Below are 72,089 nucleotides of genomic sequence, written 5' to 3'. Positions count from 1 at the left end.
AACAAAATCAACAACAACTGCATAGCAACTTCAGATTTTTCTCCTTAGAAAATTATTGTCACGGGGCACCTGGGTGGCTCAGTGGTTAAGCCTCTGCCTTCAGCTCAGGTCATGATCTCAGGGTCCTGGGATCGAGTCCCACATCGGGCTCTCTGCTCTGCAGGGAGCCTGCTTCCTCCTCTCTCTCTCTCTGCTTGCCTGTCTGCCCACTTGTGATCTCTCTCTGTCAGATAAATAAAATCTTTAAAAAAAAAAAAAGAAAATTATTGTCACTGATAGGACTTACCTTCTCCTATCTGTAAGTCTAATAATTAAATAAATAAATAAATAAATATATATATATATCACACACACATTTAAAATATATATACATATATAATATATATGTGTGTGTGATATATATACACACATTTAGAATATATATATATACATATATAATATATATGTGTGTGTGTGTATATATATATATATATATATATAAAAAATATTGGGCACAAAGTAAAAAAAATTAAGTTACTGAAAAGTTACAGCAATATTCTACCTACTTCTATCCCTGACGCAACCGGCAATCTAAGTTATCTGCTTCTTGTTGTTATCCATGCTGTTTACCTTCAGAGACATTCTATGTAAATAAAGGCATATATGTATTTTCCTCCCTCTTTCCCTTTTTCTCTTATCAATGTAACTGTAAGATCATTCTAGAATTGCTTTTAGAGGCTGCATATCATTTCTTTTTAAAAGATATATAGAAAGATATAAAGATATATTTAAAAGATATAAAGAAATTTATTATTTCTTTACACAAAGTTATTAAGATTTAATTTGCATCCATTGTGCCTATTTTTACAAATTTTAATTCCAGTGTAGTTAACATATGGTTGTCATATTGGTTTCAGGTGTGCCAAATAGCAATTCAGTGTTGTATGTATCCCTCAGTGCTCGTCCCAATACGGGCTTAACCCCCTGCAGCTGTTTCACACATCCTCTCCTCTGGTAACCTCTGTTTCTTCCCTGTAATCACGAGTCTATGTTTTTGGTTTCTCTCTCTCTCTTTTTTTTATTTCTTCATTTGCTTTGTTTCTTAAATTCCACATGTGAGTGAAGTCATATGGCATTTGTTTTTCTCTGGCTGACATATCTCATTTAGCATTATACCCTCTAGATCCATCCATGTTGCAAATGGCAAGATCTCATTCTTTCTGCAGCTGAATATTATTCCATTGTATATATACACCATGTATCTTCTTTATCCATTCATCTATAGATGGACACTTGGGGTGCTTCCATAATTTGGCTGTTGTAAATAATGTTGCAGTAAACCCATGGGTCCATATATCCTTTCAAATTAGTGTTTTCATATTTTTTGGGTAAATGCCCAGTAGCGAGATTACAGGATCATAGGGTAGCTCTATTTTTCACTTGTTGAGGAAACTCCATACTGTTTTCCAGAGTGACTGCACCAGCTTGCATTCCCACCAATCGTTTTGTGGAAAACCCACAATTTTTCCAGTCACTCCCTAACTGAACTACACTTAAATAGTTTCCAGTCTTTCCATATTACAAGCAATGCTGCCATGAAGTCTTTTGCTTTCGTCATTCTACGTGGTGTGAAACTGTTAAACTAGAGATGGCATTGGTTTATGCTTCCACTAACAAGTACAGGCCTGCCTGTCTCTGTATACCTGTGCCACATATTTCCCCCAGTTTTAGTGAGGCACCATTGACAAAAATAGTATATATTTGTTATGCATGGTGATGTTTGATATACATGTACATTGTGAAATGACTGCCACAGTCAACCTAGTTAATACATCCATCACCCCACACTCTGCATAGTTACCCTTTGAAATCAGGGGATGTGCTGCCTCCAGCTTTATCCTTCTTGCTTTGGCCATTTGAAAGCTTTTGTGTTTCCATATGAATTTTGGGATTGTTTTTTCTATTTCTGTGAAAAATGCCTTTGGAATTTTATAGGGATTGCATTGAATCTGTAGAAAGCTTTGGTTAGTATAGATATTTTAACAGTATTGATTTTCCAGTTCACAAACATGGAATGTCTTTCCATTTCTTTGTGTCTTCTTCAATTTCTCCCATGAGTGTTTTATAATTTTCAGTGCACAGAGCTTTTACCTCTTTGGTTAAATTCATTTTTAAATATTTTATTCATTTAGTGACATTATAAGTGAGATTATTTTTTTGATTTCTTTTCCAGATAGTTTGTTGTTAGTAGAAGAACAGCTGATTTGTGCATGTTGATTGTATGTCCTGAAACTTTACTGAATTCATTTATTTAACTTTTTTTTTGTGGAATCTTTAGGGTTTTCTATATGTATAATTGTGTCATCTGCAAACAGAGACAGTCTTACTTCTTCCTTTCTGATCTGAATGCTTTTTATTCCTTTTTCATGCCTATTTTCTTTTTTTTTTTTTTAAAGATTTTATTTATTTATTTGACAGAGATCACAAGTAGGCAGAGAGGGAGGCAGAGAGAGAGAGAGAGAGAGAGAGAGAGAGAGAGAGAAGCAGGCTCCCTGCTGAGCAGAAAGCCCGACGCGGGGCTCGATCCCAGGACTCTGGGATCATGACCTGAGCTGAAGGCAGAGGCTTAACCCACTGAGCCACCCAGGCGCCCCATTCATGCCTATTTTCTTGGGCTAAGGCTTCCAATACTATATTTAATGAAAGTGGTGAAAGTGACTTGTTTCCTGTGTTGTTCCTGATTTTAGAGAAGCTTTTAGCTTTTCACTATTGAGTTGATATTGGTTGTGGACTTGTCATAATGACCTTTATTATATTGAGGTATGTTTCTTCTGTAAATAATTTTTCAGAAGTTTCTATTATGAAAGGAGGTTGGATTTTGCTGAATACATTTTCTGCATCTACTGGGAAGAACATAATTTTCCCCTTCATTCTGTTAATGTAGTATATTACATTTATTGATTGAGGTATGTTGAAAATGTCTTTAGAGCTCAGGCATAAATCAATTATTTCTAATTCTCTGTTAGGCAATTCATCGATCTCCATTCTTTGGGATCAGTTATTGGGAAATTATTGCCTTCCTTTGGTGATGTTTCCTTGATTTTTTTGTTCCTTGCGGTCTTGTGTTGCTGTCTTCATGTCTGAAGAAGCTGTCATGTCCTCCTGCGCCTACTGACTTGGCTTCAGGAGAGAAATACCTTCACTAGTCATCCCAACTCGCTGGCGGATCTGTGCTCACTCACCCCTTCTCTGTGGGTACTCCTGCTCCACCACTTTTGTCACTTTTGTTTTATCTCTCTCTGCCCCTCCCCCTACTCACACATGCTCTCTGTCTCTCTCTAAACTAAATAAATAAATCTTAAAAAAAAAAAGATGGTGTGCTTTCTCTCAATCCCGAGAAGCCACGCTGACTGCTGAGAGCCTCTCATTTGTTTTCCCTGTCGTCCTAAAATGCCCGTTTCTGTGCCATCTCTTAATACCTCCGAGCCACGTGCAAAGGCTCCTACTCACTGACCACGGGGGTTCGCATGGAGAGCCTACTGTGGGAGGGGAAGTAAGATGCTCTGAGCATTGGGGGTGCCGGAGGGCCAGCTGGGTGGGTCCTTAGGCACCAGGAACAGAGGTCTTTGAGGCTCACGACTGGCAGTTTGGATTTTGTTCTAAAGAGAAAGGAAAGCTGCTGCAAGGTTTTCAGACAAGAATGGCTTGATCTGACTCACGGGTGCGATATGTGTGATGGTTGGATGACGAGGAGATGGGGGGGCACGAGTGACCGTATCAGCGAGGTGTACCCAGGGAGCTAAGAAATACAGAGTTTTGTGATATCCAGCGAAGAGAGGTGTCAGCCTGACCTAGGATGAAGGCAGTGGAAATAAAGAGAATTAGACAATTAAAAATACGCTCTGGGAATAAAAAGGATCAGGACTTACTAGGGAATTCAAACAGGAAGAATCAAGGGAAAAGTCTAGATTTGCATTTCAGTAGTCAGACAGGTGACGCCCGGAGAGGGACAAACACTGGCGGGCAGGAGTTTGTGAGGACAAACAAACATGTTGTTCATTCTCTCCGAAACGTTAGGGCTTGGACTGGACTATAGCCCTTTCTGGCTCTAATAGAAAACAGGGTTTTATGCACCGGGGTGTGCCTGCCCTCAGCCCTCGATGCGAGAGTGATCCATCCCCCCACCAAAGAACACCAGACCCTTGGAAATCGATGCAGCCTCGCTTTCCACCTGCGGCCGGGCGAGCAGGGAGATCTCGACTGGGGCTTCCGCTGGGGCCGTCATTCCCATATTCACACATTCTCTAGCTATTTCCAGGAATGCAATCTCTCCTGCCTTTTTCTCTCCTTATGAAATCAAATTCTTCTCCTGAGAATTGTTTCGGGCAAGTTCTTTGACTCAGCTGAAGAAGACCAGCTGGAAAAGCAGGGCATCCAAAGCCACCGTGGCGGTCTGCGCCACGTGGTGGAGTGTGGGAGAGCTGGGCTGCACCAAGCGGGAAAGCGGGAGACTTAATGAGCTTGCTGGCTGGCCAGCCCTGCTCTAAGTCTTCATCGCTGGACCTGCGAGTAAGAAGCCAGTCTGTTTTCCTGCAAACCCACAGCACAGTTACTCTTGCCCCAGACTGTATCTTTGTCTCTTTGCTGCTGGACTCTTCATTGGCTGTGCTGTTTCTGTGACAGCTGCTGGAAGTTCTGCCCTTTCTCAAGTGGCGCTGCTGTTTCCACGTCGGCATCCGATGTATTTAGGACTTTGTCACTGGCCCAGAATGGATGCATGTGTAATTCACTGATGGTGAAACCTGCCTCCGGGGGTCACTCAGGAGACCAGGGGAGAATGAGTGTCCGAGGAGGGCGGTTCTCAATAAAAGTTGAACAAAACCACACTGAGCCTGGGAGAGTCTTTCTAGAGGTTGTTGAAGACTGGGGTCTAACAGGATACAGGATTTATTTAACAGGATACAGGGTTTATAGGAGTTGGTTGTGAGGAGACCGTGAGAAGAGTCAGGGAAGGTGAGTTGGGGTTTCTGTGAAATCAGGTGAAGCACCTGTGCTCTTGCCTGGGAAGGGGAGGCTAGTGCAAAACCCAGCTGACATTAATTGCCTCCTCAGCTGACTTCTCCTGGTCTGGGCATGGAGCTTGTTTCCTGGGATCGAATCTACTTAAAGCCCTAGCTGGCTTGTCCAGGTGGTGACGGTTGCTGCTCTAGAATGCTGACTAAAACTTCTGATGTCTGTCCCTCTGTGTTTTTGTGAAGTGGCTAGAAATTCCTTGAATCCAGAGTTAGAAGATGAATGTTTGTGTTCTGGGTTTGTGCCTGCACTGGTGGATCATTTCCCCCAACTGGGGCCCCAGAGGTCTCCACGGTGAGATTTTCTTCAAGATCCTTCCAGTCCTTGTGTTCTCAGCTTCCTTGACTTCTTGGAATTTTCCCCCACCAACCTTGAGAGTCAGCCACTGTTAAGAGTTCGCTGCGGAAAAGACCTCTCTGCTTCTGGCTTTGAAGGTAAGATCCGTGTGTTTAATTCTACTTTAGGAACAGTGCAAAGATGGCCAGTCAGAGGGTCCTGCAAGCGGACCTACTCATCGTGGGGACTGGGAAAGCTTGGGAATTGTGGTTCATGAGGGTGATCACGTTTCGAAATGAGCATGTTTTCAGCAAACCTTGTACATTCAATCAGTACTTTTCAAATTTGTTTTTAAAAAATCAACCCTTTTACTCAGTTATCCCTTAAAGGTCAATCAAATGCTTACTAACACGTGAACATGTCCTAGAAGTTTAAATTATTTTCATGTCCATACTAGTTTATTTATCTTTATCAAAATGTACTTTTCTTTTTTATTCTCTGTGATTTGGGTTTTCCCTACTCCATTTTAAGACAGACTTTCTCCATTTTTCAGAAGATCATCCATAAGCTTTAATCTATAATTGAATCACAAAAAAAAAGCAGGGGCTTATTAAAAAGTGCAAACTAACTTTGGTATTTTTAGGAAGCATTTTATCATTTGCAAGGAGGAATCCAGCCATTTTTGCATCAGAGTATGTGTAGTAGACAGCGGGGTCTAAGACATGAAATGTGGAGAAGAGAGGACTCTGCTGTGAGCCTCGTGGAGAATTTTATGGCAGATTCCAGTAGTGCTTAGGATACACTGGTGAACAGATGACAAGTATTAGTGCTTATGTGGTCTTTTCAAACATGGCTTTATTTGAAAAGTGAACTCAAAACTATCGGAGTTCCAGCATGCAAAAGGGAAGTGTTGGTTGAAATATTGGATGAAAGTCATAATAAAAAGTCCTGAGCTACGGGAAGGAAAAGGAGAGCACCCCCACTCCCACCCCACCCCCTTGCTGCAGTGCAGCTGTGAGGAGCCTGTGCTCCTCCATGTGAGTCCCACTCACCTATCTAGGGCTGTGGTGTTGGGGGAGGGTAGGGGGTTGTTCTGCCCTTTCTGTGCCTTGGTGTTCTTGTCTGTAATATGGGGAAATAATCATGGTACTTTGCTCATGGGCTTGTTGTAGAGATTAAAAACCTCTTGGAAAAAGTACCAGAAACAGAACCTGGTATATATTAAAGATTCAGTAGGCTACTGCTAAGTTGAGGGATGAATTGATATTAAATATTATCTAGGTTAATGAAACTTTAGATACTAAGATGGAATTTAAGGCCAGGCAGTTCATTTCCTACTTTTATGAGGAACCATCCATAAGAATTCTTGGTCGCATTTCAATCACCTCCATTCATTTTGTATTTGTAAAATAGGATAATCTGGATGCACAGGACAAGGTCTCTGAGGTCCTAGACCATGATGACTCCACAGTCCACACACTTTTCTGCTGGGGAAGTCCAGGAATGCACTGAGCCACTCCCCACCTCCACCCCAACCACCATGTGTCTGCCACTGGCTGGCATATGCTCCGAGTGGGGAGGGGAGGGTTTGAATGTGAAGACATGGTCTCCATTCCTAGGAAGCTTACACTCTAACATAGAATGGAAGCAGGACAGGAGGGGAAAAATTACATAGGATGTGGTCCTTTCCTAGAGTGGCAGCACAGATGATGCTCTGAGAAAATGCACATAGGAGGAGTGCCTAGCCCCACACTCACCCCCTTGGGAGATCGTTCCCTGTTGGAGGTGGCCAGGCTACGATCTCCCGAGGGGGTGGGCATGGGGGCATGAGTGAGCTGGGAGGGCACCACAGGCTGGTGGGGGGAGCAGGAGGAATCCTGGCTGGATCAGGTGGCCAGAGGGGGCTCATCTTCCCCTGAATAAGGCAGTGGGTGTGAGCCTGAGACTGAGTAGAGATGAAGGGTGCAGAGTGGCCTGTTCTTGATGTCTTCACGAATCATTTTAAGGAAGCTTGAACCTCAGTACTGCTGTAATGAGTCCTGGACAGATGTTAACCTGGAAAATGGGGAGATTCTCCTGCCAGCTGGGTGGAAAATGATGAGAAGAGAATGTGGGTAGAGGGGTAGGGGTCCACCAAGAGTCTGCTGGCAGGGTAGTCTTAGTGAGAAGTGACCTGGCCTTCATCTCAGGCACTGGCGGGGGTTGGAGGGAAGGGGCTGGATTCACCGGAGCTCAGGTGGTACAATGGACAGAATTTAGTGATGAATTAGATGTGGTGCCCTTAAAGGATGTGGGGTACTTCTGTTTCCAACCTGACCAACTGTCATTCCCATGAAAACGGGAGCAAGTTTGGTGGGGGTCTGGGGGGGAGATGTGTTTAATCTTGAATATGTTGAGTTTAAGATGCATCCCCAAATGAAAGTGGTAAAGCTTCTCAGGCAGGAGCCATGTGAATGTGGAGTGGGGGAGGGGGAGATGGTGAGTCAGCACAGGTGGTGTTGGGTGGCAGGGGAGGGAAATGATAAAAGACTTATTTATTGATATAGCAAATGAATCACATCTAACAAATGCAGTGAGTTTCTTAGCCCTTCCGTGTCAAGAACTCCATGTGATGGTTCCAACCTACCTTGTAGTTTCCACCATGTCCCTAAATAAAACCTAAGCATCAGCCTAATGCAGCTACTCATTGTTTTCTGGGTTTCTCACTATTTTCCAAGGCTGGGTGGTGACCTCTCTTCCAGGAAGCCTTTTGAGATTGCATTTAACTGGGTGTTCTTTCTTTCTTCTCCAAACGTTGGAGCAGTCTCTAAGATACTCCCACAATCTTCTTTGTGTTGGAGGTTTGTGAACCTGCCAACACATTCACTAGATGACCATCCCTTAATGGTTGGCCATTTTTGGTTTTCTGAGGTGTGAATGACACCACGCCTGGTTGCAGAACGTCTCTCGGGTTGACAGAAGCCATTCCTTGAGTATGTGTTGCACTATACTGATGTGTGTGTCAAGCAGGAAATCAAGGACGGGATTAAGATTAGAAATGTGGGAAGAAAGATCCCGTAGTGATTTGAATTATAAAGCTGATGCACATGAGGAATAAACAGAAGGTAGAAAAATAGTCAATTTCTGCACAATCAGGCAACGTCAGGTAATCAGTTAATTGGGAATTTGACTGCCCGACGTGGCAATCTTTTGAAACGCCAGGGGACATCTGCAGGGTGGAGCAGGCAGGTGAAGCCTTTAGACTCTGTCCCCTGAGCCACTTTCATTCTGAGCCACAAAGATGCCTCAAGAGGGCTTTGGCAAGGGCCAAAAAGGAACTCTCTACTAAAACCTGAAGGTCTCAAACCAGCAAGTCTGGTGAGTGACAACAAGTATAGATACAAAAGATGGAAAAATAAAAGCTTAGTTTGGCTACAGGGGAACTTGTAAACAAGTAAATTTAGGGCAAACATTTTAATAGAGGCTGGTTGGAGTGAATGGAGTATCTGGAGTTGTTTCAGCTGAAGGAGGGCTGGGTGTTCTAACACAGGGGGTGATTCAGGAAAGTCTGCTCTACAAAAACGGGCTTTAGAACTCATCCTGTTTTTGCGAAGATTCTAAATTCCATTACTTTGGCTTCTTGTGTTTTCCTCTTGGGCTCTAAGTCCTCGATCAACCTGAGAATCTGCTGAAAGAAATGGAATTCTTTCTGGGGAAAACGTGCCCATTCGTGTATATGGACAGTCCGAAAATGCGTGTGTGTGTTTATTGTCAGAAGTGTGTGTGCATATACTTCTATATGTGTGTTTATACACTTCTGACTTGTGCAATTCAGGGTCTCCAGACACCTTTCCACGGACCTTCAGGGCCCCACTGTACCCCAAACAGCAGCTTCCGGTTGTCCAGTGGCTGCTAAGCTGTCCCTCTGCAGAGGCTGGCCCCTTGGATACCACTCTGGGTACCATTCCAAGTGTCTGTGCTATCTCCTGGCCTCTAGCCAGATGCATTCACACTCTTCTGCACATTTCCTTATCTGAAAAGGCAGCAAACAAATGCTGAAAGGCTTAGGCAGAACTAAGTTCCTTTTTATTTTCTTTTCACACAATTTTTCAGTGTCATCAATAAGCAAAGCAACATCTCTGAGAATTGAGAGCCTTGGCAATGGATTATATGGGAGCCAATCAGGACTTTGGCATTTTGTGCCTCTGACTAGCCATCTTGAGTCCATTTGGATGGAAAGCTCACAGAGTCCTCTTGCTTGCCAAGCTGTGGATTAGTTTATTTATTAATGAGGTGGTGCTGACAATTTATTTCCAAGAGCCAGTGTGCTGGGCAAAGCAATGTAATATTAAGGCATTCCATAAAGTTGTGAGGAAAATGGTGCCTGGGTGGCTCAGTGGGTTAAGCCTCTGCCTTCAGCTCAGGTCATGATCTCAGCGTCCTGGGATAGAGCCTGCTCAGCGGGAAGCCTGCTTCCCCCCCACCCAACCCCACCCCTCTGCCTGCTGCTCAGCCTACTTGTGATCTTGCTCTTTCTGTCAAATAAATAAATAAAATCTTTAAATAGTGAGGAAGAAGACAACATCCGAAGCCCACAGTTTAACAAGACGGAGTGCTAGAAAACCAGACACCAGTGAGGTGTGGGAACCGACACTAATTGGGCACCAACTGCATATTGTCACTGTATACGGATTGACTGCAAGTCCCTCAGCAACTCCATGAGGTAGAAATTGTCATCCCCATTTTGCGGATGAGAATGTAGTTTAATAGAAGGTAAGCAGCCTTACTAGGCACTGGGCTGCCATTTATGGTGCTGGGTATGGTTGGGATTCAAACGGAGATGTGATTTGGGAATGGGAACGGGGTGGTTGGGAATTCCACTCCTTGTTTCTCTGGCCAGACTCCTGTTCTTATATAGACATCCTACAGTAGCTTTGCTACATACAGCTGTAACCCAGACCATATTTTAGGGTTCCTCGTAAGTCACCGTGCGTTGATGAGGACCTGTCTTGTAGCTAGTACTATATCACTCCCTCATCCACTAGTTGTGTAAGAACTGACCTGTTAGAGCAAACGGAGTCGTGGTAACCATAATTACATTTCACTCCTGCATGGTTTGTGTTCCTTTGGGGCGTCTGCCCCTGTGGGGTGTTGTCCTCGAGGATTTCCAAGAGCGCCTGGGGCTATTCACATGATTTTAGCTTCATCGTGCTCTCCTTTCTCTCAGGCTCTGTAAGGGGAGCCATTCCAACAACCTGTCTCTGTTGTGAGGGAGAATGGGGGCCCCCAGCCAACCCAGGATGAACGTGGAATCTGAGTGTTTAAGTCACTGAGGTGTGGGGCTGCTTGTTACTGCATCACAACCAAGTTGGTACTGACCGAAACTGCCTCTGAGGCTGGTTTTCCTGAATAACCTATTTGAAAATTACTTCTCTTTTGCACTGATGTGCTTACATTTGTCTGTCATCCCATTTTGATGAGTACGTGCCTTGCTCAGGACCCTGACGTTAAATCCTGCCACTTGAATTGATTTTTCCTCCACTACTCTGTCTCGCAGTATGAGTGGCTGACTTCTTTAAAGATAGAAGCCTGTGTCTCCCTAGCTCTTAATTTCTAGAGGATCCAGGGGCCAGTGAGGAATGTGAAACAGTGTTTCTCTCACTTTTCCAGAGTCTTTCCTCCCCAGAGCACATGGGCTCCACTGGCGCTGATGTGTGGGCTGACAAAAGGCTGCCGTGGTACTTCAGGCTTGGCTTTTCCTCTGGCCAGTTGCTCAGCCCTCTTTGCCGTTCCTTACTTAGGAGGAATTTGCTTTTAGCAGGCTAGGCTGTGCTCCTGGCTGTTTGTCCTCCGATCCCTAACATAACTACCAGAGGATATTTGCTTCAGAGACACATGGAGGCTTTGAATTATTTTCTCAGGGGACTCCTCTCCTCCTCTGTAAATCAGATGAAGAAAAGAGAGCAGAGTGCAGAAGTGTCCCTCACTGTCATGTGTCAGATAATTTCCAGCTCCTCAAAAAATTCCACTTGACGGCTTGAAAATTCATTAGTATGAGGATGAAGCAGTTGGCTCCAAACAAGGGGTTAAGGTGTGTTGGCGTCCAAGGTTAATGGCCATCGATAATCAGGAAATGAACATATTGTGCCCTCTCTAGGGAAAGACATGCTTCCTGTGTATGAATATTGTGTCTCCATAAGCCCAGAGGACTGACTGAATAGTCCTCCTCACACCCTGAGAACACCTGCCTTTGGACTTATTTTGGTTATTTTATTTAGGGCAGATTACACATCTGAATGAGCAGCTTGAGGTTCTGTGAGTGAGAGGAAAAAGGTGTATTCTAGGGACCCTGGTCATTCCCATGGGCTCCCCTGAACTCTGGTGGCCTTCTTCCTGTCTCCTTGGGGATCACCAGCCCTACAACCAAAGACTTCCTCTTAAGCCTTTCAGCAAGGTGAGGAGGGAAAGCAAGCTCTGAATTGCTCTAAATATTAAAAACTTTAAAAATACTGGAGATAATAATAATGCCGTAACTACTCCTTAGTAAGCCTGTAATTTATACCAGACATTTCTTACATATGTAATCTTTAATAGTTAAAATCCTGGAATATAAGGTATAATAAACCTCATTTTACAAATAAGGTAACAGAAGGTCAAAGTTTAACTTGTCAAAGGCCACACACAATGAGTGTCTGAATTTGCCCAGATAAATTCACTCATGTCCATTTTTTCCCTCAAATGAAATACTGGTGCATACTTTTCTTAAAATAACAATTTCATTATTTTTGGTTAAGTCATAAAACCTTTTTTTGGTTTGCTACAGTTATGTTGGTTACTCTTATTATTACTGAATCATCTGGAACTTCTTTTTTTTTTTAAGATTTTTATTTATTTATTTGACAGAGAGAAATCACAAGTAAGCAGAGAGGCAGGCAGAGAGAGAGGAGGAAGCAGGCTCCCTGCCGAGCAGAAAGCCCGATGTGGGGCTTGAACCCAGGACCTGGGATCATGACCTGAGCCAAAGGCAGCGGCTTAACCCACTGAGCCACCCAGGCGCCCCTCATCTGGAACTTTTTGCACTAGTTTTCAGGATTCTTATATGATATTTTACCTTTAATAAAAATAATTTTATTACATTAAGTTCCTTAACAAGCTGTGTTTTACCTGGGTTTATCTCCACCAGGAACCAGAAGCAGGGACCTGGTCCTCACCAAAGCTTTTCCTTCCTTCCCCACTTCTACCACCCAGAACCTTCTCTGAACCCAGCATTTCCATGGAGGTCACTGTTTCCATGAGGTAGTCACCGCCTCTCAACTTTCAACTGAGTTTCATTCTTTTGCAAAGAGACAGAGAAGGGATTTCTTTGAATAACCAAGGACTGTAATTTCGACTTTAAGCTTGGAGGTGAATTTAGTCTTTGCAATGACAATGCAGTTGCCTCTCATTCTTGTCTTTTGCCTCTGGGCTCCTTGCACATTCTTACTGTCTATTCTTCTAATTCCTGCTGGCTGCTCTGCTGATGCTGTCCACACCATGATCTAGGCCTGTCAACCTGTTCCATCTCATGTGCCCTGTGAATTCTCCTCCTCCCTCTCCCCTGCTCTTGACTGGCTTTCCTCCCCAGACCAGCAGCCGCAGTCACACCTGGTACCTGGTTAGTCTGTGGCTTGACAAGTTTTCCAGGTGATTAGGATGCATGTTAAAGCTTAAGAACCACAGTTCCAGGGCATTCATGATTATCTAACAGGCATTCCCCTTTGAAAAATCTCTTCTGTTGGTACTTTAAAACATACATGTCTTTATAGTTGTAGAGGACCTGTCTGTATTTCTCTAATTTTCTGTTTTTATGTTAGGGTTTCCTCCTGCCTCTCTGACAAAAAAAAAAAATAATTATATGGACCTCAATCCTCTTTTCCTCTGTGAATTTCTCTTTCTGAGTCTCTGCCCTTGTCTTGTTCTTTGGTATTATCTCTCACTCTCATATATCTTCGATTACCTCCTCCATGCTGTGATTCACACTTCAGCATCACAGATCTGAACCTCTTGGAGTTTCATATTTCCCAAAGCCTAAAGGTTGTTTCTCTTGTGTTTTCTTAACCTAGTATTTTAAAAAAGAATAAATCTTTATTCTGTAGTAAGAAGGGCTGCCAGCCTCAGAAGAAAATTAAGAAGTGTTCCTGGAAAATAGAGAACAAATGTTTTGTATTAGAAAGAATGGGATTTATAAGTGCAGCAACACCACAGCTCAAAACACAAGCTGAAAAGCTGCGGTAACCCAGGAGTAAAGCCAGAGAAATTTTCAGAACAAGAACAGGAGGTTGCCCCAAGATGATCTTTACAATGATTGATAACTGACTATGGGACAGTGGGCCCAGAGTTCAGCTTTTTCTCCCTCCCTGTCAACATGTGTGCACAACACACACAGGGCTGGCACTTGTGCACAAACCTAGCAAAGCCAACCATCTGCTTCATGCCAAGTATACTGGCTTCAGGGAACTGAGAGACTAGACATGGAGATAACTCGAGAGCTTCACAGAATACTATGCAACAGTGAAAAAGGAGACTCTGTATGTAATTTCTACCCAACAGAGCAATTCATTCCATTCCCCAAAGCCCAGGGTAAAGATGTCATTCTTTTGGCCATTCAAAATCCCAAATGGGACTGACTTCCATCTGTATCCACTGAGGGAAGTCTGTCCACTGGCAGTCAGCATTCCAATTCTAGGAAGTTAGCCCCTAAAGAACCAGACCCTGGCAAGAATCTCTCCAAGTACCTAAGTGATCCTAAACCTTTATGCTCAAAATGGGGTGAAGGGGGAAGCAAGGATCACCAAATTATTAAGGAAAGTCAAGTCTTTCTTAATTGGATAATTAACATCATTCAAGTATATAACATAATGATTTAATGTTTCTATATCCTGTGCAATGATTACCACAATAATTTCAGTTAGGGATCATCCCTGCATATAGTTACACAGTTTTTATTTCTTGTGATTAGGCCTTTTAAGAACTTTCTAGCACCTACCAAATATGCAGTAGTGTTATAAACCACAGTCCACCATGATGTACCTTACACATGCACCATGCTATGTAGAGTCTTATTTAACAGGATCAAAGTGAAGCAAACAAATGATAAACTGATTCTAGATGCAACAGAATTCAGGGAACAGAAGAGAAGTAAAAAATATTCCAGGGGCGCCTGGGTGGCTCAGTGGGTTAAGCCGCTGCCTTCGGCTCAGGTCATGATCTCAGGGTCCTGGGATCGAGTCCCACATCGGGCTCTCTGCTCAGCAAGAAGCCTGCTTCCCTCTCTCTCTCTCTCTGCCTGCCTCTCCGTCTACTTGTGATCTCTCTCTGTCAAATAAATAAATAAAATCTTTAAAAAAAAAAAAAGTATTCCAAAGGGGGAGGAGTCAAGATGGCGGAGAAGTAGCAGCTGAGACTGCTTCAGGTAGCGGGAGATCAGCTAGATAGCTTATCTAAAGATTGATAACACCTACAAATCCAACGGGAGATCGAAGAGAAGAACAGCAATTCTAGAAACAGAAAATCAACCACTTTCTGAAAGGTAGGACTGGTGGAGAAGTGAATCCAAAGCGACGGGAAGATAGATACGTGAAACTTTTGTGCTTCCATAAAATAATATCATTAGGGGCGCCTGGGTCACTCAGTGGGTTAAAGCCTCTGCCTTCTGCTTGGGTCATGATCCCATGGTCTTGGGATCGAGCCCCGCGTCGGGCTCTCTGCTCATCAGGGAACCTGCTTCCTCCTCTTTCTCTGCCTGCCTCTCTGCCTACTTGTGGTCTCTGTCAAATAAATAAATAAAATATTAAAATAATAATAATAATAATACCATTAAAAGTAATGCGAGAACAAGAATTAGTCTTGCAAATTAATCATGTTATTTAAAAAAAAAATAGTTGTGACTGAAGACAAAAATAGTGATTGGGAAAATACCAGGAAATTGCCTCAGACTATGGGGAAAAGGAAAAAAAATAGGTTTAAAAAGAGATTAAAGTTATGCAGATGAATCTATAAAACTATAGGGTTTTATAAAACCCAGGGTCCTGGGATCAAGTCCCAAGTCAGGCAAGGGTCTGCTTCTCCCTCTGCCCCTACCCCTGCTTGTGCTCTCTCTCCCTTTGAGATAAATAGATAAAATATTTTAAAAACAAAAGAAGTTATAGATCAGCTGTTTACAACATCAGCATAAATGGAAGTGAAAGAAACATGCTACCAAGGGAGTTGGGTGGTACTACTTAAAGGATAATCAGGAGTTTCTGCTCCTGTAATGTTCCCTGTGGAGAGAAGATGAGCAGGACTGGGGCCTTCAGCAGGGAGCCAGCCAAGAAACCCACTAACCTCTGCCTGGCTTTGTTCCCACCCTTCGGTTGGTTATATGGTGTTATTTTTAGAATTGCACTTTCCTTTACCTGTCATGACTGCTTCCAAAAGTGTGTTTTTATGAACACAAAGTTCTGTGGTGGCCGCATGAGGGTAGGGGGAGAAAGACGTTTGCTTGATTTTGTACCAAATAAGTACATTAGTATGTTTAATAATAAAAGCTCTGTTGTAGAAAAAAAAATCTATAAAACTGTGTGTTTTCTAAAACCCTACATTGGTTTTAGAGTGAATGGAGGTCGAAGAAAAAACCCAGTTCACATTCACAACCAAATACATGTAAATGAGTTAAATTCTAAGTAAAAGAGACTGGTTTACAAGCTCAGCTATAGTGTAAGAAATATACAATAAATGTTAGAGCACCCCTGCAAATAAAGAAATGAGACATTTTAAAAAAGGCAAATTTAAACAAAGGGGAAAATAAATATGATAGTATATTTTAAAAAAAAAAAGGCAAATCTCAAAACCCTTAACTGGGGAAATGAGATTTCATATCGATAAACTATTTAATCTACTCCAAAAATGAGGCCACAGCCTTTATTAAGCTTCTTATATTGCTTTAAAATACATACAGCAGAAATAATTAGAACATAAAAAAAAGGATATAGTCACAGGATGAAAGCAAATCTTCACTCACAATCAACAGGGCAAGCATACAAACAACACAGGCATATGATTATTTCAATAAAACCATGTGGTACCTATTTGTACTCAACACATAATATGTAGTCATTTTAAACACAAGCCAATGTTTACCAAAAATATTGTATTAAGAAAGGGATGCTCAGGTTTTTTTTTTTTTTTTTTTTGGTCAGAGAGAGTGAGTACAGGCAGACAGAGTGGCAGGCAGAGGCAGAGGGAGAAGCAGGCTTCCTCCTGAGCAAGGAGCCCGATGTGGGACTCTCGATCCCAGGACACTGGGATCATGTCTTGAGCTGAAGGCAGTCACTTAACCAACTGAGCCACTCAGGCGTCCCGGGAAGCTCAGGTTTTTAAAAGGGAAAAATCATATATACAATATTTACTTGAAACAATGCAATGCACCTAGCAATTACAACAAAGACAGGCAAAAATAAATACCAAGTTTCATTACCATGCCCAAACTGTCTTTTTGGAGTTACCAGACAACAGTAAAACAAAATCCTTAAAAATAACTTACATTAAAGAGGAAGAAAAAAGGTGCTTTTCCAAATGAGTAACAGTGGTGGAATTTCACATAGAAACTTGTGGAGGTGGAACTCTCAGGTTGTACTCAGAGGCAGAGTGTTGAGTTGGCAAAGCACACAAACCCTGAAACTAAATGCCTACTTTTCACTCCTGCCCTTTCCTTGCCTTTATTTTCTTGCCTGACCTTGGAGAATTTAAGTAACTTCTCAGGGTTCTCCTTTCCAAAATTTGGGTGGTAGGACATACCATACCTTAAAAAGTGTATCTGTGTACACTATCTACCTTGACCCTTGAACAAGATGGGGGTTAGGGCTGACAACGCCTGCACAGGTGAAAATATACCTATAACTTTTAACTCCCACAAAACTTTACTAATACTCCCCTATTGACTAGAAGCCTTGCTAATAATATAATGTCGATTAACACATTTGTGTGTTCTCTGTAAAACATACTGTTTTCTTACAATAAAGTAAGCTAGTGAAAAGAAAATGGTAAACTCATAAGGAAGAGAAAATATGTTTACAGCAATGTATTATATTTATTGGAGGAGAAAACTGCACATAAACAGACCCATGCAATTCAAACCTGGGTTCTTCAAGTTCAACTCTGGAAACAATCAGAAATCCTTCCTAGGAAAGAGACATCTTTGTGTTGGAACTGAGTATTTACCTCAACAAGATAAAGACGACTAAAACAAATCTAAGGAAAGTCAAGGTAAGAAATTACCAAAGTTAAAAGCAAAAAATAAAAACAAAACCATAAAAGGATATTCTTGAATATTCGATGAAACAAAAAACCTGATAGTTTGAAAGAAGCAGTAATACAGATAAGCCTTTGTTAAATTTATTAAGAGGAAAATCTATTTACACAAATACACTAGAAATGAGTGGGAGTGTAGGTATTGTTTTTAAAAACTGACACTTTGGGGTCACATGGGTGACTCAGTGGTTTAAGCGTCTGCCTTCGGCTTAGGTCATGATCTTGGGGTCCTGGGATTGAGTCCCACATTGGGATCCTGCTTCTCCTTCTCCCTCTGCCTGTTGCTCTGCCTACCTGTGCTCTCTCTCTGTCCAATAAATTTTTTTTAAAGTAAAGAAATGAAAAAGAAAAAGAAAAGTTGATACTTTTACACAAGCACTTGTTTTGATAGCTAGTATTCTTTTCATTTACTAGATGAAAAAAATGAGGCACGGATAGGATAAGTTATCTAAGGTTGCACAGCATTACATGATAGAGCTGTGATCTTCCCAAACAACGCTACACTGAAATAAACATAATAAATTATGTGAGGAGGCATGAAAAATTAGAAAGGCAGATCATGTTGCCGAATAAATAAGGATTTTAACTTTGTAATATTTTTTTTTTTAAATTGTCCTATAAGATTGACTGGATGCCAATAAAAACTCCAAGAGGGGCGCCTGGGTGCCTCAGTGGGTTAAGCCTCTCACTTCGGCTCAGGTCATGATCCCAGGGTCCTGAGATCAAGCCCCGCATCGGGCTCTCTGCTCAGCAGGGAGCCTGCTTCCTCCTCTCTCTCTGCCTGCCTCTCTGCCTGCTTGTGATCTTTGTCTGTCAAGTAAATGAATGAAATCTTTAAAAAAATAAAATAAAATAAAAATAGATAAAATAAAAACTCCAAGAATTTTTTTTTTCCTGGATCCTCACAATCCACTTTTAAAATTTATTGAGAAAAGTGAATAACTAAAAAACTAGGAAGGGAACTTTGAAAAAGAAAATCCCAATGTAAATCTTTGCTGTTGAAATAATGCGGTATCAGCACAGGGACCAGTACAGTGAAAGGGTTAGGAGTGAGTAGGGTAGACGGACTGTCTGGTGAAACTGTTCCTAGAAAATGATCTATGCATATTCACTGTATTCTCTTAAAACAGAAAATCTAACACCCAGTATTGATGTATTTGTGTCAATACTGTGTGTAGAAGTTGGCTCCATCTTTCTGAAGAGCAACAGGAGATACCCGTATCAAGACACACGCAATTCCATTTTCAGTTTTCTATTTTGGAAAAATGTTCACTTTTTTTTTTATTAGCACAATGTTCATTTTAGCATAGCTTGGAATAGAGGGCTACTGGAGAGAAAGTTAATGTTTATTCATAAGGATATGGTTAAATAGTAATGGTTAATGACTTTTAAAAAAAGTCGTATCTATCCCATGAAGTACTTTCCCCGGGTGCTTGTGCACACACGTGTGCCTGCGTGAGCCCACGTGTATTCTATTCTCAGACATAAAACATTGTCTCAAATAGTAAAATGTTCTTCTTAAGGAACAAAAAATGATTTCCACGGAGTGTGTTGAACTTAATCCCATTTATATAACGGAGAGAAGATTTATAGGTGTACAGATCCGTGTGTAAACCCATAGTAGGTGTTCTGGAAACATTTACATCAAAATCGTAACAGAATTTGCCTCTCGAGAGGGCAGCACGGGGAGTGGTGAGCGGGGATTTTTATTTTTCATTTGCTTATTTCTGTATGGATTACTTGAGACTGTATTAGTCTGTTCTTTAGAGAATAGTGTTTTAAAATCCTAGGAAACTGTGATCACCTAGGAGACTGGTAAAATTAAGATTCTACATGTTCATCAATACAGGTGATAAAATTACGAGTTTACACGGGCACATTGGGAACCCATGTGGGGCAAATGTGACTGTGTCTGCATAGGTTTGTCTGGGTCACAATCCCTGTAAGGCACCTGTCGAGATCCACAGGCTCCGGTGACTGAATTTTGGGAACTAGGAATGGGCTCTGTAGAAACAATTTCCTTGAGAATTAATGAGGCAAATGAAATTAAAAATGCTAATTTTATGCTTAAACTGCAAGAATGAATGCAACTGCATTTTTCCCGTGAGAGATGCAGACGGCCTGTGTCCTCCGAGTAGAGCAGAGCTGGGCTTTCGAACGCCACAAGCACAGCCTCCAAATCTGAACCCCTTTAATGATGCAAAATGAAGACAAGGTGAAGTCCAGTGAAGCAGTGGGTGGCAGGAAGAGATCTTCTGTAAGACCCTGCAGGCCCCCTATTCAAGCACTTCCCTAGCAGGTGATCCAGTCGGGTTGACCTTAAATTTCGCTTTGTGGGGATCTGTTCTTAATATCCAGGGACAAATCAATCTTTTTCTATTGCTCGGCCGTTCCCTGACTTCCCATCAGGAGAAGGGACAAGCCAGGGCCTGGCAGTCTGTCTTTGCTATAACTTCTCAAGTTATGAATGTAACATGAAGGAAGGAGAGCGGGATATCGACTTAACCTCTGCTGAAAAACAAAACCACGTGCCCATGGTATGCCAGGCTGCCTGTGGGGTACAGCAGAGAGGATGAGATGTGCTGTGAGCTTCAGGGTTCAGGTTTTAATAAGCTGTTGTCCACTTCTTCTCCCCTTTGGATTTTGTTGTCGCTACCCACCAGCTCCTGCCACCTGAGTGCTAACTCAGACCCACTCCCACCCTCTTTTCTGTTACTCTAGATGAATGGAGATGTTTTGGGAGCCCTTTGCCTGCTGCTGGCTTTCAGACTACTAGGCAACATCTTACGACCCTCCTCACGTTTGTTGTGAGATCCTAGGATAACTACGTGAATAATCTGTCCTGGAAGGCTTGTTTGGTTTGCAATTTATGATGGCCAACCAGAAGTCCTACCCAGCGCGAATAAAAACTTTTCCTCGAGCCAGTTCTCAGGACACACGAGATGGTAGAGCCCATTTGACGTGCTGTGATGGCAGTTCTCAAAGTCTGGTCCCTGGCCCAGTGGTATCTGTGTCACCTGCTCCAAGGTCAGTTGCCTGGGCCCCTGCAGACCCACTGAATCAGACCGTCTGCTGGTGTCTGACCGCCTCTCATGGGGGCTTAGGTCTGAGAGCATGGCTGTGGGTGTCAGACCACAGTCAATGTTGAAAGATTGGTCGCTCATCTATTAGCTATTAAGCACCATCTAGATCTGCATCACTGAAAAGACCTAGAATGGGAGCCACATATGTAAATTTCAATTTTTATAGTGAAAAGAAAAAAGGAAAAGGTGAAGTTAATTTTACTACTATATTTTATTTAACACAATATACTATCATTTCAACATGTCACTGATGTAAACTTATATTTATAGATATTTTACGTTTGTTGAGGGACTATATCGTGGAAATCCAGTGTATTTTATCCCTACAGCTTGTTGTGTTTTTGTCCAGCTACATTTTGTGGGCTCAGTAGCCACATGGGGCTGGTGGCTGCTGGAAGAGCCCTTGCCTGGGGAGAACCTACGTCTCCATTACATACTGTGTTGTGAACCCTCAATATTGGGTCAAATGCAGAATTATTTACTCTATCGGTTGAGGCCCAGATCCTCTGCCATCGCTCCAGAAGCCCCTGAGAGCAGACAGAACCTTGAGGGCTCCTAGTGTAGGGGATCCGCACTATCCATTTCCCACGCGTGCCCTGCCAGACACCCAGTGGTTTGTGTCCTCCTCAAACTCGTACCCTGAATCCTAACCCTCAGCGTGATCATATGAAGAGGGGGGCAGTTCGGTGGCACCTTCATGAGTGGGATCATTAGAAAAAAGATGCCACAGAGCTCCCTTGCCCTTTCCATCGTTTGGAGACACAGGGAGAAATGCCAACTGTGAACCAGGAGGTAGCTTCTTGCCAGATACTGAATTGGCCCGTGCCTCGGTCTCGGACCTGCAGCCTCCAGAACCATGAGAGAGGACCGTTCACAGCTCACACGTCCTCTGGCAGTCTGTTCTGTCGGCGGGAACACGCTGAGGCATGCTGTGCCCGTTACTGGTGGGGTCCAGCACGTTCGGCCCTGTGGCATGCAGGAGCCGCGGATACTCATTCCTGCCTAGTCCAAAGTGGAGGGATCTTTCCCCAGGCCCAGGGGATGAACGGGGGTAGTCAGCCTTTCCTTCCAGGAAGGGGCTGCGAGAGTAGCGGCAGGTGTCAGGGACTCAGTGCGGAGGCCGGTGACGAAAGCCAGCCTGTGCTGTCTGCCCGCCAAGTCTCGCGCTTATGGAGACAGGTGGGGGTCCGGCGATCGCCTCCCCAGGTGGCGGAAGATCACAGACGCGGTGAAAGCCAGAGTACATCCGGTGTCCCGAGCTTCCACAGCGGTAGTTTTGCCCAAATTTGTTTAACGTCCTATTCCTTATATCTCAACTTTTAACATAGTGTCTTGGAACCCACAAATGTGGGCATCTCGGCAAGAGGCTTCTGGTGGCCCCAAGGTGGGTGGTCCGAGCAAGTTTGCTCTGAAAACCTCTCCACTCTGAGACGGTGCCTTCCCGTCCTTTAACCCGGCAGAGTATGTCTCTTGCTCTGTTTCTGTCCTTCTGCTTGATCTCCATTCATGCAGTTTGTCCGTCTTTGTGTGGAAATGCAGAATTTTTAGACTTTTTAGCTGTCTGATTTGCCCTTCCCGTCCCTTGACTCTTTCTGTCCATCATTAAATTCGTGGATTTGCAGTGAGACGTCTATCCATCCTTCCCAAATTCCTGTATTTGTCTCATCAGTTGCTACAGTTAATTATACCAATTAACAATCTTTCCCTGCTTAGTTTGATAGACTTTTGGTCCCTATCAGGAATCGACCACCCACATTCATGACACATTGATTTCTCCAAATGGCGTGGTTGGTCTTACTCATGGCCCTCAGTGAGGTTCTGCGCCCACCTTTCCAGGCCAGGTGACACCTGCTCAATCTCCACTCACAGTCATATATCTCCCTCCACCGGTCTTCACAGAGCGAGCTCGGTGGAAGTAGGAGAGTGGGCTGGCTCGTCTCAATGGCACATCCTGTGTCCTGAAGTGACTGCTTGGCTTGGTTCAGTCCCTGGCATTTCTGGATCACTATCCTCCTCAAATGTTCTTGTGTTAAAGATTTGTAATAAAACCCAAAGCAATCCTGTTTTGAAAAAAAAAGAAATTAAAAACCTCTCCCTTTCCTCCCTGCTTATTCTCTTTCCCGTCATCTTCTCTCTCACTGTCTTGCATTTCAAAGAGCAGAATGTTTTTTTTCTTGAAGTATATATGCCGTACAATATCCTGTTAAAGTGTACAGCATAATGATTTGATATTTTATATGTTACAAAATGATCCTCATGATAAATCTAGTTACCATCTGTCACCTGAGTTATTACAATGTTATTGACTATATTCTCTGTGCTATGACTTACGTCCCCAAGACTTATTTTATAACTGGAAGTTTGTACCTCTTAATCCCCTTCATCTGTTTCACCCACTCCCAACCCTGCCCCGACTCTGGTAAACAATAGTTTTTTCTTGTATCCACGAGTCTATTTCTGTTATATTTCATTTGTTTTTTTTTAACTTTCATTTCTAATGAAGTTATCAAGGTATTTGTCTTTCTCTGACTAATTTCACTCACCATAATACCTCTCCTATGTCCATGTTGTTCCAAATGGCAAGATTTCATTCTTTTGATGGCTGAAAGGGGGCCAGTGGGGCAGCAGATAGTGTGTCTGACGATGCATCAGAAGACTATGGCTGAGTAATACTTGACTCTCTTTTTCTTTATCCATTCAACCATAGAGAGACATTTAATTTGTTCTTGTATCTTGGCTATTGTAAATACTTCTGCATTGAACATAGGACTGCATTGATCTCTTTCAAATGATGCTGTTTATCTTCAGATAAACACCCAGAAGTGGAAGTACTAGATAGTATAGTAGTTCTACTTTTAATTTCTTGAGGACCTCCATTCTGTTTCCCATAATGGCTGCACTAGCTTGTGTTCCTGCCAACAGTGCATGAGGGTTCCTTTTTCTTCACACTCTAGCCAATACTTGTTATTTTTTGTCTTTTTGATAATAGCCAATGGGACAGATGTGAGGCAATATTTCAATGTGATTTTGATTTGCATTTCCCTTATGATTAGTGATGTTGAGCACCATTTCATATGTTTTATGGCCATATGTATGTCTTCTTTGGAAAAATGTCTAAGTCCTCTGCCAAATTTTTAATAAGGTTGTTGTTTTTGGATATTAAGTTGTGGAAGTTCTTTATAGATTTGGAAATTAACCCATTATATATGATTTGCAAATGTCTTCTCCCATTCTATAGTTTGCCTTTTTATTTTGTTGATGGTTTCCTTTGCTGTGCAAAAGCTTTTTAGTTTGTTGTAGTCTACTTATTTTAGATTTCATCGCCCTAGCCTAAGGAGTCTGGTCCAAAAAAATATTGCTAAGACTGCAATCAGTGTTTACTGCCTATGTTTTCTTCTAGGAGTTTTATGGCTTTAGGTCTGACATTTAGGACTTTAATCCATTTTGAGTTAATTTTTGTGTATGGTGTAAGGTGTTAAGAATGGTCCAGTTTCATTGTTTTGCATGTAGCTGCCCATTAGGGCTTTGTTTTGGTCTCTGTTCTGGAGAATGTCTACCATGTGCACTGGAGAAGGATGTGTATTCTCTTGATTTTCATAGAATATTCTATATATTATCTATTAGGTTCATCTTGTCTAGTGTGTTGTTTAAGGCTGATGTTTCCTTAGTGTTTTTTCAGTCTATGTGATCTGTCCTTTGATATAAGTGGGGTATCAAAATCCTCTACGGATACTGTATTTCTATCAGTTTCTCTCTTTAGGTCTGTTAATAGTTGCCTTATACATTTAGGTGTTCCTATGTTGGGTGCGTAAATATTTATAAATGTTGTATCTTCTTTTTGGATTGACCCCTTTATTATTATGTAATGTCCATCTTTGTCTTTTATCCCCAGACTTTGTTTTATAGTCTATTTTGTCTCTTAATGAGTATAGCTATCCCAGCTTTCTTTTTGTTTCCATTTGCATGGAATATCTTTCACTTTCAGTCTGTATGCCCTTATATTTGGAGTGAGTCTCATATAGGTAGCATACAGATGAATTATTTTTTATCCATTCTGCTAGAGAATTTAGTCCATTTATATTTAAAGTAGTTATTAGTAGGTATGTGTTTATTGACATTTTGTAAATTGTTTTCTGGCTGTTTTGTAGTTCTTCTGTTCCTTTCTTCTTCTCTTGCCCTCTCTGTTGTATTTTGATTACTTTCTTTTGTGCTATGCTTAGATTCTTTTCTCATTATCTACTATAGGTTTTTGCTTTGTGATTTTATGAAGCTAGCATGTATTTGCCTACATATGACAGTCTACTTTAAGTTGATTGCAAGTTAAGTTTGAATGCATTCTATAACTCTGCATTATTATCCCCCCAACATTGTTTGATTTCATATTTTACATATTTTTATTTTCTGTATCTCTTAACCATTGCAGTTTTTGTTAAATTTACTACTTTTGTCCTTTAACCTTCATACTATGTTTATAAATGGTTAATTTACCATCTTTCCAGTGATTTTTTCTGTCCTTTTTTTTTTTTTTTTTACTTTTAAATGTTTTCTTGTAACTAATTTGTGCCTTTTCATTTCAGCTTAAAGAAGTCCTCCAGTATTTCTTGTACAACTAGTTGAGTGGTACAAGTTGATAAGCTTTTGGTTATCTGGAACAATCTGTATTTCTCCTTCAATTCTGAGTGACAGCCTTGTTGGGTAGAGTGTTCTTGATTGGATGGTGTTTTGTTATTTTTTTTCCCTTTCAGTATTTTGAATATATCATGACACTCCCTTTGGGCCTGCAAAGATTCTGCTAAAAGGTCTGCTCATACTCTCTTTCAGAACCTTCCTGCAGCTGTGTTCAGAGCTTGCTGCTTCAGCCTCTGGGACACATCCCATCCTTCCATCCTGCAACTAGCAGAGCAGAAAAAAAAAAATTCCATATCATTTTCTTGCCCTGTACACACCTTGAGGCGAGCAAAAAAATTAAAATGAATTTTAACAGTGAGGGAAATTGTGCACATCCAGGCCAGTCAGTGTGGTAACCAGATCAGTGCCAAGTTCTGGGAGGTATCAGTAATGATTAATGATTAATGGCATCGACCCCACTGGAACCTAGCACAGTGACAGTGACCTGCAGCTGGATCACATCTCCATGTACTACAATGAAGCTACACATGGCAAATATGTTCCTCGTGCTATCTTGGTGGATCTAGAACCCGGGACCATGGACTCTGTTCGCTCAGGTCCTTTTGGGTAGATATTAAGACCAGACAACTTTGTTTTTTGGTCACTCTGGGGCAGGCAACAACTGTGCCAAGGGCCACTATACAGAGGGGGCTGAGCTGGTTGACTCAGTCCTGGATGTGGTGAGGAAGGAGGCTGAGAGCTGTGACTGCCTGCAGGGCTTCCAGCTGACCCATTCACTGGGTGAGGGCACAGGCTCTGGAATGGGCACCTTGCTCATCAGCAAGATCTGAGAGAGTATCCCGACCATATCATGAACACCTTCAGTGTGGTACCCTCACCCAAAGTGTCTGACACTGTGATCGAGCCCTATAATGCCACCCTTTCCATTCATCAGTTGGTAGAGAACACAGATGAGACCTATTGCATTGACAATGAGGCCCTTTATGATATCTGCTTCTGCACTCTCAAGCTGACCATGCCAACCTATGGAGACCAGAACCACTTTGTCTCAGCCACCATGAGTGGTGTCACCACCTGCCTCCACTTCCCTGGTCAGCTCATTGCTGACCTCCAGAAGCTAGCCATCGACATGCCTTCCCATGGCTCCACTTCTTCATGCCTGGCTTTGCACCTCTGACCAGCTGTGGAAGCCAGCAGTATCGGGCCCTCACTGTGCCTGAACTCACCCAGCAGGTCTCTGATGCCAAGAACATGATGACTGCCTGTGACCCCTGCCATGGCTGTTACCTCACTGTGGCTGCTGTCTTCCATGGGCGGATGTCCATGAAGGAGGTAGATGAGCAGATGCTCAACATGCAAAAAAGAATAGTAGCTACTTTGTGGAGTGGATCCCCAACAACGTCAAGACAGCAGTCTGCAATATCCCACCTTGTGGCTTCAAGATGGCAGTCACCTTCATTGGAAATAGCACAGCCATCCAGGAGTTCTTCAAGTGCATCTCAGAGCAGTTCACGGCCATGTTCCTGCACCAGGCCTTCCTCTACTGGTACACAGGTGAGAGCACGGAGAAGATGGAATCCACTGAAGCTGGGAGCAACATGAATGACCTTGTCTCCAAGTACCAGCAGTACCAGGATGCCACCGCAGAAGAGGAGGAGGATTTCAGTGAGGAGGCTGAAGAGGAGGCTTATGGCAGAGCACCATCACCTCAGGCTTCTCCATTCCCTCAGCCTTCTCCATTCCCTCAGACTTCTTCCTCAACTGCCCCTGTCCTTTCCCTCAGAATTACATTTTCTGCCTCTGTCTCTCTCTCTCTCTCTCTTTTTTTTTTCTTTTTTTTGGAGGGGCGGTGGAGGCCCTAGAATACAGTGCTTGGCACATAATAAGCGCTCAATAAACACTTGTTGTTTGTTGAATATCCCCTCTCTTCCACTCCCGGAAACCTAGATTTCTGCCATTCTGGGTAACCCTGTATTTCCTTTTGGTGTCCCCTTCTCCCATCTGTCCTGTTGGTACTTCCCTTTGTTTTTTAAGATAATTCTCCAAGAAGCTATGTCTCATCAGATCCCATTTAGAACCAAGTGCTTAAAACCCAGTAGATGGCCACCATCCTAAGCCCATGTGGTAGCCCGGGGAAAGGAAACCAAGCAGTAGAGGTACCTATAAAGAAGGGGTAGCATATTCTATTCTAGAGCAGTTTTGGAGAGGGATATCCAGCTCTTGAGTTCTAATTTCCAGGAATTTACCTGCCCCCTCAGCTTCAGGAGAGGTGTTGGCAGTATTATCTCTATTTTTCATCTTCTTCCAAGCTGTGTCCTGAGCTATTTCTTTTGCAGGGGTCTGCCCCACTCTGTTAAGCAGGATCCTTCCCTTTCCTACATAACCTCCTTCATATGTTGGATTCCTTCCTTTTCCCATGGTTGGAGAAGGGGAAGAGGGACTAGCCTCCAGAAAGACCCTCCCCATCGCCACCTTTTCTTAGCAAATACCCAGCTCTGCTCTGTAATACAGAAAGGTTTGTACTGCCACCTAAATCTTTTGAATCATTCTTCCAGAGAGGGGCCAACGAGACCCTCCCATCTTTGGCAACATCTCATTTTTTCCTTTGGCTATTCCCTGTAGGACAGGCTTCATCTTGTCCTACACTTCAAATTTCTGTTTTGTGTTGAACTTGCTTTTTTTCATATTGAAAATATAACATTGCCCCAAGAGCCAAAAATAAATGACAGCTGGAAAAAAAAGTCTGCTCATAGTCTTAGGGGGAATTCCCTTGAACATAACAAGTTGTTTTTCTCTTGCTACTTTTAATATTCTTTATCCCTAGATTTCAGTACTTTAATTATAATGTGTCTTGGCATGGATCTCTTTAGGTTCATCTTTTTTGGAACTCTCTGGACTTCCTAGACCTGGATGTATGTTTCCTTTCCTACATTAGGGAGGTTTTCAGGCATTACTTCTTCAAGTAAATTTTCTTCCTCTTTCACTCTTCTTCTAGAATCCCTATAATGAATGTTATTTCATTTGATGTTGTCCTATAGGACTTTTAAGCTATCTTTATTTTTTTTTAATTCTTTAAAAAATTTTTTTCCCCTGCCCTGTTTGGGTGAGTTCCACTGCTGTCTTCCAGCTCTGATTTGTTCTTCTACTTCATGTAGTCTGCTGTTGAGCCCATGTAGTGTATTTTTTAAATGCAGCCTGCTATTGAGCCCTATAGTGTATTTTTAAATTCGGCTATTGTATTCTTTAGTTCTGTGACTTTTGTTAAGTACTTTCTTCTATTTTCTGTCTATTTGTTGAAGTTCTCATTGCATTCATCCATTCTTCCAATTTTGGTGAGCATCTTTATGATCATGACTTTGAACTTTTTATCTGGTAAGTTACTTATCTCTACTTCATTAAGGTCTTTTTCTGAGGTTTTGTCGTATCCTTTTATTTGGAACATATCCCCTATTTCCTCATTTTGCTTGACTCTGTGTTTTTTTTGTATTCATTAGGCAAAACATCTACCTCTCCCAGTCTTGAAGGATGTCCTCTTGTATCTTGAAGAAGTGTCCATGTGTAGGAGGTTAACCTTATCGTTCAACCTTACACAAATTCTTGGTTGTCTTTTGAATCTTTGTGATTATCTAAACTGCCTGATTTATTCTTTTTAAGTTCCAACTGTTGTATTTGCCAAGATCTGTCTGTACTCCAAGGGGAAGTATCTCAAGAGTACCCACTGTACAGTCCTTTGGGGCCACATTTGTAAACCCTGCTAGCCTCTAGACTGGGCAATCTGAATGTGTGCCCTGAGTGAGAGTTGGGAAAATCAGGGCTCTAGTGTATAAACTCTTTTCTGGGAGGTACCCACAAGATGTAGCAAAGCAAAGGAGGGATGCAAAGATGGTGTACCTCGCCTACATTCCCTTAGAGCACCTCCATAGCCTCTAGATGTGTGGTCATTCTGAAACCTGCCCCTCATGCTGAAGTTATAGGATAAGTAAATAAATCATTGTCTTCCCTTTCTTCTTCTTCTCCTTCTCCTCCTCCTCCTCTTTCTCCTCCTTCTCTTCCTCCTTCTTCTTCATGCCCTAGGAGGTGGTAGTTTGCCAGGAACTGTCTCTTTTATTGTTTCCATCCCATGGGATCCTGAAGTACAAGTCCCCAGTTCACCAGAGCCAATGCCTAAGGGGTATCTCCTGTGTGGACTACATGTATCCACCGGTTTTAGTAAGGCAGGAGAGGAGTATAGGGCCAGGGCACACCAGTGGAGCATGCCAGTGCTAGTGCTGGCAAGATAGATGGAGAGCACAGGATTGGTGTCTACCAGTATCTCCATTCCTGGAGGGGGCCCCAATAATCCCTTGCCTCTCCAGAGCATGGTTTAAGATCAGCAAATGAATCTTTTTTTTTTTTTTTTTTTTTTTTTTTTTTTTTTTTTTTTGCAGATGGTTCATGTGCTTTTCCAACTTCTTTTGTGCTGTGTCCTGGGATTACTGAGTCTATGTGAGCCCTTTCAGAGTGGAATCTCAGTTCCCTAGGTCCTTGGGGTCTCCTGAATGTAATCCATGTTGGTTTTCAAAGCCAGATGTTTTGGGGGCTTGTGTCTCTGGTGCAGGTCCCTAGGGTTGGGGTACTTGATGTGAGGCACAAACCCCTCATTTCTTAGGGAGAATCTCCAGATTGTGAAATTGCTCCCTATTGAGGCTTGCCTTGCTGGGGGTGGGGTGTTGGTGAGACTCTATCTCTGTATCTCCTGTTTACCCTGATGTGACCCTTTTATCAGTTGTTGTAGAGAAGCTGTTCTGCTTGTTTTTGGATCTTTTCAGACCCATATGTAGCTGCAGAGTTGTGTCCATGGGAAGAGGTGAGTTTAGGATCTTCCTATGCTGCCATCTTGAACTGCCTCTTCCACTTCTTGATTATTTGGCTCATTTATTCTAGCTCTTGGTAATATGGGTGGCATCTTATCTCGGCCTTTATCAGAAACTTAGGCTTGGACATAGTATAGGTTACAGTTTTTCTTTCACTGTTTTACTGCACAGTGGGTTCTTTGGTCTGAGATAATACTTTGGGATATAATGTTAATAGAGAAAGCATCATGAGGGTCCTCAGAGTGTGGCACTTGTTAGGGCATGGTAGGCATAGAAGCCAAGTACACCCTGATTCCTCAGAGCATGGTGCCTTTTTAAGGACTCATTGTTTGTCTTTGCTGATAGTGGATTAGATATTCGGCAGTGTTTGTCCCTATGTTAGCTGTTTTCAAAGGGAGCTTGTGTCTCAGTCTCATAAATAGGTTCTTTATCTACCACTAAAGGTGACTAAGTTCATGGGCTCATTGCCTCAGCCCTATGGACACTAGGAAGGGAGATTTATACCTGTGACAGAAGTCATCCTTCCCATATGTTAAGAGTATCTTTGTAGGGAAAGCTCCATGGTGGTCATGAACACGAGTGTCAAGGATCTGCCTATTCTATGCCTGTCCTATAGGTTCAGTAATCTCTCTCTCATACTTTCATGTGTTCAGTCTTCCTATTGTTTTTTTCTGTTTTGTTCCTGAACCAAATGCTGGGTAACCTCTGCCTTGGAGTATATACCTCAGCCAGTTCTGTCTCCATTTAAAGTAGATCTCAAGTTCACCACTTCCAGCTCAATCCACTGAAAGCATCATTTTCACTATTGCCCTTCAAGGCCACTTCTGGAAGTGGCTGTAATGCAACAGTTTCTCATTTTCTGATAGTAACCACATGATGCACTGACCCATGTAGGAACTAGGCTCACATTCTTTCTTCTTTCATCAGTTGTTCATAAAGAACCCTTCCATATGTGAATTGACAGGAACATGTCATTATTTCGTGCATTTAATTTTCTCATACCTTCTGGATCTGCAAAGACTCTGCTCAAAATACGCTACTCATCTCACAGTGGATGGTTGTTGGGCCAGTAAGAACCAGTGCCTCAGTGGCACTGGTAATATCAGCTTCTAATGGACAGCTGCAGATATGTTGTCACCTGTGTCTTGTAGTCTGGGCATCAGGTTCTATGTGCTAAGTCTCCTTTCAGGGATTGCCAGAGATTCCAGACAGTATTTTTACCACCACTGATCTACAAGGCTATAAGGCCATGGAGCTTGCCCAGAGTCTGAACCTACAGAAACTCTCTCTGGCTTTGGCTGAACTTAAACATGGAGCTTTCTGAGTTCTCTCAATAAATGGGTCAGGTTGGATTTCCAAGTGTCATGCCTGCTGCCTGCAAACTCCAAAGAGGCAGTTGTGTTTTTAGTATTTACCCAAATTAGTTGAAAACCTACATCACCGCAAAACCTGCACACAGGTGCTTTGAGCAGGGTTTTTTTTTTTTTTTTTCATAATTGCCCCAAATTGGAATCAATCAAAATGTTACTCAGTTTTTCTTGAGTTGAGGTAGGGATGAAAATTCATAAAAATATCTGCTTTTTAAAATGGAAATTAACAAGACAATTATAAAATTTAGAGAGAAGGAAAAATAGAGTGCCTGGGTGGCTCAGTTGTTAAGCCTCTGCCTTCAGCTCGGGTCATGATCCCAGAGTCCTGGGATCGAGCCCCACATTTGGCTCCCTGCTTGGTGGGAAGCCTGTTCCTCCCTCTCCCTCTCCCACTCTCCCTGCTGGTGTTTCTGCTCTCGCTATCTCACTCCTTCTGTCAAATAAATAAAATATTTTAAAAAGAAGAAAGAAAAAAATGGTCAAGAATATGTAGGACACTTCTGAATGTACGTTCATACAATGGGATGTTATTCAGCAATAAAACTAAATGAGTTGTCAAGCTTAGGATACTAAGATAGACAAACTCTGGTCCATCCAGAAAATGAGATATTATTCAGTGCTTAAAAAAAAAAAAAAAAGCTATCAAGCCACGAAAAGACACGGAGGAGCTTTAAATGCATATTACTAAGTGAAAGAAGCCAATGTGAAAAGGCTTCATACTGTGTAATTCCAACTTTGTGACAAAAGGCAAAACTATGTACACGGTAAAAAAAAAAAAAAAAAAAGGGGGTGTATGTGTGGAAAGGGGGGTTGGGTTATGGGTACGGGGGAGCGTATGTGCTATGGTGAGTGCTGTGACATGTGTAAGCCTGGCGATTCACAGACCTGTGCCCCTGGGGCAAATAATACAATAATACTTTATATGTTAATAAAAATAATTAATAATAAAAAAATTAGTAATTGCCAGAGGAGGAAAAAGGGGATGAATAGGTGCATACAGGGGATTTTTAGGGCCATGACACTATTCTTAATGTTACTGAAATGGTAGAAGAAATTGTGGGGGAGATGAGATGAGATGAAAGTGGGTTCCCATCTTACAGATAAGAACTCTGTATCCTTCATGTAATTTTTTTGTAAACTTAAACTGCTCCAAAAATAAAGTCTATTAGAGAAAATCCAGAGAGGCCCACCAAATGCTATTCTTTTTGAGTAGTAAACTTTGGGAAATAGAAGGACTTGCCCTATATCTTAGAGGGAGTATTATGATATGTCCTAGAGCACTGGACCCTTAAACCTCTATTAATAGATTAAGTCCCTGTATCTTAATGGGACCCTCTGGCACCAGGGTACTTAACTACTTGTTGTTCTCCAGGTTCAGGCATAATGATTTAATCAATACTGGATCAAAGTGATGTTCAAAAGCATGTGAAGATAAATGAGGCCCCTGTGAACTATATTATAAGAGAGAGTAAGAGTTGGCATAGATGGAGTGCAAAACAGTGAATTTGCCCTCCCCATTATGTGAAGACAAACTGCTTTGTTTTCTTCCTACTGAGAAGGTTTTCACTAAATTATCAGCTGTCACATCAAGTGCCAGAGTCTGTGTCGATCTCCTGCAGTGATGATCCCAAATGTGGCGCAGTTGCTGCCATGGGCTTTACTGGGTTACCTTTATAGCTGTCAGCCCTCATCCATCATGCGCCACCTGAGTTTTGCAGGAGCCACAGAGGCACCTTGAGGAGGGTCCTAGGAGCTGGTGACCATATCCCCGCGTAAGTCTTGGATGGCCAGACCTCTGAAATTGCTCGGGGGATGCAGCATCGCTGTGTAGTGTCTGGTCCACAGTGGGGAATAGTGTCAGAGCATGGAGGATACTAAGAAATGCATGCGGATACCCCAAGCCTCACCCACTTTCAGGAGTTTAGGTACTTATACCTCCAGGTCCCAGCTCCTGGGTGTGCTGTGTGCTGACTGCCAGCATCTGAGTCCCTCCCCTAGAATTTCTTACGCTGAAGGAGCTTTCTCTTCCCAGATTTAGCCTCCCGCCCCAGGTTCCCACTTCTGATGGTTTATGTAGGAAATCCCAGAAAGCCTATGGAATAATGGTTAGAAATATAAGCACAGTAAACATTTAATCATACCATTAGACAAGGGAATTTATAATAGCATCTGATGATATCCTGTAGGTAGGAATAAATCTAGACAGTAGATGTGTAAAATGTCTATGTAAAAGTCCTAAAATTTTACAGAGATCTAAAATAATACACAGGTGAATCAATTTGTAGTGATTCTTTATATATTGTGAGCCTAATTCTTTGTCCTGTGAATACATAGGACTTAATGTTGTGAAAATTAGGGACACCTGGGTGGCTCCATCAGTGAAGCATCTGCCTTTGGCTCAGGTCATGATCCCAGGGTCCTGGGATTGAGTCTTGCATTGGGTTCCCTGCCCTACAGTGAGCCTGCTTCCCTCTGCCTGCTGCTCCCCCTGCTTATGCTTGCTTGCTTTCTGACAAATAAAATCTTTTGAAAAATGTACAAATTTTAATTCTTCTCAAATGGATGTACAGATGCAATGCAAATCCAATCAAAATGTTATGGGCTCCCCCCACCCCACCCCCTCCACCATGGAACTTAACAAGATGATTCTGCGTTTATATGGAGCAAAGATATGGCAGATGATGGTAGAGTACTTGTGAAGAAAAAGGGCGGAAAGAAGAGACTTGTCTTAATAGACTTTATTATGAATGTGTGATACTGGCTCAGGATCAGAAAATTGGCCAATAAACTAGCATTTTTGTATAAGACCGACACATGCCATGTGTCTGATCAGTCAGGAGAGGTGGTGGGATTCATAGAACTGGAGAATAGCTATATTTCTGACAATGACATTGAATTACCATCTCATTTATTAATGAATTAACTGCAGAAGAATTAAGGAATTAAAAAAAATTCTATTATGTTTTTATTTAAATTCAATTAGCCAACATCATTAGTTTCAGATGTAGAGCTCAGTGATTCATCAGTTGCGTGTAACACCCGGTGCTCATCGTATCATGTGCCCTCCTTAATGCCCATCATCACCCAGTTACCATTTCTCCTCACCCACCTCCCCTCCAGCAACCCTCAGTTTGTTTCCTATAGTTAAGGGTCTCTTATGGTTTTTCTCCCTCTCTGATTCCTCCCATCCTCTGTGATCTTCTGTTCTGTTTCTTATATTTCATATATGATTAAAACCATATGATAATTGTCTCTCTCTGACTGGCTTTTTTCACTGAGCATAATACTGTCCAGTTCCATCCATATTGATGTAAGTGGTAAGATTTCATCCTTTCTTATGGCTGAGTAACAGCCCATCATATATCTCGACCACATCTTCATCCATTGATCTGTTGATGGACATCTTGGCTCTTTCCACAGTTTGGCTATTGTGGACATTGCTGCTATGAACATTGAGGTGCTTGTGCCCCTTCGGATCACTCCATCTGTATCTTTGGGATAAATACCCAGTAGTGCAATTGCTGGCTTGTAGAGTAGCTCTATTATTAACATCTTGAGGAACCTCCACACGGTTTTCCACAGTGGCTGCACCAACCAACAGTGGAAGAGGGTTCCCCTTTCTCCACATCCTCACCAACATTTGTTGTTTCCTGTCTTACTCATTTTAGCTATTCTGACCAGTGTGAGATGATATTTCATTGTAGTTTTAATTTGCATTTCCCTGATGCCAAGTGATGTGGTGCATTTTTTCATGTGTCTGTTGGTTATTTGTATGTTTTCTTTGGAGAAATGTCTGTTCATGTCTTCTGCCCTTTTCTTGACTTGATTATATTTGGGGGGGTGTTGAGTTATATAAGTTCTTTATAGATCTTGGATGCAAATGAATATAATCTTAGATACAAATAAATTTTTAAATTATAGGTGAAAGTCTTTGGACCTTGGAGTGAACAAGTTGCTTAAATAAGATACAAAGTGCTTTGATTATGAAAGAAAAAAATGGTAAATGACTATGACAATAAGCTTTCTTGTTCAATAGTTATTTTAAAGTAAAAAGATATAAAAAATAAAAAGATAAAAATGAGTGCAAAACACAAGATTATCACAAACACAATTGAAAAGACCTATCAAGAATATATGCAGAATTTTTACAAAACAATAAGAAAAATAATTTCATAAGAAAAAACTTGGCAAAAGATAAACAGACATTTGATTGAACAAAACATATTTTGTCTACTAAAACATAAAATGATTTTCAATATCATTAGTGATCAGGAAAATACAATTAAAGACCTCAGTGAGTTATAATTTTATGTCCAAAAATGAAAAATTCTCAAAAATGAAAAACTCGACACTATCAAATTCTGTAGCAGGTATGAATCCATGGAATCTTTTAGACATTACTGGTGATCATCTCAGTTGTCCTAGCTTCTTTAGAAAACACATTAGTGTTAACTCCTAAAGTTAAATATTGACTGAACTCATGTCCCAGCAATCCCACCAAAGTGAAGCCCTTAAACATGTTCTTCAAGAGCTATGAACAAGAATATTTGTAGCAACACTGTGTATAAAAGCAAACACCTGGCCACAACCCAATAGTGCATCCACAGGAAAATGAATGAATAAATTGTATGTTTTATAATGGAATATTATCAGGTTGTATCTCAAACTGATTACAGTGGCAGTGAACTCCATGGATGATTTTTAGTAAAAAATTAAGTGGAAAAATGAGTCCCATTACATACATATGTGGTCAAAGTCCAAACCACTACATATATGATATATATGATATGATATGTACAGATGCAGTTAAACTCTCCAAAAAATAAAGTAACAATGAATATGGTTTCAGGACAATGCTTAACTGGGGTGTGGGAAGGGGAAGGGGTGGCATATCATCTTCAAGGTCATAGCCTTTATTTGTTTTGTTTGTTTTGTTTGGTGGGCTTTGTTTTGTTTTGTTTTAGAGAGAGAGCGTGCACATGAGCAGGGGTGAGGGGCAGAAGGAGAGGGAGAGAGGGAATCCCAAGCAGGCTCCATGCCCAGTGTGGAGCCTGATGCAGGGCCCTGAGCCAAAATCAGGAGTTGGACCCTTAACCAGCTGAGCCACTTAGGCGCCCAAGATGGAGTATTTGTAAATATGTTTTACATTATGTGAAAAAGTAATAATTAAAGGGTCGCTTATGGACCAGTGATGAAAGCGTGTCATGAATGAATAGTAGGGATAACCCTTTGCCCTGAGGTGCTAATGGGGAAAGATACAGTAACTCTCTTTGTACATACATTGTTTCATACATGTGTGAGTCTCTCTATTCACCATTGCAAACAGTAGAATTGTTAGTTATAGGATATTTGAATTGTAAATGTTGATAAACACTGCCAGTACTCTAGGTTGAACTTACTTGCCCTTCCTGGAGCAATACATGAACACTCCTATTAGCTCCTGTTTCTGTCAATACAGAATGCTGTCATTTACTTGAAATTTGCAGGAAGACAGGTGAAGCCTATCTCATTGGAATCACTGTGATTTTATTGTTGAGAATTATTACCTTTTATTTAAGATATATTTGAATTTCTTTCTCTGTAAAATGTCTTCTCAGCTTTACATTTTTGTCCAATTTCTTTTGGGCTATTTCTTATCAATGCTTAGATCATTATAAACTAAGAAGACTAACCTTTCCTTTATGGTAATGTTGGAAATACTTTTCCTTATTTGTTTCTTGTCTTTCTACCTTGAGTTTTTTTAATCATGCAGAAATTATTTTTGTAGTCAGATTTGTCCATTTTTACCTTGATAACATCTGAATTGTATGCCTTAATAAGAAATGGTTGCTCTCAAAGAATATAAACAACTTTATTTCCCCCCTTTTAGTACTTTTTGTCTCATTTCTCAAGTTTAAAAATCTGTCCCACTGGCTATTTCTTGGAGGTCAGTTGGAGATGGACATTTTCCCACAAATGTCTCTCTTGTTGTCTTCACAACATTATTGACATTTTTTCCCTGCTGATGAGAAACGTCATCATTATTTACTACAATTTTCCCTGTGCATCTGATGTGGGGTTTTCCACCTTGTTTCACTGATCTATTTATCTAATCAGCAGTGCAGCCTTAATTCTTTTAGACACTATTATACTGTCTGGTAAGGAATAGTTTTTATTATGTGTGTTTCCTAGATTTTACAGATAATTTTTGTAATGGGCTTCATTATTATTTTCACTTTATTTCATGTCCCCTTTCCCTTGAAGGGCATTTAATTTTTATTCCTCTTGGGCCTCCTGTAGACTTCAGAATTGCCCATGGAGACTTGCTTGGACAGACAGAGTAGGAGTGGTCATGGGATGGACCGTGTCCGACCAGTATTTCCAGGGTCTTCCAGTGTGTAGCTGTGTTTACCTCCAATCATGAGAGGTGCGCTCCTGGGTTAGGGACAGATATCTCAAACGTTTCTCTTTGCAGGAAAGCTTACTAACACAGTCTAATTAATCCTCATAACTATCTTATAATTTAGCAGCCTGTACTACCTGTTTCTAGGGGTTCCTTTTCTCTAAACATAATTCTCTAATATACTTTTAAAGTATACAGCTTACTTTTAAAATATTTTTTTTTTTTTATTTTATTTTATTTTATTTATTTTTTTTCATTTTATTTTATTTTATTTTATTTTTTAATTTTATTTTTTATAAACATATAATATATTTTTATCCCCAGGGGTATAGGTCTGTGAATCACCAGGTTTACACACTTCACAGCACTCACCATAGCACATACCCTCCCGAGTGTCCATAATCCCACCCCCCTCCCAACCCCCCTCCCCCCATCAACCCTCAGTTTGTTTTGTGAGATTAAGAGTCACTTATGGTTTGTCTCCCTCCCAAATCCATCTTGTTTCATTTACTCTTCTCTTACCCCCTTAACCCCCCATGTTGCATCTCCTATCCCTCATATCAGGGAGATCATATGATAGTTATCTTTCTCCGATTGACTTATTTTGCTAAGCATGATACCCTCTAGTTCCATCCACGTCGTCGCAAATGGCAAGATTTCATTTCTTTTGATGGCTGCATAGTATTCCATTGTGTATATATACCACATCTTCTTTATCCATTCGTCTGTAGATGGACATCTAGGTTCTTTCCATAGTTTGGCTATTGTAGACATTGCTGCTATAAACATTCGGGTGCACGTGCCCCTTCGGATCACTACGTTTGTATCTTTAGGGTAAATACCCAGCAGTGCAATTGCTGGGTCATAGGGTAGTTCTATTTTCAACATTTTGAGGAACCTCCATGCTGTTTTCCAGAGTGGTTGCACCAGCTTGCATTCCCACCAACAGTGTAGGAGGGTTCCCCTTTCTCCGCATCCTCGCCAGCATCTGTCATTTCCTGACTTGTTAATTTTAGCCATTCTGACTGGTGTGATGTGATATCTCATTGTGGTTTTGATTTGTATTTCCCTGATGCCGAGTGATGTGGAGCACTTTTTCATGTGTCTGTTGGCCATCTGGATGTCTTCTTTGCAGAAATGTCTGTTCATGTCCTCTGCCCATTTCTTGATTGGATTATTTGTTCTTTGGGTGTTGAGTTTGCTAAGTTCTTTATAGATTTTGGACACTAGCCTTTTATCTGATATGTCATTTGCAAATATCTTCTCCCATTCTGTCAGTTGTCTTTTGGTTTTGTTCACTGTTTCCTTTGCTGTGCAAAAGCTTTTGATCTTGATAAAATCCCAATAGTTCATTTTTGCCCTTGCTTCCCTTGCCTTTGGTGATGTTCCTAGGAAGATGTTGCTGCGGCTGAGGTCGAAGAGGTTGCTGCCTGTGTTCTCCTCGAGGATTTTGATGGATTCCTTTCTCACATTGAGATCCTTCATCCACTTTGAGTCTATTTTCGTGTGTGGTGTAAGGAAATGATCCAATTTCATTTTTCTGCATGTGGCTGTCCAATTTTCCCAACACCATTTATTGAAGAGGCTGTCTTTGTTCCATTGGACATTCTTTCCTGCTTTGTCGAAGATGAGTTGACCATAGAGTTGAGGGTCCATTTCTGGGCTCTCTATTCTGTTCCATTGATCTGTGTGTCTGTTTTTGTGCCAGTACCATGCTGTCTTGATGATGACAGCTTTGTAATAGAGCTTGAAGTCCGGAATTGTGATGCCACCAACTTTGGCTTTCTTTTTCAATATTCCTTTGGCTATTCGAGGTCTTTTCTGGTTCCATATAAATTTTAGGATTATTTGTTCCATTTCTTTGAAAAAAATGGATGGTACTTTGATAGGAATTGCATTAAATGTGTAGATTGCTTTAGGTAGCATAGACATTTTCACAATATTTATTCTTCCAATCCAGGAGCATGGAACATTTTTCCATTTCTTTGTGTCTTCCTCAATTTCTTTCATGAGTACTTTATAGTTTTCTGTGTATAGATACTTAGTCTCTTTGGTTAGGTTTATTCCGAGGTATCTTACAGTTTTGGGTGCAAATGTAAATGGGATGGACTCCTTAATTTGTCTTTCTTCTGTCTTGTTGTTGGTGTAGAGAAATGCAACTGATTTCTGTGCATTGATTTTATATCCTGACACTTTACTGAATTCCTGTACAAGTTCTAGCAGTTTTGGAGTGGAGTCTTTTGGGTTTTCCACATAGAGTATCATATCATCTGCGAAGAGTGATAGTTTGACTTCTTCTTTGCTGATTTGAATGCCTTTAATTTCCTTTTGTTGTCTGAATGCTGAGGCTAGGACTTCTAGTACTATGTTGAATAGCAGTGGTGATAACCACTGGACATCCCTGCCGTGTTCCTGACCTTAGCGGAAAAGCTTTCAGTTTTTCTCCATTGAGAATGATATTTGCGGTGGGTTTTTCATAGATGGCTTTGATAATATTGAGGTATGTGCCCTCTATCCCTACACTTTGAAGAGTTTTGATCAGGAAGGGATGCTGTACTTTGTCAAATGCTTTTTCAGCATCTATGGAGAGTATCATATGGTTCTTGTTCTTTCTTTTATTAATGTGTTGTATCACATTGATTGATTTGCGGATGTTGAACCAACCTTGCAGCCCTGGAATAAATCCCACTTGGTCGTGGTGAATAATCCTTTTAATGTACTGTTGAATCCTATTGGCTAGTATTTTGGCCAGAATTTTTGCATCTGTGTTCATCAAGGATATTGGTCTGTAGTTCTCTTTTTTGATGGGATCCTTGTCTGGTTTTGGGATCAAGGTGATGCTGGCCTCATAAAATGAGTTTGGAAGTTTTCCTTCTATTTCTATTTTTTGGAACAGTTTCAGGAAAATAGGAATTAGTTCTTCTTTAAATGTTTGGTAGAATTCCCCCAGGAAGCCATCTGGCCCTGGGCTTTTGTTTGTTTGGAGATTTTTGATGACTGTTTCAATCTCCTTACTGCTTATGGGTCTGTTGAGGCTTTCTATTTCTTCCTGGTTCAGTTGTGGTAGTTTATATGTCTCTAGGAATGCATCCATTTCTTCTAGATTGTCAAATTTGTTGGCGTAGAGTTGCTCATAGTATGTTCTTATAATTGTCTGTATTTCTTTGGTGTTCGTTGTGATCTCTCCTCTTTCATTCATGATTTTATTGATTTGGGTCCTCTCTCTTTTCTTTTTGATAAGTCTGGCCAGGGATTTATCAATCTTATTAATTCTTTCAAAGAACCAGCTCCTAGTTTCGTTGATTTGTTCTATTGTTTTTTTGGTTTCTATTTCATTGATTTCTGCTCTGATCTTTATGATTTCTCTTCTCCTGCTGGGTTTAGGGTTTCTTTCTTGTTCTTCCCCCAGCTCCTTTAGGTGTAGGGTTAGGTTGTGTACCTGAGACCTTTCTTGTTTCTTGAGAAAGGCTTGTACTGCTATATATTTTCCTCTCACGACTGCCTTTGTTGTGTCCCACAGATTTTGAACCGTTGTTTTTTCATTATCATTTGTTTCCATGAATTTTTTCATTTCTTGTTTAATTTCCTGGTTGACCCATTTGTTCTTTAGAAGGATGCTGTTTAGTCTCCATGTATTTGGGTTCTTTACAAATTTCCTCTTGTGATTGAGTTCTAGCTTCTGAGCATTGTGGTCTGAAAATATGCAGGGAATGATTCCAATCTTTTGATACCGGTTGAGACCTGATTTAGGACCAAGAATGTGATCTATTCTGGAGAATGTTCCATGTGCACTAGAGAAGAATGTGTATTCTGTTGCTTTGGGATGAAAAGTTCTGAATATATCTGTGATGTCCATCTGGTCCAGTGTGTCATTTAAGGCCTTTATTTCCTTGTTGATCTTTTGCTTGGATGATCTTTCCATTTCAGTGAGGGGAGTGTTAAAATCCCCTACTATTATTGTATTCTTGTCGATGTGTTTCTTTGATTTTGTTATTAATTGGTTTATATAGTTGGCTGCTCCCACGTTAGGGGCATAGATATTTAAAATTGTTAGATCTTCTTGTTGGATAGTTCCTTTGAGTATGATATAGTGTCCTTCCTCATCTCTTATTATAGTCTTTGGCTTAAAATCTAATTGATCTGATATAAGGATTGCCACTCCTGCTTTCTTCTGATGTCCATTAGCATGGTAAATTCTTTTCCACCCTCTCACTTTAAATCTGGAGGTGTCTTCAGGTTTAAGATGAGTTTCTTGTAGGCAACATATAGATGGGTTTTGTTTTTTTTATCCATTCTGATACCCTGTGTCTTTTGATTGGGGCATTTAGCCCATTAACATTCAGGGTAAGTATTGAGAGATATGAATTTAGTGCCATTGTATTGCCTGTAAGGTGACTGTTATTGTATATTGTCTCTGTTTCTTTCTGATCTACTTCTTTTAGGGTCTCTCTTTGCTTAGAGGACCCCTTTCAATATTTCCTGTAGAGCTGGTTTGGTATTGGCAAATTCTTTTAGTTTTTGTTTGTCCTGGAAGCTTTTAATCTCTCCTTCTATTTTCAATGATAGCCTAGCTGGATATAGTATTCTTGGCTGCATGTTTTTTCATTTAGTACTCTGAATATATCATGCCAGCTCTTTCTGGCCTGCCAGGTCTCTGTGGATAAGTCTGCTGCCAATCTAATATTTTTACCATTGTACGTTACAGACTTCTTTTCCCTGGCTGCTTTCAGGATCTTCTCTTTGTCACTAAGACTTGTCAATTTTACTATTAGGTGACGGGGTGTGGACCTATTCTTATTGATCTTGAGGGGGGTTCTCTGAACCTCCTGGATTTTGATGCTTGTTCCCTTTGCCATATTGGGGAAATTCTCTCCATAATTCTCTCAATATACCTTCTGCTCCCCTCTCTGTTTCCTCTTCTTCTGGAATCCCAATTATTCTAATGTTTTCGTCTTATGGTGTCACTTATCTCTCGAATTCTCCCCTCGTGATCCAGTAGCTGTCCCTCTTTTGCTCAGCTTCTTTATTCTCTGTCATTTGGTCTTCTATATTGCTAATTCTCTCTTCTGCCTCATTATCCTAGCAGTGAGAGCCTCCATTTTGATTGCACCTCATTAATAGCTTTTTGATTTCAAACTTGGTTAGATTTTAGTTCTTTTATTTCTCCAGAAAGGGCTTTTATATCTCCCGAGAGGGTTTCTCTAATATCTTCCATGCCTTTTTCGAGCCCGGCTAGAACCTTGAGAATCATCATTCTGATCTCTGGATCTGACATATTACCAATGTCTGTATTGATTAGGTCCCTAGCCTTTGGTACTGCCTCTTGTTCTTTTTTTTGTGGTGAATTTTTCCGCTTGTCAATTTGTCCAGATAAGAGTATATGAAGGAGCAAGTAAAATACTAAAGGGTGGCAACAACCCCAGGAAATATGCTTTAGCCAAATCAGAAGAGATCCAAATCATGGGGGGGGAGAAAGAAAGAAAAAAAAATTAAAAAAAGAAAACCAATAAAGAAAAAGTATAAAAAGGAAAAAAAAATATATGTATATTAAATAAACTAGTTAAAAAATGTTATAAAAGAAAAGGGTAAAAGTTAAAAAAATTTAGCATAAGAAGAGAAAAAAAATTGAAAAAGAAAAAAAAATTAAATTAACTGCAAGGCTAAAGAATCATGGGGAGAAAGCCATGAGTTCCGTGCTTTGCTTTCTCCTCCTCTGGAATTCCGCCGCTCTCCTTGGTATTGAAACTACACTCCTTGGTAGGTGAACTTGGTCCTGGCTGGGTTTCCCGTAGATCTTCTGGGGGAGGGGCCCGTTGTAGTGATTCTCAAGCGTCTTTGCCCCAGGCGGAGTTGCACCGCCCTTACCCGGGGCCGCGCTGAGTCATCCGCTCGGGTTCGCTTTCGGGAGCTTTTGTTCCCTGAGCGCTTTCCGTAGAGTCCGGAGGGCGGGAGTGAAGATGGCGGCCTCCCGGTGTCCGGCCCGGAGGAGCGGAGAGCCCGGGGCCCCACTCCTCAGTGCGCCCTCAGAGAACAGCGCCCAATGACTTCCATCACCCTGGCCTCCGGCCGCGCTCCGAGCGGACCGAGCCTGCGACCGGTTCAAGGCAACCCCGAGCTGAGAGTCACTCCTCGGCTCTGTCTCTGTAGCCGGCTTCCCTGTTCTAATACCTGTGAGCTCTGCGACACTCAGACACCCCCGATCCTTCTGTGACCCTGCAGGACCTGAGGCCACGCTGACCCCGTGTTGGCTTCACCCCGGCGATGTCCCTCAGCGGAACAGACTTTTAAAAGTCCCGATTTTGTGCTCCGTTGCTCCGCCGCTCACCGGGTGCCAGCCCCTCCCCCCGCGGTCTATCTTCCCGTCGCTTTGGATTCACTTCTCCGCCAGTCCTACCTTGCAGAAAGTGGTTGATTTTCTGTTTCTAGAGTTGCTGTTCTTCTTCTCTTCGATCTCCCATTGGATTTGTAGGTGTTTGTAATCTTTAGATAAGCTATCTAGCTGATCTCCCGCTACCTGAAGTAGTCTCAGCTGCTACTTCTCTGCCATCTTGACTCCTCCTCTAAATTATTTTTACCTACAAATTTTCATCATAAGCCTTTATCTGTAATTATTTTCACCTATGCCAGGCTTCAATCATAAATGATTATTTCCAAGGGTTCAGAAGGACTGTTGAGTCGAATTTTCTATCATACTAGTAATGTGAGTTCATGCAACTCATGAGTCGTTCTCTCCTTCCTTATGTAGGCTTCCTCAGCTGTGTATGTTAAGCTCGCTGACTGGGTGGGAAGGGGCACATGGCCTGGAGTAGGCTCTCCACTCCCCCTTTCCCAGAGGGCACATCCACTCACTCACTGGGATCACCATGAAGAACAAACATCAGTGCACCAAAGACATAGTTCAGTTGTTTATTTCTCTAAGTGAAATTCATGTTTTCTTGTCTACAATATGTGGATGATGAAATTAATGGCCTGAGACAATGAGAGAGAGAGACCCCTGGTTTCCATCACTGCCCCCAGTGAACTCCACCTGAGTTCCCATCAGTTCTGGGTTTGGCCAGCTGGTGCTTCCTGTGAGCTCGCAGAAGCTCACAGAAGTTGTCCTCTTGATCCTTGCAGGCCTTATGGGACACCGTGGCTTCCTTCTTCTCCAGCTCCGCATATTGGGGAGCTGTTGGCTCTGTTGGCATCTGCTGGCACTGTTGACTCTTTGATACATACTTGCACTGTTTTTCTGCCACAAGTGTAATCTGACCCCGCTCACTGCTCAGGGTACCTAGTCTGTCTCATGTCCCCACAGTCATTGCAGGAATGACCGGCTCCTCTCCACTGTGGTCCCATCCCATCACTTAGCTCTCAGTGCACCACTGGTGTTGTACTTTTAACCCCTTCCTGATGGTAGAGAGAAGTAGCTATTTGGATTGTTTCCTAATTGCTCTTTGTTTCAGATTTTTCTGCATTAGGTCTACTTGGACAGAGTGACTGTCCCATTGTCTGAACAAACCCCTGCACTCTGGCAGTGAGTGGTCTTCAACCTAAAGCCACTTCTCTCTGCTCATGCATGAGATTGCTGCCCACATGTCTACCAGTCATGCCAGGTCTGTGTGGACCTTATGGTACAGGGTTTTATCTTGACTTTGCTACTATATATATATATATATATATATATATATATATATATATTATATATTTTCTGATTGATGGGGAGGACCAAAATAAGATAGGAATGCTATGTCTTACTAGAAACAAATATGAATTCTAGTGAGAGTTTCAGAAAACTCCTTTGGTTAGTGTGAATGATTTGAGTCTATTGCTGTTCCTAATATTAATTTCAGGCATGTCGTTTCCATATTAGATGATGAATTCATAAAGGAAAACAAAAGCATACACCTTCTCCTTGCTAGTGACAAAGCATTGTCAGATCATGTGTAGCTTACATCTGTATGATAATTTCAGGAGCACATTAGTCATCTTTGAGATATTGAGCATTCAAATGACATTTTGTAAATATTTTTGAGCTGCTAAAGTTTCAAGGATGTGTGAGGTTTAGAGCTACACTACCAGCCAGAGCTGCGACTAGTGAAAACACACTCCAGGTGTGACATGTTTAGGAGAGAAGCGGTATATCTGAAGTTATACCAAGTGGATGAAAACATCATGCTGTTCAGGAAATGGTCACCTTGTGTGTGCCTGTGTGCGTGGATGGGCATAGTACATCATTTCCATTATAGTCTTATTAAAGCAACTATAAAATCTCAACGAGCTGCATGAAGAAGAAATCTTTTTTTTTTCTTGGTGAGTATTCTTTGGCCCGATCTTTGCCTACCACACTGTTCTTGCCTTATGCCATCTGTTTTGGAAGAGCTCTTGCTTTTTATAAGGATTTTCATGAGTTCTTCCAAAAATTTTCCTGTTTTTGCCTATGCTCGTGTTCAAGGGCTAAATTTAACCTTCATCAATACTAATTAAAGGAGGTGCTTTCATCAATAGGCACTGTAAACTTTCTCACAATTATGCTTGTGGAAAGCACTTCTCCTCTAGACACACGGTGCGTGTTGCAGCTTGGCTGGGAGTCTGCGTGTCTGCCCAGGGGTCTCTGTGTCCTTGGATGTCTACCTTTAAAAGCACTGAAAAAGTTTTCAAGTCCTTTGCTTTTCCATTGGAGGATAATTTTAGATTGAATTAGAGCAGAAGTTGGCAGAATAATGGGCTCTACCATATGTCCATTGTAGCACTGCTGAGTTCCTCTACCTGCGGTGGCCTGGAGTTTGCAATGTGGTGATTTTTGTATCCAGTCATGATTTCCTTGTCAGTAGAGGGTTATGTTGGGGGACCTCTGACCGCTTGTCAGGACTAATGTATTTGATATCACTTTACATTTTGGACTGTATGTAAAGGCTTCTTTTTATAGGCAGGGCAGACATAGTGTCCTTTCATGGCATCACTGGGAGTCTCTAGAATCCCTCCTCCCCCAAGGCCTTCAGAGGGGCTGTCGTTTTCCTGCGATAACATTGATCGTCACGTAAAGTAGTTTGTGTTAGTCTGCTCCTATCTGTCTGCCGTGATAAAAGCACCATAGACTAGGTGGCTTCTACAAGAGACATATATTTCTCACAGTTCTGGAGACTAGGAAGTCCAAGCCCAAGGCCTGTTACTTTCTTTGTCTCATTTCACTGAAGGCCATCTTCTCGCTGTGTCTTCCCATGGCAGGAGGGGTGAGGGAGCTCTCTGGGGTTACCTTCTGTGCGGGCACTAACCCCACTCTTGAAGATTGCACCCAAAGATCTGATCCTCTCTCAGAGGCCCCCACTCCTGATAAACGCACACTGGGAGTTAGGTTTTAATATAGGAATTTAGTCTATAGTGTTGTTTTTTTGTGAGTAATAAGGGTTTAATATTTTAACTACGGTTAGATTAACACCCCCTTTCAGTATAATACTGAAATGCTTAGTGGCATACAACGAAGAATGACAGTGTTTGAGTTCTCAAGTGAAGGCAGTGCTCTAGAGTACATGGTGCCCATAATGGGCACTCCATTCAGCATTGGTCTTCACATTTGCTGGCGTGCAAGAGGAAACCCCGCTGACCTCACAGAAGGGCTGGTTTGTTTCTTGTTGTGCACAGCCTGAGGCAGACAGGTGGGCGCAGGAATCTCCACCTCCTTAGTCAGAGCTCCTGGCCACTTTCCTTTTATGATGCTGTCATGGAATACCAAAGTCCTCCCACATCACAGTAGACTGGATGGGGACAGAGACCTGGGGCCATCAGGATACAGAGCACATCACTTCCACCCATCTCCTGCCGGAGCAGAGTCTGGTGACGTGTTCACAGGAGTGGCACAGGAAGCAGGCACAGGAAATGGGGACTGGTGATGCGTGAGGTCCCTGCTGTGCTCTTGTTATGGGCTGAAAATGTTCCCCCCAAATTCCTGGGCTGAAGCCCTCACCCCCAGTAACTCCACATGGAGATAGACCTTCAGGAGGTACCTAAGGTTTAAGTGAGGTCACTACGGTGGGCCTCATCCTGTCTGGCTGCTGTCTTCCTGAGGAGAAGAAAAGATTAGGACACAGAAAGCTTGGAGGAAGGACCAGGAGAGGATACAGGGGGACCACACCTATTCGCAAGCCGAGAAGATGACCTCAGGACCAGCCGTACCTGCCGATACCGTTACTTTGGATGTCCATCCTTTACAAGTATGAGAAAACAGATTTCTTGCTGTGTAAGCCCCTCAGTGTATGGTATTTTTGTTTGACAGCCTTATCAATCCAATACAATTCTGTAAGAGCAATAACTTAAAATTTATAAATTAATTTGGAAAGAATTGACAGATTTATCCTATTGATTTCTTGCCACGTAGGGATTGATTCTTCATTTATTTAAACCTCTTCTAGGACCTTGTCTGTGGTTCTCTAGTTTTCTTGATACAGTCAAGCATGTATTTTAAAGTTTGATTTTCTTGGCAGTATTTGTCAAGTTGTTGTGTGTGTGTGTGTGAACAGGCTGTTTTTCAATATGTTTTTCCTGATTATTATTTCTGGTATAAAGGGAAGCTATTGATTTTTAAAAATAATATTTGGCAACCTGTATATCCCACTGAGCTCCTCGTATTAGTTCAAGTACATTTCCATTTTGTCTTTCTTGAACGCTGCAAGTAAATAATCCTTTCTATTTCTACGGCAGATGATCTGATATAATGCAAATGCATTCAGTACAGATTTCCTGTATTTGCTCTAAATGCAGCTGAGCGAAAGAATGCTGTGAGGTTTCCCTTTACACCTATCAATTTCTCCTTTTGTGAAAAAGCCAGTATTTGTGTTCTTTATCTCTACGGTGTATTCTTGGAGGATACATGTTTCTGTTCCATCTTCATGGTGGATTATACCCCCTCATAGGAAATCCCTCTTTAATTTTATTTGACTTTTAAATTCTGTCTTGTTCTTATTAATACAGTAATCCTTCTCTTCTTGAAGTTATCATGGCTTAACATAACTTATGGATGTTTTATGTTAGCTTTTGTCATGTGTTTTGGTTGGGTGGTGGTATCACTTATTGTGGAAGGTAAATAATTCAATCTGAGAGTATTCTCCTTGAAAGAGAAGTTTTTCCCGTTTTGTCCATAGTCCTTAGCCTGATAGTTATTTTATTTCTGTCATCATTCGGCACTTTGTTATTCTCTCCTTTGTTCCTTTTATTATATCTCATCACTATGCATTTCCTCTGCCTATAATATAAAGACTATATATTCCATTTGTAGTGGGCTGAGTTTTGTGCCTCTGCCCCTCCCTCAAATTCACAGGTTGAAGCCCTAGCCCACTCCCCCATGCCAATGTGGCTGTGTTGGAGTAAGGAAATAATTAAGGTTAAATGAGGTTATAAGGGTGGGGCCCTGATCTGAAAGGTTTAGTGTCCTTGTAAGAAGACACACTGTGGAATGCACACTTTCTTTCTGAGGTCTGCACTGAGAGGCCCTGCCAGGACACAGAGGGAAGGCAGCCTCTGTAAACCAAGAGGACGTCCCTCCCCAGAACTGAATTGGCAGAACCCTGATGTTGGATTTTCTAGTCTTCAGAGCTATGAGAAGATGAATTTCTGTTATTGAAGCCACCCCATGTACAGTACTTTGTTCTTGTAGCCTGAGCAGATGAACCCACTATTTTTTTTTTTTTTTTTAAGATTTATTCATCTATTGACAGAGAGAGATCACAAGCAGGCAGAGAGGCAGGCAGAGAGAGAGGAGGAAGCAGGCTCCCCGCCAAGCAGAGAGCCGATGCGGGGCTCGATCCCAGGACCCTGAGATCATGACCCGAGCCGAAGGCAGCGGCTTAACCCACTGAGCCACCCAGGCGCCCTGAACCCACTATTTTTTATATGAACTTCAGTTATACTTACCAATTTCGAAAACATTTTTGAGACTGTGTTTGTAATGTCAGTATCAGAAATAAAAACAAACTCTACTGACACTCTCATTAAATACAAGGAAATTGTTACCCTTATTTCTTTTAAACTAGTACCAGTTTTTAGTGATTATACCGAAATCTTAGATGAGTATTCTTATTTTGGATAATGTATCTTACCTGTTGATGAATGATCTCAGTAAAGTCATAGGATATGACATCAGTGTACAGAAATCTGTTGAATTTGGATTCATCACAATGAAGCAGCAGAAAGAGAAATTAAGAAATCAAACCCTTAGAATTGCACCAAAATCAGTAAGATACCTAGGAATAAACCTAGCCAAAGAGGAGGAAGACTTGTACTCTGAGAACTGTAAAACACTGATGAAAGAGATGGAAGACAACACAAAAAATTGGAAAGACATTCCATGCTGCTTATGATCTGAAGAACAATACTGTTAAAATGTCTATAGTACCCAAAGCAATCTACTCATTTAACCCCATCAAAATACTAGCAGTAGGGACGCCTGCGTGGCTCAGTTGGTTAAGCAGCTGCCTTCGGCTCAGGTCATGATCCCAGCGTCCTGGGATCGAGTCCCACATCAGGCTCCTTGTTCTGTGGGGAGCCTGCTTCTCCCTCTGCCTCTGCCTGCCACTCTGTCTGCCTGTGCTCTCTCTCTCTCTCTCTGACAAATAAATTAAAAAAAAAAATACTAGCAGTATTTTTCAGAGAATTAGAACAAACATTCACACACAGGCACATGCATACGCACACGTGCACACCAATGCACACGCACAACAGGATATTATTCAGCCATAAAAAAGAGCTAAATATTGCTATTTGCAATGCTGTAGATGGAACTAAAGAGTGTAATGCTGAGTGAAGTAAGTCAAAGACAAACACCATATGATTTCACTCATATGTGGAATTTAAGAAAGAAAAAAAAAAGCAAAGGAAAAAAAGACAAACCAAGAAACAGACTCTTCACTGTAGAGAACAAACTGATGGTCCCCAGAGGGGAGGAGGATGGAGGAGATGGGGCTTGAGAGTGCCCTTGTGATGAGCACCAGGCGACATAGGGAAGTGCTGAATCACTTTATTGTACACCCGAAATTAATACCAACACTATTTGCTGACTAGATTTAAATATATATATATATATATATATATATGACAGGTCAATATAGTAATGATATTTGCATAATTTTATAACTGTTAAAAATTATTCAGAAAAATGTAAGTTGTCATGATATTTTGCTACTCATCAATCCTTTTGTCGTTGAACTTAATGGCAAGACTTTGCCGAAACTGTTTATGGTTGTTTCTGTGATTTAGATTATGACAGTCAGGTGTGGCTTTGTCGTCTCAGGTTCGTAGAGGGGTGCTGACCAATGGCTGGTATGCAAAGTCCCCTCCCAGAGCAAGTCCAAGAATAGCACATTCTTACTGTCATATATCCCCCCGCATTGATGGTAGAAAGTTTATAAACAACTGGAAAAGGGGGGGAGGGGAGGTTGACTCTGAGGCCACAGCCTCTGCCCCAGTGACAAGGAGCAATAAGTAGACATGTGTCTGGTTAATTCTTTTCTAGTTAGAACGCTCCTGTACCTTCTCTTCTTGGGGTTGCTTGCATGGTTTAGTGCAGGGTAGCCTACAGCGCTTCTGGAGGCCACTGACAAAGGAATGTGAAAAGTTTGTTTCTCAGCCTTCCTCTTGCCTCTAAAACATGATTGCAATTACTTAGCTCAATTTTTGGCACAATATTGGCCCTCAATAAATTTTTATCGAATGAATTTCTGAATATAGAATTGTAAGTCATAAACTTTTCATGATTCTGGAAGGTTATCTGATGTTGGGGAGAAGAAATCTTAGTTCAATCTAAGTTTTCTTTCTGACTCATTAATTTTTTTCATTTCATGTCTGTAAGATTCTTTCCTTTGCCTTTAAGAGTTAAATTTTCACCTGATGGAATCTAGATGTTGAATTCTTCTTTACATACAGTTTTTGCCTTAAAAAAAAATGCTGCTTTCCAGTATGGCAAATATGCGTTTGGTGCTACTCTGTGTTTTTCAAGGAACACAACTTAGAGGCAATATCATGTCAGTTATACCCACATTTTCTTTCAGATAACGTTTAACTCTTTTTCCATTCTTGAAAACCAGGAAGTTTTTCCAGCTTGTCATCTACTACCCTAATTCAATTTTCTGCAGTGTTGCTTCTGTTCATCACTATTCTAATGCTGGCTCAATTTCTAGGCTCAAACTTTTTCTTCTATTAAATACAAACCATTTTTTATTTCATCTGACTCACCTTTAATTTGTGTCTGTCCCTTAGCCATATTTCCTTGAGTCTGTGCTCTAACAATTTAATATTTCATAGATCATTTTCAACAAAAATTTTGCTTTCTCTTGGAAGTAGAAAGTATGTCCTTCTGAAATGTCTGGTTTCTGCAGTGAAACTATTTCCTGCCCCTTCCTGAGCTATGTTCTCTTCCTTTTGTTTTAGAAGCTTTTATTAGACTATTTTTTCCTGTTTATTTATATTGATGTCATGTAAATTTTATCCATGTCTGCTACTTACCTATTAAGAGAGTGGATCAATTCTTATGGCATCTGTTTTCTTACTTTATGTTCTTGGTGACTTACCTTTTGGCTTCAAACATGTGTTTACAGCTACCAGTAGGAGAAACTCAGTCTAGTCCTGGGCATTTCAAGGTCTACTGAGCTCCTAGACGTTGATGGGGAATGAAAGAGGATAAACTGTTTATGTCATGTTCCTTGTGATTAGACGATTAAGTGAGGCATCATCTTCTCCATCATTAAATTAGAATGTGGTTATGAAAACTACTTAGATCCCTACGTTGAATACCTCATTAGACTAATTAGTGCAAAAAGAGCTACATGAATTTAGGATAGGATGTACAGAAAGAGAATTTATTTGGAAGAAATTGCCCTGTGATTATTCAGGGTCATGCTTCAGTGTGAATGTTAACACAGTGGAATGACCTTTATGATAAATAATTAGAAATACTGGGCACAGCTTCCCAGAATACAGACCATCCGCAAGTCAAGAAAGTATGGTCCTGGCTTAAACTGAATAATATTTCGGTATCATTATTCTTTTTTATTTATCAAGAAGAAAAGATGTCTGGAATATTATAATTTTATGGCATAAGGAAGGAAGAATTTGCATAGATTTCTATCTGTATCTGTATCTCTGTCTACAGCTATATCTATATTTAAAGATAGGCTGACATAGTACTGGGAGTTTTGTAACTTCTTAACTCAACTTTCTGTAACTTCATATTAAAGAGTATTGCTGGATAAAATAGAGAACCATCATTTAAATTTGAATTGCATATAAACAATGGATTTTTTATTATAGGTATGTCCTATATATTGCATGAGATATACTTAGACTTAAGAAAAATCATTATTCATCTGATATTAAAATTAAACTGTTTATCCTATATTTTTATTTGCTAAGTATATAAACCCTATATTATTATTTTAAAAATCATCCATTCAAAGCACAGTTTTTGAAATATTGCATTTCATTAACAACGAGATTTTTTCCAAAACCCATTTTGAAATTAGAAAAAGGGATTGAACTTGGAATGAAAGCAAGATTTCATGAGTGGTCAGTAATCTCCTATGATGGCATTCTCAGATGTATTTTACGAGAAAGAGATAAAGATTGTATTAAAGTTTGTATTCATCAAGACTAATCTCCACCTGTTCTTGTGTTCTTTGAAAAATTTAAGCATTCTTGGTGATCTTTAAAGCCTCTATTGATGCATTCAACAGCATTTATCGAGGCCCACTGGGTACCAGTTATTGTGTTAGCTGCATAGGATAGGACTACAGACCATTCCCTTTCCTCAGTCTCAGGGAACTATTAGTCTGGAAGGGAAGAGAGATGTGGACATCGATAGTGAATAATATGGTTAAACATTCACACAGTAGGAAGAGAGCAGCAAAGCAGAGACAGGAAGGAGTAATGGAAACTTTGACCACAGAACAGTGCACGACATGTATTTTGTGGATAATGAGACTGGGAGAACTGAGAGAGAAAATAAAACGTAAGAAGCCATGAGGTGAACAACATGTGTGAGGAGTCCTGTGCTTTTTAGCCAAGGTGGGAGCAGGGGGTGTGAGGTGTGAGGCAGGGATGCTGCTGTCAAGGATTTGCCTTGGATTCAGATGGAGAGGGAGGCAGGCTGTGATGTTGGAAGACAGAGCACCGGGCTGGGGGATTTTGGGTTTCATGCTGCAGGTTGATGTGGAGGCTTTGGTGTTTTAAATATGAAATGTCATAACCAGTGTGTTTCAAACACTTGACTCTGCCTAATGTAGTGCACAGATGGACTGATTAGAAGGGACCATGAATGGAGACAGATTTTGGCAAGGGCTTACACTAGAAGCCAACCGTGTGACCAAAGCAGTGGGAGTGGGCATGGAGATAAGGCAGTTTGGCAAGAGGGTTGGAGTGGGAGGATGTATTGATCTACTGGACTTCAGGACATGGTGGAATCTAGATTTTTGGCTTGGATTGTTAGGGAAGTGACAGGTTTACTGCACCACAGTCTAGGGGGTCCACAGACATTGTCTATTATGTGAGTAGTAGCCCCTGGAGTTTGAAGAATCCGACCTATGCAGCTGTGTGTGTAGTGGCCCTGACTTTGAATGGCACAATTCATAATAAGGAAGATAAGAGGAAGAAGAGGTTTGGCACAAGGTGATAAATTCAGGCTTTCTATCTTACAGCCTGTGTCAATCATGCAAGGAAAATATATCTTCAGACTTGGCATTTGATGCTTTAGCAAACTGTGTGTGTGGTCTTTTGATAGGTCTACATAACATTGTCCAAGTCACAGATAGATACATGTGTCTGAATAGAAGAAAAAAAATTCAGCAATTATCAGCATATATGCACAGAATGGCAAATGTGGGTCTACATAGCCTTTGTATCTTCTGTGTCCATGGAAGATGTCACTAGTCCACTCATAGTCCTTCTCTCTAAACCCATGGTTAATCGTAGAATCATTCTTAACTCAGGATTCTAGGAAGCCACAGTCAAATTCAGTACCTGATATGTAGGTGCTGGAAAATGGGTCTGGTTAAGATTGCCTGGGAGGAGATCCTTGAGTACCAAGAGAAGAATGTTCAGAAAATAATCTAGATCAACTTCACTATTGAGAGGCAAGCAGCAGCTAACCTGACCTTGAAGGAGCATGAGAAGGAATTATCACAAATTTAGGAGGAATATTATAAGTGAATGTGCAGTGGAAACCAAACCAAGAGAAAGTCTCGAAGGGGAGACTGGTTTTCAGTGCTAAAAGGAGCAGGAATATTGATAGTGATTAATCGACCTTGATTCATATTGAAATGAGGAATTTCAGAGAATGACTTCAGAAAACTAGTGTGGCAAATGATGGGCTACAGGGAAGAATTAGAGGTTACAGTGTGAAGACAGTGGTGTGATGCTTCTTTATAGAAGCTTGGCTGTTGGAGCTCATAGTAGGTCTTAAAAATAAGTGGTAAACAATTGAAAATTTTATAGAGAAGGGGGAGGAACAGATGGGAAAGGAACATTTAAAGATACAAATTAAGGGGAATTAATTGATGAAGTAAGTATTTGTAAATAATGGAATCAAGTACAAGTGTAGTCACGGTGAAGGAGTGGGAACTCAAATAGGTGAAGAGAGGAAAAGGAGAGAAACTCTGTACTCAGAGTCCTGAGTAATCATGGATGTTTGTTTGTAGGAATGCAGGGGTCACGAGGTGTCTTAAAATTTATTTATTTTAATCTCATTGTTTAGAGTGGGTTTAGATGAATAGGATTGAGGGGAAGGTACAGAGATTTCCCATATACCCCTGTCCCCCACACATGCACAGCAACCCCCCGACCCATGACCGACATCCTTCATTATAGTGGTACGTTTGCCATAGTTGATGAACCTACACGACACTCATCACCCAGAGTCCGTGGCTTGTGTTGGGTTCACTGTTGGTGGCACACTTAGTGGGTTTGGACACATGTATAATGACATACTTCCATCATCAGAGCGTCATGCATCATGGTTTTCATGGCCCCAAGTGTTCTCTGTGCCCCACCTGTTCATCCTCCCTACCCCGTCCCACCCCAGCAACCACGGTCTCTTTATTGCCTCCATAGTTGGCCTTCGTCAGAATGGCGTAGAGTTGGAATCACAGTATGTAGCCTTTTCAGACTAACTTCTTTAAGGATCTTTATTTTAGCTTCTTATTTTTGGGTGTGGTACCCTGTCATCTTATGAAGTCATACCCGTGTTTACCTTGTGAGCGGAGTGGTCAGTGGGGTCTGGAAGTGGGTCGTGAAGACCGGAAGCCCACTGACTTCTGTGGCATGAAGAGCTTTCTCAGAAAGAAGACTTTCTCCAGGGGGTCGAGAGCTTAGCTGAGATTTGGGGCCCTGAATTTTCAATTGACACGATTTCACTCAGATTGGTGTTTTATTCTCTAGAAATCTTTCCTGGATACTTTAAACCAGGACAGATCCCTTCTTATCCTCACCTCCCTTTTAACTTTTTCTTGGACTGTCTAAAGAGATCAGCTTGGTCTACTTGCATTAATTAAGTTGTGCTCCTATTTTACAATTGGACTATGAAGTTAGACTATGAGGTCTTTGTCCCCCAGGAGCTTAGAAACTACAGAACAGAAGAAAGAGGGGGACAAAGGAGGAAATTAACTACAGAGATACATAGCAGAGTGGCTGAGAGCTCAGGTGGAGGGAACGGGGGGATGTTCTGGACTCTTGGGTCTGGCAGTTAGTTACGAGTTTGGTGGCTTGGGAAAGGTTATGTGTTCTTTCTGTGCCTCCAAATTCCTGTAGAAAAGGATAGCAATGCATGCAGGTTTATGAAGATGATATATTCACACACACATGCATCTATGCATCTGTTTGTAAGGCACTTAGAGAAAGATCTCCATAAAAGTTAATTAATATTATTAATATTATTATATGGGGCTTAAAAAATTGATACCACTTGCCAGTTAATTCCATATGAGTGTTGAGTTGGAAAAGCAAGCAGACATGAACTCTGAGGTTTTACATCTGGGTGGTTTTGAAGCTGTGGTTTGGGAAGAACTGAGAGGAAGTTCTAGAGTGACAGCAAGCCCCACACGTGAATGGGAAGCTGGGGACCCCTGGGCCAGCAGTAAGGGGTAGACTCATGCCCACAGCAACAGCGATAGGCAAAGGAGCCTCGTTTTGGGGCCAGTTCCCCAAGTCCTGCTTCCGTCCAGGTGATACACAAGGGTCAGGTGGCATGATGGTCTGTTACAGGAGAGACAAAGCTCTTCAGGAAGCCAAAGCTCTTACCATAGGCGGTAGCCATGCTCGCTCTTCTCTCTGATGGAGAGAAGGTCTCTGCCTTCACTAAGCAGGCATTTCCAAAATGATGCCATGGAGCAGAGGACCCTCAGTCCGTCACATTACAGCTTCACAGCCATGCAAGGGACCCTCAGAGAACTGTCTGCCCCTGTGGAGGCAACAAGATCAGGTGATGGGAAAGAAATGACAGAGCTAGAGGTCAGCTGGAGTTCATGTTCCCATGTAAAATCGTGGGTCTCCAGATAGAGGAGTTGGAACTAGAGTAATCATTTGAGATTGTTGCTCTCTTGTACTTCCTCCTATTTTAATTTTAGTTTCAGAATCATGAAACCTGAAGGTCCCATTTTTCCAAGACAACCTCATTTGAGCTAAATTTACCAGAAACCCCTTCCTATTTTTTGCGCTAAGTACAAAATCAAAATCTTCTCAGTAAATTTTCTGTATACTGGTTTATGATAATCCATCTTCAAAAGCAGTGTATTTTTAAGTTTCTCATTACTTCATATTCTCCCATCCAACTGTACCGGCTAACTGTTTTCTGTAAAATAGAATTTACTGTCCATCTTATGGCTGTCTTTGTCAGCATATTATGGGGAGTAGTTATTACTCAACAACGTACTCACAATTCTGTGATGTGAATATTAAGCAATTCTTTTAAAGTAATGCATTTCTCCATTTTTTAAGAACTTGCAAGGATAATATTCACATGGCTTCAGGAGTTTAAAACAATTAGATTATCATCTGATATGAGAAGACTATGGTAACATTCTAAAACATACTTATAACTGACTCTTTAGAATTCCACCGAGTAGAACTCTTTATAAAGTAAATTCCTAGGACAGGGCAGAGGAAGATAAAGGCTCTACAAAGCCATTTTCAAATTCTGTGCTACTGTGTCTATAAGACAACAATTAATCCCCAGTAAGACGAGGAAAGGAAAAACCATCCCTGCTTAGGACGAGTAAATTATCATGATTCTTCAACCCAGCCTAGGTTGGTCCCTTGTAGCTCTTGATGACAGCGAAGTGTGTGATTATATATCTGAGACCATGGCAAGACAGTTAGTTCTTGGCCTTAACATCACAAGATGATCCCTATTCTAAGTAATTCATTTATATGAAAAAAAATCCCATCATTAGTGACCCAGGGACGTGAATCACGAATATGACACACCTCTGTCTACTGCTGTTGCTGTTGGCACGAGCTTGTCCCTCACTGCTCACCCAGGAGTCCCCAGCCTCCCACCACTACCTGTGACACTGTCAGGAGCTAGCTGGTTTGTCTACCAGTTCCTCACAATTCTTCACACACAACTTAAAAATCACCCAGATTTGAAGCCTTGGGGCTAATGTTTGCTTCCTTTTCCATCTCAACCATCATATGCAATTAATTGACAAGTAATATCAATTTTATTAAGCTCATATAATAATAATAATAATGAACATTTGTGGAGATCTTTCTACTTATAAGTGCTTCACAAATACGTGCATATAATGCATCTTTGTGAGCACATATATAATCCTCCTAAACCTGCATGCATTGCTATCCTTGTTCTACAGAAAGTTGGAGCACAGAACACGCATAAACTTGCTATAATTTATGAGCGAGAATGGTGTGTTCTTTGGGTATTTCTGTGGGTATTTTTAAGAGATTAAATTGTCCTTTTAACAGATTAAATTGTCTTTTATTCCTTGTGTGATAATTTTTTCAGCCAGACTGGGTTTTGAATTTTATCAAATGCTTCATCTGCAGCTATCAAAGTGACTAGGTGACAATCAAATGACCTTAAAAAATCTGAGGAAGTAATTTTTTCTGTCAAATTAACTGAGCAAATTTGGTTAGATTGACATTATTTCCTCAGTAGAAGAATTTACTGGTGAAGATACCTGAGCCCGAGTTTTGTTTTTGAAATATTTGTAACTACAAATTTCTTTTTAGATGTTATAACCACCAAATTTTCTATTTTGATGTCTTACTTCCAAAGTGGAGCTTTTATGGAATCTAGTTAGTTCAAGTTACTTTTCAAAATTCTAAGTGTAAAGTTGTTTATGATATAATTGCCCTATTTTTTATGATTCTATTACTTTGAGTCATACTCTTTCATTTCTGATATTGTATTTTGGTTTTTCCCACTATTCTTTGAAATCATCCTGCTTGCTATTTGCCAGGTCTTATACTTGGTTTGTATTTCCCAAGGACCAACTTTTTCAACTAATTTTCTTGTGAGATGCTCCAAAGTTTCATTTTTTCCTCCAGCTGACATATTCATCATGTCTTTTAGTTCAATATCTGCATGATATATGGATCCACTTATATCATCATTTTTGTTGTCTGGTTGGTGTCATGCCCTTTTCTCTAGGCATGCTTACTCATTTTTATTGAATGAGAAAGGTTTTGTAAATAATGTAGAGGATCCCTGCAGGATTTGCGCTCTTCTCTGCCAGAGAGAAAGAATGGATCAAAATGAGGAGCTGGACCCAAGGGGGGGGGGGGGGCTGCCATTTTGGTAAGAGTAGCCTGTTTCTGACTCTCCCTGCTATGTCCTCACAGGCAGGGCTCCTCCTTGAGCTGAAGCCTGGTATAATTGTAGGTTTTCTCCTGAGCTTGAATTTTTGTGGGCTCCAAATTATAGAAACTGGAAAAACCCTCCTTGCTTGTCAGAGGCTGACTCCTTACCATTTTAGCCTTCCTCCCATGCAGCTTCAAATACAGTAGATGTCAAAATACGTACCTGAGGAAGGAACCGTGCTTCTCTAGTCCCTGCAGCACATTCATGTTGATCTTTCTAGCCCTGGAAGATGGCCAGAGCCTCAACTGGTTTCTCAAGTCTGCAACAGTGGCTTTGGATTCTTACCTTTTGCTTTGCACCTGAAGCTGGCAGATATGCCTGAAAAATAGGACTATGCAATATGAGCGAGCATCTAAAGGCTTCTAGATCTCATTTTCAGTATTTCTCTTATGCCTTTAAATAGGGACATATATTATATGATTTTATACTGACGCTGGATTTGCCATAATCCACTCCATTCTTCCCAAAAGCAAGCATGCATTGTATTACAATGTATCTCCTGGTTTTATTGTTACTGTTATTGTTAAGATTTAATTGTTAATTTGGTTGAGGACATTTGCTAATGTTTATGAGTGAAAATCTGCTCTTGGGTCCTCATCAGATATTAACAGTAAGATTTTCTGACCCATAACAAATTAACAGTCAGAATTATTCCTTTTTCTTTGGTCTGTAAATATTTGGCTTTATTTCTTCCGTGAAGCTTTGGAAGAATTCACTGATGAAGACCTTTTTTGTATAGTTTTTTTTTTTTTTAGACGTTTGTCACTTTTTAATACACAGAAAATATTTCACTGGAGAACTTTTATTATTTTTCTATTTTTTTTCAAAGAATTTTATTTATTTGACAGAGAGAGACACAGTGAGAGAGGGAACACAAGCGGGGGAGTGGAGAGGGAGAAGCAGGCTTCCTGCCCAGCAGAGAGCCCCAATATGGGGCTCGATCCTGGGACGCTGGGTTCATAACCTGAGCCTCAGGCAGATGCTTAATGACTGAGCCACCCAGGAGCCCTCATTAGAGCATCTAATGTTTGGTTACTTGTGTTCTTCTAAAACAGTGGTTGTCAATTTCCCCCATATGTTTTATTTATCAACAAAGAGTTGTTCCTAAATGTTTTTACAAAAGGTTATTATGTACCTGGAGTGTTTGTGGCATTGGAACTTTGTACCTTCCATTTGTATTCTTACCGCTCTTACTAAGAGGTTATTTTATCAATTAGTTTTTCAGGAATCAATCATTGAGCATAAAGCCTTTCTCAACTCTTTCTCGTCTATGTCATTAAACCTCGCTCTTTATTATTTCCTACCTTCTACTTGTTTGGGTTTGTTCTTTCTCATTGGTCTTCAGTCTTTCCTCACTCAGGTTTTCGGGCATACATTACTCCCAATTTGTAGCTTTCCCTGCATCCCACAGCAGGACTCATTGTCACGATCATTTCCTAATATTTTCACATTCCCATTTATGTTGCTTCTTTGACAAAGTTTTTTTTTCTTAATGTGCATTTCTATATTTCAAAATACTTGAGATGTTTTAAGTTACTTTTTAAATATTTTCTAATTTCAATTGATTAAAGAGCACCGCCTGTATCATGAGAGTCCTTTGAGATTTTGTGAATTTGCTTTTAGTTCCTACATAACGGCACTTCCTTTCTTTCTTTTTTTTTTTTTAAAGATTTATTTATTTATTCGACAGAGAGAAATCACAAGTAAGCAGAGAGGCAGGCAGAGAGAGAGGAGGAAGCAGGCTCCCTGCTGAGCAGAGAGCCCGATTCGGGGCTCGATCCCAGGATCCTGAGATCATGACCTGAGCCGAAGGCAGCGGCTTAACCACTGAGCCACCCAGGCGCCCCCCTACATAACGGCACTTCCAGTTAATGTTTTCTGTGCATCCAAGACACGTGTATACCGTAACTATTAGAGGCAGTATTTTATATGTTGCTTGAGACAGATTTATTATGTGTTTCAAGTCATCTGGTACCTTACTGATTGTCTCCTGTTCTATCAGTTACTGTGGAGATGTATATAAAAAAAAATTGCAGATTTTAAATTTCACTTTCTATATGTCAAATTTACATTATTATGTGTAAACAATTAGGAATTTTTTTAAAATTTTAGAATCACTCCATTTGTTATTATGAAATACCTCAATCACCAGTGTTGTTTCTGCCATATCTGCTTTGTCTTCTGTCATATAGCTTATCATCTGCCTTAGTCTGCTTGGGATGCCATAAAAATTGTTGACTGAGTCGTTTAAACACAGAAATTTATTTTCTCACAGTTCTGGAGGTCAGGAAGTTCCAGATCAAGGTGCTAGCTGATTTCATTTATGGTAAGAACCTTCGTTCTGACTTGCATTGTCTACCTTCTCACTCTGTCTTCACAGGGCAGAGGGAGAGAGCTCTGGTGCCTCTTCTTAGAAGGACAACTAATCCTATCAGATCAGGGCTTCACCCTATGGCCTCCTTTAACCTTAATTACTTCTTTACTCCAAATATAGCCACACTGCAGATTAGGGGCTTCAGTACATGAATTTGAGGGGGACATAATTCAGTCGTGAGCACCATTTTTTTTTCTTTCCACTATTTCTTCCTTCCCCCACCCACCCACCCACCTCCTCTCTGGGAACCATCAGTTTGTTCTCTACAGTTTAGAGTCTCTTTCTTGGTTGTATCTCTTTGTCTTTTTTCTATTTGCTTGTTTGTTTTGTTTCTTAAATTCAACATACAGACAAAATCATATGTTATTTGTCTTTTTTTTACTTACTTTAGTTAACATTCTACTCTAGCTCCATCCATGTCATTGCAAATGGCAAGATTTCATTCTTTTTATGGCCGAGTCATATTCCATTGTGTGTAATATCTTTTTATCCATACATCAGGCAATGGGGACTTGCTCTGCTTTCATATTTGCTACAAACATTGGGGTGCATGTATCCCTTTGAATTAGTGTGTGGTTTTTTTTGGCCAATACCCAGTCGTGTGGTTACCAGATCATAGGGTAGTTCTCTTCTTAATGTTTTGAGGTCAGTATGGTCAATCTTCTATACCATCATTTTTTAAATTATTGTTTTATGATCTAAATTTCCATCCTGTTTTTAATTTTCTGTATCCTTTTAAATTATGTATTTCAGCATAGTTGGGATTTGTTTCTAAAATTCTTTTACTCTTTGTCTTTTAATTAGAATAGAGAGATTAGGTTTATTTTGAGTGATATATTTCAATTTCTAATGTCATTCTATTATTTTCCTATTTACCAAATCTTTCTATATTTTCTTTCTTCTCTTTTTTCTTCTTTTGGAGTAATAAAAAACAGCTTTGCGCAGTGGCAGTATCGTAGCCAATGAGGTTTATCCGAGGCGCGATTATTGCTAATTGGAGTAATAAAATATTTTTAATCCATTTAATCTTCTTCAGTAATTGTAATGACTGAGTCATGTCCCTTGGTTAAAATTTAATATTGAAGTCCTAACCCCCAAAATGACTGTTTGGAGATAAAGACTTTAAGGAGGTAGTTAAGGTAAGTTGAGGGCATAAAGGGGGACTTACTTTGATAGGATCAGTGTCCTCATAAGAAGAGAAAGAGACACCAGAACCTTTTCTCTGAGGACACAGAAGGAACACAGCTTATTACAAAACAGGTAGACGGTTCTCATCAGACCCCAGCCCTGCCCAGCCTTGGTATTGAGGCTTCCAGCCTCTAGAACTGTAGAAAACAAATTTATGTTGTTTGAGGCCTCCCAGGCTGCAGTATTATCTTGTCACGTCAGCTTGAACAGATGGAGGGAGTAAAGAACTGTTTGTTTATCATTTCAGTGGTTACCCTGCAGATTACATCATTCAGCCTTGCCTTACATAATAGAAACGTGACCTTTTGCCATTCCTGGACAAATAAAGATGCCTTAAGTGTTTGTTATATATTTAAATTTTACATTTATTTAGAATTCATCATTACTATTATTTTCATTTTTGTGTTATACTCAATATTATTTAGGTTCATCACGTGGTTTCCTTTTATCATTGCTCATGCAATCCTCTGTATTCGTTCTGGAAGTTTGTTTCCATGGAAACTGGTGTCCAGTGTTTCATTTAAGAGGTGTCTGGTGATGCTGTGTGATTGTTCTTTGTTTCAAATTATTTTCCCCCTTATTTTGTCAAATAGTTTTGCTTGACATACCTTTTTTTTTGGTAGGACAATTATTTTCTTCCAGAAGTTGAATATGTCATTTCATTGAATTCTGGTTTCCATCATTTCTGTTAAGAAATCAGCTATAAACCTCATTGTTCCTTTTTTTTTTTTTTTTGAGGCAATAAAGAATCTGAATTCTTTAGATTATTTCTTTTTCTTCAGATTTCAGCAGTTTTACTATAATATTTCTTGGTGAGAATTTCTTTTTTTTTCCTTTTTTTTTTTTCCCTGGTGGTCCTAAATCTGAGAGATTCCATGTTTTTCTTCAGTTTGGGGAAAACTTTCAGTGATCTTTTTAAAGAATGCCTTTGTCCTGTTTCTCTCTTCTGCTGAGATTCCAGTGAATACATAGATGTTACAGCATTTTGTCAAGTCCAGTAGAACTCAAAATTTTCTTTATTTCCATCTTTTTCCCCCCTCATGTTGAAGGATCTGGATATTGACTATTGACCATTATTAATTCTCTGTGTGTTTAATCTACCATTTAACACAATAAGTCAATTATTAATTTCAATTCTTATTCAATTCTGTAATTCCCACTATCTTTTGTTCTCTGGAATTTATAAAATTCCAGATGACCAGAATTCATGATTTCATTCATTTTTCTGATGATATTAATCACCACTATTTTAAGTAGAAGTAAATATCCTAACTCCAGACACTGAGTCTGTTTCTAATATGTCATTTTTCCCTGGTACTGCATCCTGGCATGCCTGGTGATTTCAGGTTAATTGTTGAATATTGTGTGTGAAAAATTGGGAGACCGTGGATACTGCTAACTTGATTTTCTTCAGCTTTTTTAAAGCAGATATAGAGAAACCATCTTTATCTAATAATTGGATTAATTGAAGTACGATTTCAGTGTTCCAGTGGTTGTCCTCCCATTGTCTTTCAGGGGCCCCACTAGACCACACAAGCAGCTCTTGTCAATTGTAGTTGTAATTCCAGGTGACAAAATCCTAAGGTCATCTGACTTGATGGATTACTTTTTTTTCTCTTAACAACTTTATTGAGGTATTATCTGCATGCAGTAAACCACAAACCATTTTAAGTGTACAATTCAGTGATTTTTTTTTTAGTAAACTTACTGTGCTGTGCAGCCATCACCGCAAGGTAATGTTAGAACATAGCCATCACACAGATGAGCCTCTCGTGCCTTTTAGCGCATATTCTCCATCCCAGTCCCTAGATCCCAGCAGCCATTAAATGTTCTATGTGCACTTACCTGCCTTTCTTTTCTTTTTCTTTTTTTCTTTTCTTCTCTTTTCTTTTTCTTCTTCTCCCCTCCCCTGCCCTCGTTTTCTTCTCCTCTCCTCTATTCTCTTCCTCTCCTCTCTTCTCCTTTCCTTTCCTTTTTCTTTCTTTTCTTTTCTGTCCTTTGTTTTCTTTTCTTTCAACATTTCATATCAATGGAGTCATAGAATATGTGGTTTTATTGTCTTGTTTCTTTCAGTTAGTAGTTTTCATTTACTATAGGGTTAGAGGTTCATCCATGCTATAGGATGTCTTCTTTTTTTTCCTTTATTACTGCCATATAGTCATCGATGGTCACATAGGACCACATTGTGTTTATTAGCTCATTAGCTGGTGGGCACTTTGTTCCCTCTTTGGGCTATTCTGTATAATGATGTGGTGAACATTTGTGCCTATGTCTTGTGTGGCACAGATTTTAACTTCTTGGGTAGATACCTAGGAGTAGAATTTCAGGATTGTAATTTTTCTAAAGTATTTTTAAAAGTGCCAAACTGTTTTCACAGTGGCTGAACCATTCGTATGTTCTCACTAGTTTTCAGTCTTTCTTGGATCATTTGACTTCTGGGACATCCCGTCTTAATTTGTGACAATTTTGGCCCTATCTCTTCATCACCTTGATGGGTCCTACTCAGGTTCTTAACCTCTAAAATTGGGAGTGCCATGTGCTTAGTTTTTAAAGCCTAGGACTGGATGAAATAACTGATTGTTAACAAAAGACAGAAATGAAAATAGGTCTAAAAACAATCTTTACCTACATGATTTCTAAATTTATATCCTTAGGTCAGATCTTCCTCCCAAATGAACATCCACATCCGACTGTCTGCTGGACATCTTTCCTTGGATTTACAACAGGTGTGTATAAATCAGCATGTCTACACCTGCATTCCTGATACCTGCTTACACTATGCCATCAAATTTCTACCCACCTTACATATTCTTCTCTTATCTAATAAATGCAAACTCCATCATTGCATTTGATCAGGCTCAATACTTTCCTTCCTAGTGCACATAGTCCGTGACTCACTGCTCGTTGTGCTGGTGCTACCCCGCCCCGAAACACATTCAGTAATCCGTCCTTACATCCTTTAGTCTACTCCAAGGAAAAATTATAACTAACCAGGATTATAACAGCAACATAACAGGGTTCCATGTTTCTCTTCTTGCCCACATAGTCTGTTTGGCCCACAAAAATCAAGGGGACCATTTTAAAATATAAATTAGATGTGTTTCAGAAACCTCCAAAAAAATCCTATCTCATTCACAATAAAATCAATGTATTGTACCAAGGTCATCAAAAATGAGCATTATCTATTAATAAAACTGTAATTATAGATAATATGCATAATTGTAGTATATTAATGGTTATAATAGGATTACAATTATAATTATTATAGTTATTATGGTTATAAATGTATAATGTGGCTTGCTATTTACCCCTGGTTCTTCTGCTACAATGTTCCTTGCCCATTTTGGGTACACTGTCTCCTACCATTAATTTACATTCCCAATAAATATCCCCATTTCTCCCTAAATTTCCTCCTCCCGTTTCCCCCAGATACCAGCGTGGCTTACCATCTGTTCTTGGAGGTTCTTGCTCAATGTCCCCTTATAGGAGAAGCCTTCCTTCCCTGAGCATCCTTTATGAAGTGGCAATGACATCCATCCCTCAGCAACTGCAGTATTTACTTTTTCTGATTCATTTTTCTCCATTTCACTAATTGGCTCATGGCATATTGCATATTCGTTTATTGTCTGTCTCCTTTGATTAAATGTAAGATACATGAGAGCAGGGGGAAGTGTCAGCTTTATTCACTGTTGTATCCTTGCTGCTTGAGTGTTTCCTGGCATAGCGGCTTCCTAATATGATTTTGTTGAATGAAAGAATAAGCAATAAGTTCTATCAGAACAAAGATAAAGATAGAGGACGCAAGTCAAAGCTGGCTAGGGCCGGTGCCCAGATGATTAGCGTAGAGGACATCTATTTTTTCTTGCCCAGTATCTATTTTGCTGCCTTTTAATACCAGCAGACTAATTTTTCTTTTGCTGCAAATCCTTCCCCCATCATAAAAACGCAGATGGCATGGCCAAGAAAGTTCACAGGCTCTCCCTTGTAGAGGTTTGGTGTCTGTTCCAAATCATACCAAGATCAGATGTTCTCCTGGAATTTCAATTTTGAGTGGGATGACAAGGTCTGAAAACTGGGGGAGCTTATTCACCCTGATGGTGGTTTCCAGTGTGTACCCCAAGAGCTCTTTGACTTTGTTTGACATTGCTGAATCCTAGAGTTTTTTCAGCCTTCCTTTGGTTCTCTTAGTTAGACCTATCCTGCCAGTTAGTATGCTTTTTTTACTTTTAGTCAGAGTTTGTTTCTACTGTTTTCAGTTCAAGTATCCCAAGAGATATTGGCAGATTGAAGGACACTGCGTTAAGCTCTCTCAGCTCATTTCCAGTGATTCCGGAAGATCTTTGGGGAGTGGATAAGTGGGCGGATCATTTGAATTTCATGACTCACCCATTTACTGATTCTTTCAACAAATACTTAGTGAAAATATATCATGTGCTCAAACGATGCTCTGCTTTGTGTATGGAAGGATGGTCCTTTTCCTTAAAAAATCTCAGCATCTGTTGGTGTATTACTATGTTCTCATCAAAGTCTGTGTGGGGCATAGTGGGGGTACTATACAAGACAAGAGTGGGTAAGTTTACCTGGACCCTGATGGGGTCAGGAATAGCCCATAGGGTTTCTAAGCCTTGTTGAGCCTAGAAAGGTTGAGTAGGCATTTGCAGGTAGACAAATAGGAAAGGGCTTTGTGTCCAGTGTGGCCATAAAGGCTTTTGAGAAAGGAGAAATTCCAGGCAGCATGTGGGCAGTGTGATAAATCTTTTGATCTTTGTTTATGTACATTTATAACTAAAAAGCATCGCTGAGAGTGATACCTCTTCACTAGCTTTTTCCCTGTGGAAGACGGGGATGGTATTTGAAGCTATCAGGAAAATGACTTTGAAATCACCCCTTTTCTCCCACCTTGGGTCCCACTGCCTGATGTAAAACGTGGGCAAAAACCTACGAAGGCATAAGGAGGAGAATTTAACTCTCATTAGTTTAATATTTGGACTATTCTAAGAAAAAAAGTTCTATTGTGTGAAATTCTCTCTCAACGGTGTTATTTGCGAGGGTGTTGGAAATGCAGGTACTCTAAGTAGCTTGGAGTACAAAGACCCAAAGCTCTGAGCATCAGGGGCTACTCACCCTCCCTTAGTTGAGTTCAGAAAAAGCAACTGCATCTGTAGTGACACAGTCAAAATAGAGGCCTAATATTATTGAACTTACTTTATTGTATAAATTCATATGATGAAACACAGGATTAACATTTAGAAACCATGTGGAAGGAATTAGGGAAGGAAGGTAGCTCCTGGTAAGAATGATAGTGCATCTAAGTCTGGGAGACTGGAAAAAAAAAAAAAAAAAACATTAAAAAAATTTTTTTTAAACATTCCACCATAAATTGTGTTTTTTTTTTAATTTTTTTTAATGATTTTAAAATTTAATTTTATTTTTTATAAATTTTTTTATTTTTTTTAATGATTTTAAAATTTATTTTTTATAAAATAAATTGTGGTTTTAAGGATCACACAAAACTATGTAAAGAGGAATGCCCAGAAATACATGGCATGAGTTTTGTAGTTTTTCCTTCATCAGGCATTTGGAGGAACTATAGTCAAGGAATTGGATGGGATAATTTTTAGTCGATTGCCTTGTTCCTTTTGGTGCCCACGTGTAAAGCCATTCTAGAAAAACAAGGAAAGAAACCCCCCCCCCCCCATGGTGAAAATAATACTTGGCTGTTTCTGTTTTCTGGCTTAGGAGGGACAGGTCAGTTCAGTCCATACATTTTCCTATGTTAAATATCTATGATATCCCCAATAAAATAAAAAAAAATAAAGAGGAGGAATTTTATCTGATCAAATGAGAAGATATAAAATCTATTTACAAACACCTGTATGTACGTATTTGCAATTTCCATTGGATTCTACAGCAAACATTCACAATAGCAGAGCCTTTCCAACCCCCTTCACAGTAAATTTGTAATTTCTGTGTGTGTGTGTGTGTGTGTGTGTGTGTGTGTGTGTGAGAGAGAGACAGAGAGAGAGAGAACATTTAAGTTATACTCTCTTAGCAAGTTTTAATTACATGACAGAGTGTTATTCACTGAGAGTCCCCATGTTTTACATTAGACCTTCAGACTTTATTCCACTTACAGCTGAAATTGTGTCTCCTTTTACTGACTCCTCCCAATTGCCACCAGCTCTGGCAATCAATTTTTTTTTTTTGAAAAATGCATTTTTAAAAAATTTTTAAAATATTTTTATGAACATATAATGTATTATTAGCCCCAGGGGTACAGGTCTGTGAATCATCAGGCTTACACACTTCACAGCACTCACCATAGCACATACCCTCCCCAATGTCCATAACCCCCACCACCCTCTCCTGACCCCCCTCCCCGCAGCAAACCTCCGTTTGTTTTGTGAGATTAAGAGTCTCCTATGGTTTGTCTCCCTCCCGATCCCATCTTGTTACATTTATTCTTCTCCTACCCCCAAACCCCTCACGTTGCATCTCCACTTCCTCATATCAGGGAGATCATATGATAGTTGTCTTTCTCTGATTGACTTATTTCGCTAAACATGATACCCTCTAGTTCTATCCATGTCGTCGTGAATGGCAAGTTTTCATTTCTTTTGATGGCTTCATAGTATTCCATTGTATATACATACCACATCTTCTTTATCCATTCATCTTCTGGCCACCAATTTTTTACTCTGTTTTTGTGAGTTTGGCTTTTGTTTTTGTTTAAGATTCCACTTGTAAGTGACACCAAGCAATATTTGTCTTTCTTTGTGTGTTTCATTTCACTGAGCATCATGCCCTCAAGGTCTTTATTGGAAGGTTCAGCGACATGCTGTGCACCTGCTACATGCCAGGCCTTATTCTAGATCCCAGAGACACAGGAGTGAAAGACTGTCACCACTGCAGCACAGTCCTTTCCTGGAACGGCTGCATTTTAGTGCCAGAGAGATTTATGAAACGATGGAGGAGAAGTGTCCTAAAAATCTACCAAATCTCAAAATCTATTTAGTATAAGTTAGAGATCAGAGACAAATACACTGTTTAATATTCACTACTCATTTTGAGGTTGTTTATGCACTAAGCAGGTGAATTAGATGCTTGCTTACATGGAAACATGACCTATGAATTTGAAAATCTCCTGGGTGTATGTGAAAAATAGCTCAAAATAAACCCAGTCTGTCAACTACTCAGTGGGAGGAAACACATCTCTTCTCATCCTAAAGATTTGTGTTTGTTCTGTGACTAAAGGTAGCCAAGGACTTTTGACCTCTCTGAAAGGTTGATACTCCTGTAGTTGGTTTTATGATCCTATAATAATCTTTACCCTTCTGTTATAGTTAACGTATTGTCCGGTTCTCATTACGCTCAGAAATTGTAATTTCTGGATTGATTGTTTCATCTTGACCAATCAACAAGTACAAATCACATCCCAAGTAAATTGTTGGCTAAGATGTCCTGCCATAGAATATGGCGTAGGGCTCTTGGCATCCGATCTGTGCCCTCGTCTTAAATGCATGGCAGTTCTGGGGAGTGTCTCTTGGAGAGGGCAGTGGGCGGGCAGGTGCGTGGAGTGGCAATGAGGAATAGAGTGGAAGAGAGGGTTTTGGAGTGAGGTAAGACAGGATGCCATGTTCTGAGTGGACGACTGACAGCCCCCGGGGCACCAGAGGCATACATGTAAGCAAGAGCACATGGAGGAGAATTCATGAAGTATTTGGAGGAGTAGCAAACTTCAGTTGCCCCTGCTACAAAGCTAAATGGCGTTTTCCTATAAATTCTCATTTTGAGCAATGAAATGGCATACATAAAAGCTCACATTAGTACAAACATAATATCACATAGTGTTAAATTTTAACACTGTTAGATTGTGGTAGTGCTATTTTCCCTCTGAATCCTCAAAATTCTGGTTCACTATAATGAAGCAATATCCTTTTTTGTGTCTCCGTAACATACTGACAATGCCTCATGCATGAATTCTTTTGACCTCTTTAGAAGGAATTCTATTCAAGATGTCATTTCAACTGGTATTGCCAAGGGACTTTGGTTAATAAAAAAAGTATTGGGTGTTAGGAGAGGATGTAAAGAATGAACAAGACAGAAGAAGCCCAGTGGGCATCTGCTGCATCTGTCAGGGTCCCTAGGGGCCGAGTGGTAGCAACAATGACAAACACCGGGCCACTTTCAAAGAGTTCCAAACTGCATGGCACCATCCTCCAGAGGGCTTTAACTACCTAGACATCTGTCGGGTTACAAATACAGCTATCAGATGGCTCCTAAATTATGTCGAGGACAGCTTTATGATCCAGCAAGTGAGACTCTAACCTGGGTTGAAGTCATTCTGACTTGAGAAGAGCAGGGAGGGTTTGTTCAAAGTATTGGTTGTCCTAAGGGACCTAGATGCAGGTTGACCTGGTTCAGCGGGGTAAGTGGGAATAGTTGTTAGAACAAAGGTGTATTTCAAGCAAATAAATTTGCAGAAAAAAACATTTCTTTGTTTCTAAGGAGAAATTTATATCTGTAGGAAATCTCGATCAGTGACAGCAACTGCAGACTTTTTCTCATGAGAGAGGATTGTGACAGTTAATCAAGAAGACAGTTTGGGGGCACCTGGGTGGCTTGTCAATTAAGTGTCTGCCTTTGTTTGGCTTAGGTCATGATCTCAGGGTCATGAGATCGAGTCCCACATTGGGCTCCATACTCAGTGGGGAGTCGGCTTGGGATTCTCTCCCCCCTCC

General features: G+C 40.7%; 1 long non-coding RNA gene and 2 pseudogenes across 1 annotated transcript; all 3 read left to right on the top strand.

Annotated features, from left to right (window-relative positions):
* The first annotated feature begins 25,848 nt into the window (after window positions 1–25,848).
* LOC125093948 (tubulin beta chain-like) lies at window positions 25,849–31,523 on the top strand (annotated as a pseudogene).
* A 13,876-nt stretch (window positions 31,524–45,399) lies between these two features.
* Window positions 45,400–68,737, top strand: LOC125090718 (uncharacterized). The gene is made up of 3 exons (XR_007124455.1): window positions 45,400–45,564; window positions 66,003–66,074; window positions 66,778–68,737. It is a non-coding gene; the product is annotated as an uncharacterized LOC125090718 (long non-coding RNA).
* LOC125094470 (uncharacterized) lies at window positions 63,094–63,289 on the top strand (annotated as a pseudogene).
* Window positions 68,738–72,089: the final 3,352 nt, after the last annotated feature.

This window comes from Lutra lutra, chromosome 2 (genome assembly GCF_902655055.1).
Source record: "Lutra lutra chromosome 2, mLutLut1.2, whole genome shotgun sequence".
NCBI classification, from domain to species: domain Eukaryota; kingdom Metazoa; phylum Chordata; class Mammalia; order Carnivora; family Mustelidae; genus Lutra; species Lutra lutra.
This window is presented reverse-complemented; position numbering and strand designations above follow the sequence as displayed.